Source organism: Hyalella azteca, unplaced genomic scaffold (assembly GCF_000764305.2).
Source record: "Hyalella azteca isolate HAZT.00-mixed unplaced genomic scaffold, Hazt_2.0.2 contig5025, whole genome shotgun sequence".
In the NCBI taxonomy this organism is placed as follows: domain Eukaryota; kingdom Metazoa; phylum Arthropoda; class Malacostraca; order Amphipoda; family Hyalellidae; genus Hyalella; species Hyalella azteca.
The window spans coordinates 193527-265615 of NW_025935231.1; the positions used below are offsets into that span (position 1 = coordinate 193527).

General features: G+C 38.2%; 4 protein-coding genes across 8 annotated transcripts in view; 1 reads left to right on the forward strand and 3 right to left on the reverse strand.

The window, feature by feature from the left end:
- The first annotated feature begins 19411 nt into the window (after positions 1-19411).
- On the forward strand, positions 19412-27017 carry LOC108668397 (delta-1-pyrroline-5-carboxylate synthase). Its single transcript, XM_018155603.2, has 6 exons — positions 19412-19804; positions 22365-22574; positions 23105-23248; positions 23745-25083; positions 25304-25499; positions 25701-27017. The coding sequence occupies exons 1-6, from the start codon at positions 19547-19549 to the stop codon at positions 26131-26133; spliced, it is 2580 nt and encodes an 859-aa protein (XP_018011092.1). The 5' UTR covers positions 19412-19546; the 3' UTR covers positions 26134-27017.
- LOC108668395 (protein 4.1 homolog) lies at positions 27012-52755 on the reverse strand. Of its 4 annotated transcripts, none has more exons than XM_018155600.2 (16): positions 52475-52755; positions 51848-51985; positions 51181-51291; positions 49889-50091; positions 49211-49363; positions 48524-48709; positions 48070-48248; positions 45005-45189; positions 42333-42431; positions 39642-39722; positions 37958-39103; positions 36949-37053; positions 35984-36115; positions 34135-34284; positions 32736-32831; positions 27012-31874 (listed from the first exon to the last, which is right to left on the reverse strand). In XM_018155600.2, the coding sequence occupies exons 1-16, from the start codon at positions 52610-52612 to the stop codon at positions 31692-31694; spliced, it is 3285 nt and encodes a 1094-aa protein (XP_018011089.1). In that variant the 5' UTR covers positions 52613-52755; the 3' UTR covers positions 27012-31691. The 4 variants fall into 4 exon arrangements, with proteins under 4 accessions (XP_018011089.1, XP_018011088.1, XP_018011090.1 ...); XM_018155599.2 differs by having other exon boundaries at positions 42333-42434; XM_018155601.2 differs by lacking the exon at positions 42333-42431.
- Positions 52756-61028: 8273 nt separating this feature from the next.
- On the reverse strand, positions 61029-63126 carry LOC108668402. Its single transcript, XM_018155616.2, has one exon. It carries the CDS (start codon positions 62695-62697, stop codon positions 61633-61635), a length of 1065 nt encoding a protein of 354 aa, XP_018011105.1. The 5' UTR covers positions 62698-63126; the 3' UTR covers positions 61029-61632.
- Positions 63127-63639: 513 nt separating this feature from the next.
- LOC108668403 overlaps positions 63640-72089 on the reverse strand; it is a 10413-nt gene continuing 1963 nt past the window's right edge. The window contains exons 2-9 of one of the 2 annotated variants that reach the window (XM_018155618.2): positions 71942-72055; positions 71251-71370; positions 70021-70224; positions 67282-67705; positions 66614-67239; positions 65623-65766; positions 64688-64870; positions 63640-64319 (exon numbers count right to left, since the gene is read on the reverse strand). In XM_018155618.2, coding sequence (XP_018011107.1) covers positions 64230-64319; positions 64688-64870; positions 65623-65766; positions 66614-67239; positions 67282-67705; positions 70021-70224; positions 71251-71370; positions 71942-72055 — 1905 coding nt within the window. In that variant the 3' untranslated portion in view covers positions 63640-64229. Of the gene's footprint in view, positions 64320-64687; positions 64871-65622; positions 65767-66613; positions 67706-70020; positions 70225-71250; positions 71371-71941; positions 72056-72089 lie in introns of both variants that reach the window. The other variant, XM_018155617.2, reaches the window with a different exon arrangement.

A 72089-nucleotide genomic window follows, 5' to 3' on the forward strand; every position in this document is an offset into this window, starting at 1 on the left:
GCATCTCGGTGCGGTTAGTTCCCGTATCATTTGCTATCCGTTTGTGATTTCGCGGTGTATTAGGGCTAGAACCCCTAGTCTCTGCGGCTGGACGTTGGCATCTCGGTGCGGTTAATTCCCGTACCATTTGCTATCGATTTTGTTATTCTCAGCTGTGTATTAGGGCTCATACTGTATAGTTCTCGGCTGTTTGTACTCCTGGAGTGTCAAGCCTTCTTCCGTGAACTTTTGGTTTAAGAATGATAATAAATTGTGCGCCTCGTATGAAGAAACTTGTAATTTGCCCGAAGATTACCAGCATACTACGGAAAGTTCCTTGTGTTTATTCTTCCTCTCTCCAACGCAAGGGAATTTAGAGCCGGACCAAAGAGCGACTCTTTAGCCCTTGCGTTTAGTTTCAGTATGAGAGTCTACACTAAGTCGGCATGCTACCCGTAAATATTTCAACTTCGCGGCGGTGTTTCCGGTTACATATGGAATTCATATCATGCAAGTCCAAAATAAAATGCCCGAATAGTTAATAATTTCATTTGAGAATAAACTTATGATTCCTAAAATCATTTTCATTACCTGTAGTTCTTCGATCAAGTTAGCCTCGAGAAGAATTTTATCAGCAAAGTCTCTCAGGGGCACAAGCCAAGTGATGAACTGTGATGCAAGTTGATGTTTACCTTTTACCTGCGGAGAAATAAAAAAGATCAACGAGCAATTAACCTCCCAGTTTAAAAAAAATGTTCAACGAGCTATTAGCCTAAAAGTTTCAGAATTAGCCATCTAGTTTCAAAAAAGGTTCAACGAGCTATTAGCCTATATACCAGTTTCAGAATTAGCTTACGAGTTTCAAAAAAAGTTCAACGAGCAATTAGCCTACCAGTTTGATAATTAGAAGTGTCACACTCTGATAGGAAGATTACGTCTAAAACATTTACTGAATAAATCCTTAACAAAAGTTTCGATGCATGACGTACTTGCGTGAAGAAATCCAGCGTATCCGTGAAGTTGCAATAGACCAGCACGAGGAGCTTGGAGTGAGCGAGGACCTGATTCTGCTGCAGCAGAGACCCGCACGTGTCGAGACGAGTGTCAACTGACAACCTCCACAGGGCGGCCAGGGTGGCAGTCAGGTCACGCTCATCCCCTGTAAGTGCATCATGACTGACGGTCAATGTAGGAATTTTCACGTGTTGGGTGTGGGGGGTTTAGTGCCCACACCCATACCGGTACTGCAATGATTGATGTAGATTTATTATAAAATATTATCGTTGAAGAAAGCTAGATAACTGCACTGAAAATTAAATATTGAAGACAGAACCATGCGATAATTGTGAAAAGCTCAGCTGTATACTTGTAATTCGAATCTGTTATCGTGCTATTAGTCGTCCGTAAATTTCTAATCTGACAACCGAGTTTTATTCGATGTGTTCCGTTAGCTAGATTGATTAGGCCATTCTATCATTTTAAAGATAATTTACGTGAATTTTGTAATCCGCTTTTATATTTTTTTCCTGCGGATGCTTTACAACTGCAGCCAATATAGTAGAAATTCGCTATCATGAATTTGCTTGTCATCTTTCCCTTCCATAATTCTCGAGCTTAAATCTGATGGTTCATTTTTCTCATCAGTTCTGTATCGTTTAAATAAACTTAATTGAGTTAATTGGATTAAAATTCTCTTTATAATAGCATTCTCTTGCTTTTTACTGCGCAAGAACGAATGTGTTTTGTGCTCAGCATATAAAACAAGAGAGGGCCCAAAAAAATTAAGTGTCTCGATATCACATCTGAAAACCAATTGATTCAAAAACAATTGCTTAATACCTCGTTGGCATTGCTCCAAATGCCACGATGAATATGCTATTGTCTTTCTCTATTATTCTCCGACAATTCACCCGACCTCAGACTAATTCAGCACAGCAAAGGGTGCATTTGCAGCGTGTTTATGTCTGGGCCTCATTTTTTATGATGCTGATGAAGATTTATCACGTTATCTTCTCTGGCATTATTTCGTTCATTTGTCTCAACTGACTCAAACGATCTTACACATTTCATTCTGCCCAATCAATTCGCAGTTTTCTCTCCGAACTTTGGCTCAGATAATCTAAAAAAAAAATTATATTTGAGAATATTAATCTCTTGCCTGGCTTCTCATTGTTTTCAAGTTACCACAAAACTACATAACATAACATAACATAGTGATGTCGGCTCTGAAGTGTAGGCCTGATGTGGCCTGTCGCCGATTCTTTTCCATTTCGTGCCTTGTTCATAGAATCTAAACTCGTGTCATTTGACCGGATCTTTTCATGACTGGCGATAGTTTGAAGAAGCTACTAGACTTCCACCGGGTTCGATAAGGAGCTAGGCATTTCAAATCTGATACATTATTTACAGGCCTTAATCTACGGACATCATTCCTACTAATTACTTGTCCTCCATCCATCTTGTCCTTGTCCTTAAACTGACATTTAAATTCATGGGATATGCTCCGAGCTAATCGAAAGTCAATTTCGTATTTCTCATTTTGTGACTCCCTTGACTCACTGTTCTGTCTTTAATTCCGACTGACCGTTCTTGTCTTTGTTAGCAATTCATAACGTCTTTCTAGTAGTCAATGTCTTCAACAGTCATATGGGCCTCATCCTCTGGCTGGTGATCTAGTTTCTCAATCCATATGCCTTCTCTATTCTGTCGGAGACTCATCTGTTGACTGAATGCTGCCGCTAATAACATCACTCTCATCACAACTTTCTTGAAACAGATTCAAATTGTCCGGAAGGTAACAAGACTGATGTTTTTCCGTTTGTCCGCCGCAGCTGTAAATCGGAGCGCGCTTAAGCTGATAGGATTCGGTTAAAGGGCTCAAGCTCACGAACGAGAGATTTGTTACTAAACCAAGTTGGGCTCAAACGCACTAAGAAAATAATTTTTTTCTACTTTACAACATAACATAACATAGTGATGTCGGCGCTGAATAGAAGGCCTAATGTGGCCTGTCGCCGATTCTTATACTTTTCGTGACTTGTTCACAGAAGTATCTAAAATCGAGTCATTTGACCGGATCTTTTCAGGACTGACGATGGTTTTCATTCACATAGGAAAATTCATCGTATGGTCGGCCATATCTCTAAAGCTTCGAGTTTACGGCACCTCTGTGGCAGGATTACTACTTCAACGCCCTACGTTGTATCGTGTTGCTAATTGGTCATCAAACAATATATAGGGCATGCAATTTACGTCGTCTCAAATATTAGGGCGATATCTTTATCTTGGAATTTTTTCCAATTTTAATTTCTTCGTCTTGTCTTTTTAGCGCATTTTCTCATTTATGGAAAAAATGCACTATTGTGCTCGACATGTCCGTCAGTCCGTCTTTCCGTCTGACTGCCCGTCTGTCCGTCCGTGACTTCACGTTTTCGTCGACGAGAAAATGCGCTCTCTGCCACTCACTGCAGAGAGTAGAGTACTGAGTTATCATTTTTGTGTTATGAAGTACTTGACACACAAGATTTTAGCAGAATTATTTGAGTTCCCTTTTATGACCGCCAGCTTCTCTTATAGAATTTTATTTCTAATTTCAAGAGCTTTGCATGATGTAAAGCATGCGAATTGAGTCCTCCCCGTCACAGCAAAAGCCCAAAATACCATTGCTGTAATATCGCAATAAATCAATACTTTTTGCAAATCTTCTTAATAAGTCTCCACCCGATGAAACGTGAGGCTGTATCAATTAAAAATTCAATTAAATCTAAAAATGCCAACAATAAACTGCACATACCAGTACGACCTAGAAGTTTTTGAGTGACCCTCAAAAACTTTTCGTAATTTTCGCAAAAAATGCAACCAAAGTGAACAAACGATTTTTCTTCTCCTACGTAAATGTAGAAATGCATTATATTATACAGCATGGTTTTTGAAAGGAGTTGAAAAACACTGCAAATCGAACATTTTATTCTGTTTATTTCCACGACAAAATCGAATATCGTAATTGAGACTCACCTGCCTGCGCTGCACTTTGAAGAAGCAGGACGTGGCTGCCATCGAACTCTCCGACGAGCTTCTCTAAAAGTCCCAAAGGAAATTCGATTGGATCAGTTCCAGACGAAGTCGAAGATTCATCCATCGAATATTTTATGGACTGCATAAGTATTCTTAAAGCAAAATTCTGCTTGCGTTTGAAAATTTTGCCTAAAATCTTTATCAAATCTTTGCAAATTTTCCAATGATTTTTCAACTATAGTTTACTCTGAAAACCCAACACAAATTTTAAGAAAACATATTCATCTTTCTTAAGTTATAAAAATTGGTAAAAAAATTCTACTCGTCACTTTCTAGTGCTGAAATGAAAGACACCATTTTCAGGCACCATTAGAATTATAAAGACACCATTTTCTACGTCACATTCTAGTGAAAAAATGGTGTCTTTATAAATTAGACTGAAAGCTCTTGCAATAGAGATCGTAAAAAAAAGATCTGACAAATTGTTGAAGTAATTTTGTCAGTAATAACGTTTAAGTAAACTGCAGCAGCAGGATTCAACGAGCAGAAATTCACAATCCGCGCAGTTTACTTGGCAGAACTGCACCTACGAATGGATCTTAATACGATCATTTATCACAACCGGGAAGTATCGATCTCTGACTGCAAGTGCGACGTTGATTCGAGCAATATTCACTTGCGTACGATACCAGTGTCAGTGTAGCAATTAACTACTATGGAATAAAACGCTTTTATAAGACAAAACTCCCGTTTCTTATTTATTAGTTTTTGACAATTTATGTCAGTTTTTTAAATGATTGCCATCAAGGATGCGAGATACTTTTTGCTGCCGAATTAAGAAGTGGAGGAGTAGGTATACATGAATCGATTCGAATCATGAAAATAACAGTTATTCATCATAAACAGATATATGACTCGCCTATATAAAGTCTGATTTCTCTGCTGAAATTATATTCTGATAAACTAAAAAATAATTTTCATCAATAATAAATAATAATCATTTTCATTTTTAAGGTGAATGAAATTTTAAATATTTGGGCTGATGAAAATTCAATAATAAAGCTAATTTTAAAAACAGGAATATCCATTTCTCCTTTTAATTTGTTTTCAACTTACCAAAGATAATTTGAAGCACTTTCTAAAGTACTTATGCATGTGTTGATGTATGCATAATCAAAATAAGCGCTGCTTCTACAAATTGGTTGGCAAATTTATTGATATTTTCCATGCACAAAATGTTTTCGGTGCATTATGCTTCTAAAACGACTTTATATCTCATGTGCTGGTAAATTAATAATAATCTGGAGACTTCCCTCACTTTGTACATAAGAAAAATTTTCAACGCTTGCAATGCAGCGAAATCGTCCCATTGTTCACTAAACGTTTTGTAACAAAGCAATGTAATCAACGCGAGTATGTTTGATCACGAGGTTCATGGTCAATCTGAATCGATTTAGTGTTAATTTTACAGTAATCTTTAATAGATTTGTGCGAGTAGACTAAATACAATATGGTTTCATCATTCTAGAAGGGGAATAATATAACTCTTCATCTATTGATTGTAAATATGATAGAAGCGTAAGGTACTTTTAATAGCAATCCTTTTTAAACTAAACCCCCTCATGCAGTTTTTAAGCGGAGAAAAATATTTGCTTGTTACTTCATGTACAAAGTTGTTAAATTCAACTGACACGATACATCCAAAAAAGCTCTTTAATATGTTATTTTGATGTGTTTGAATTGATTTACTCTTAATTACTGAGCCGAAAAACAGTTTAAAAACTAACTAATTGATATTAGTTTCTAATATAATCCTGAGCTTTTTTTTTGCATAAGCGAATTTCAAATGGAAATTGGAACAACGTGTAAATACATGAAGGAACCATGTAAACCCTCTTCCCCAATTGATGAGGGAACAGCTAAACCCTCTTACCCAATTGATGAGGGAACTATCTAAATCCTCTATCTAAAGGTTTTTTCTTTTTATTTCTTGTATTTTCTGAGTATTTTCTCACAGCCTGCAGCGCTCCGAGGTGCCGCCAGCGCTCTGGGCTCTGTGGCACCAGTGACCTGCATTCTTATCACACAAGTGGTCCTGAATTTTGTATTTACTGCTCTTTTGCCATCTCAATAATTTGAAGCTCCTTTGCACCTTGCTTGGTTACTAAATCACAGAAGAAAAAAGAGTGAGTGTGAGTTTGTTCAGTGAAAATTATACTTCAATGAACAAACAAATTAGAGCTCCAGAAAAAAAGCTATAAGCAGACAAAGGCTTCTTCGTGCAATGAAAATACGATAGATAATCAATGAAGGTTCGGTTTTTTTCCATTGATTACCCAAAGTTTATTTATTTCTACGACTATTCCTACGAAGTAGCAATGCATTTTTTTACTGAGCATCGCATTCCACTATTTAAATACGCTTCAAGCAGCTTTTGTTGAAGTAAAATAAACGTCGATGGAAAAAAATGCTTACCACATGAAAGCAATATCAATTTAACATCCTTTTACACGTCTTCAAACAATTTTTTTGTATTTTGGACGCATTTCAATTGTGTCTTTGGTTACTAACAAACTTAAAATTAACAAAAAGTCCGCATTTTGAATTTCCCCTTCTTAATCCGCGGTCCTTGGTTTCGAGCAGAAATTAGGTTTTGAGCTTCACAATTCCACTCTATGGACACAGGAAGGTCGATTATAACATCAAAAAACTGGTCGGAGTAAGTCATGTAATGTAATGCGTAGTAAGTCATGCTTGCTAAATAGTCATGTTTGCTATGCCCTCATGATGAGGGTTTAGCAAGCGGTTAATTTATTGATGATCATCAGCTGGGAGACCAGTCTCCACGTATGAAAATTTGATAAGGTTATACATTATAATCTTAAATGAAATAACAAAATTGTTTTGCAGTTCTCATGAATTACGGATTAATCGGATGCTACCTAGAATATAAACATGAGAGGAGTTCTTACAACAGATGTAAATGGGAGGGCCAGAACCTGACTTGATTGCTGCATCAGGCGCTTTTTTACGGTCGTAGATGACTCACAGTAGTAGACGCTCTTACTACACAGTAGTAAGAGCGAGAAAAGCATGCATATCAGGCGCTTTTGATACGGTCGTAGATGACTCACAGTAGTAAGACGCTCTTACTACACAGTAGTAAGAGCGAGAAAAGCATGCATATCAGGCGCTTTTGATACGGTCGTAGATGACTCACAGTTTTAAGACGCTCTTACTACACAGTAGTAAGAGCGAGAAAAGCATGCATATCAGGCGCTTTTGATATGATCGTAGATGACTCACAGTAGTAAGACGCTCTTACTACACAGTAGTAAGAGCGAGAAAAGCATGCATATCAGGCGCTTTTGATATGATCGTAGATGACTCACAGTTTTAAGACGCTCTTACTACACAGTAGTAAGAGCGAGAAAAGCATGCATATCAGGCGCTTTTGATACGATCGTATAGATGACTCACAGTAGTAAGAGCGAGAAAAGTATTTAGACAACTGCCGCACGCTCACATGGCAAAAATATAGTTTAATTTCTGATTACGGAAGATATTAAATTATGATTTGGAATAACCCATTTATGTCAAACATATTGTTCAACCGTTTTAAAATCGGAATTCTTCTTAGAATGAAAACGGGTGTGAGAAATCACTCAATTAAGCATCCTCACTTTAACAGCTTCTCCTTCTGCCAATTTTAATTACCGGTGATTGTAATCTCGTTGATTGCAAAATGGGTTTCCCGTCTCTTGACCATACCTATCATGCCCATCTAGCTGCCATTCGGCAGATGTTGACCCCATTGACCCTCAACGGGCGTAATTATATAAGGTGCGAATCCCTGACGTTACAGTAATACAAATAAACTTAACATTCAAACCTCTGTAAAATTGGTACCTATTCCGCTAAAACTCGAAAATTTTACTTATTTCGTTGTAAGGTTTTATTTTTTCTCTAGCCAGACAAACTCCGTGATGACATAACTCCATGAATTCTAGAAATATTGTAAGACAATAAAAGGTATAAATTTTTGGAAGCTCCTCCACCTGTTTTATTCATTACAAATCTCATTTTACCTCATTCTTAGCATGACTTATCGAACAAATAAATAAAAAACGAAGTTAAAGAGTGTCAAATCCTCATGCTTCTTGCCATGTATGCAACAAACATGGCAACTTTTACTTATCATTAAAAAATATAATTAAAAAATTAAAATCGAATCATAATTTACCGCTTTTGATCAGAATTCTGAGAGGGAAAAATACATAATTGATTTTGAATAACAAGAGTGTTTGATTTACACTCCCGTTATTTTCATGATTTGATAAATAACTATCATATGGTTTTCAGAAATCAAACATGGAAATTATTCGGCAGCAGATATAGCAAGTATATGTATTTCACAAAAGGTTTACCTGTATCGGGCTGGCTACGAATAATCAGTGCGTGACTTCCGTTGAACTCTTTCGTGTGAGCTTCTTTAAGACTCCTAATGGAATTTGAGTCTGATCAACAGCAAAGGAAATTGAACATTCATGTCATATCTTCAATGTTAAGTTTTACCAAGGAAATGTAAATTTACATATTACTATCGGTTGATTTCTTAACCAGGGCAAAGAGTAACTGTACTTTAAAATCAGAGGATGCAACTCGCTACTTCATTTGTGTACAACAAGAAAGCTGAAACTATCAGTTGCTAGCCAGAAAATTAAGCAATGTTAGCCAGTGTCAGCAGTGTACTGAACGTGTTCCAGCATAGCAAATATTTGCGTCAAGATAAACAATTTTTTATGCCTTTTCTCCAGTTTCTTGTCGGAGTAACTCAAAGCCACCGACGACAAATGCCTGACGGGAGGTGATAACTGTCATGATTGGACGGTCATATTTTAGCCTTGGCGTTTGAAAAGTGCAGTATTAAGTAGAAGTTACAAAAATGCTGCGCGCAAACAGAGTTGTGATTTGCTTACACAATCTCATATGTATTGACTGGAATTAGCATGTTTACGTGATGACCTAATGTCGGACTTTTTGCCAGCTGATTCTAGAGCAGATATTCATATATTCAATAAAATAGAACTTTACTTCTCCTTGAAGTCAAAAGTTTCCTAATATAAAAATAAAGAGATGCAATCTATTATATACTAAGAAACTAACACAATTTCAATCATCATGAAACATCCGACATGACTCAACATGAAAATTGAAATGATAATTAATACGAAAATATGTCAAATGAGAAATCAAAATGCAATTTAAATCAGGGACTGAAATAACGGTTTGTTGCTTGGCTATTGATTATTTATTCTTCATTTTTTTCATTTTTCTTTCATCACCATTCTAAACTCCATTCATTCCAGTCATCCTTGCTCAGAGATCTTAACCCCACGCTTTGACAAGTTCACCTGTTTCCCTCTCAATCACATACGAAGCTGCTCCTTTCAACCAACGAATAATCGTTTTAATCCACTCCTGAACTTTGCTATCATGCATCAACCATTACTCTAACACCCCCTCATTTAGATTCACTTCCATCATAGCTCTTCGTTCTGTTCCACACGAACCTTCTCACCCAAATCGCACATAAAACACTCACCTCTCTCCTCTCACTCCACATGTGTGGACTATCATTTCCTCTTTCTCAAAAAACAATAGGTTAATAACTTCTCCACTCTGCAGTTATTCTCAAAAATTTATTTGTATTGGCAAAATTAAAGTAAATCCTGTCATCACATTCATTGTTTGAATGCCATCAACCCGTAATTCATCACACACTTTTTAAACAAATAACATCCCACTGTCTCAACATACAGCTACACCTTTTTCTTGTAACCAAGGCTTCATTTTTAATTATGACCGATGAGCCATCGCTGTTACCAAGCCACACATTGGTTCCACACAATTAATGCTCAGGACCACACTTGCGTACCAATCAATCACTTCACGACTATTGGCCAGCCCCATCCTGTCGAAAATAACTCAAGTTTTCTTATACCCAAACGCTAGGCACGAATATTCTTCACTTACAATGATGCATGACATGACGGCAAATGAGCGTCAAATATTTTTGTCTTTTGACGTGTAAATAATTTTTTTTTTTCGGACGCTCGGTACTAATTTTTACTTCCATATTTGTAGACCGCTCAGCATTGAGCATTTACCTACAGTATATCTGTAAAAGATTACTATTTTTAAAATGCAGATGTGATATTCGTAGGGATTTGTTTAACATACACAGTGAGTGACATGCATTATATCAGGTGTTCTGGAAGCATGCACTTCAAAGCCCACCTGCAGTGCGGCAGAAATAAAAAATGACAAGCCACTTTCTTGCAGCGAGAGTTTCTGGGATGTGGATAATCTTTATATTCGCCGTTATCATACCGACGACGTCGCGATTTTTGCAAATACGGCTCTTCTAAAAGTCTCGCAATTAGGCGATTTACGAGCCCGTGGTTGTTCAGGAAATCGCTTTATGAACAAGATCTGTTTTTAAAGTTTATTTACGTACACAAATTGCAGTGAGAACCGAGGGCAGTTCTTTCTAAAATATTGCCAACGTAGGAGCAAAACGAAGTTTGTGCTCGGAAGAATATGTGAACTGCAGCGCTATAATTCGCAGTGGGACACCCATAAAGATGAGATACCCTTGACAGAATTACTGAGTGTTTCATTGGAACGTATGAAATGTGCGGGCTTGTCATGTTATTCTGCGAAATTACTGGAAATTATTTGTGTCCTTCATATTCGCTAATCTAATAGCAACACAACGCACGTAATCACATTTCCTTCAAGAAGAATGGAATTCAGCGTTGAAACAATGCGTTACTAGACTGAAGGCACCATTTATTGGGGCCATGAAGATACATCAAGCCAAAGTTGATCGTCTATCTACCATCGGCGACAGTCGATGTCTATCTACCATCTACCCGGTCACCTCGTCATAACCCGGAGCAGTCGGTCGGCTTCCTTACCATATGTTTCGTCGACGCCTATAGACGGAACTATTTCGTAGAGCCTATGAATGAAGTGTTTAGTAATTTATATCCGTTATCATGTGTGTCTATTTATTTATTTTTCGCTTGCTATTAAACTTATGTGCAACGTGCGCTCGAAGTTCGTTTGAACCAGACGCCACGATAAATGTTCCGTAGAATAATATAAATAATAGTAATATTTTTTAGTAAATTAAAACTACTTTTAAGACTCAATTTGATGGTTTGATCCTGAAGTCTAAGTTTTATTTTTGCATGAATTATTTGCAGTATTAATTAATAAATAATAATTTGAGCACAAAAAAGTCGCCTTCTGAATAATTTTGAAATGTGATGTTCGATGTCTTTAGTAGTTTAAGTTGATCTTGTGATACTAGCGTTGTGTTAGGTATATTTTTTGAAGACAAAGCAATGAGGATATGAAAATATCGCTGTAACTTTTTAATCAGACTCTTTCAAGAAGAATACTTGCCATCAATTGCATCAATAGCCATCAATTGCTTTAAGTTCTACAACATAAAGTGTATCGTGTCAATTTCATCAAGGAATAACTTTACCATCATCTCTCTTGCCGTCATTTAGATAGCAAACATTAATATGCCGGAACGAAATGATTCACTTCCCTAAAACAAGTTTTACTCTCAAACGAGTCAAACCACTGGAGGTGGGTTTATGTTGTTTTCAAGTTATCAGAAAAAATCGATCTCTCAATTTCGTGTTGCTAACCAGCGGATTCAACCAGAAGTTTAAATACTTCCCTTTGTTTGAAAAAAATGTGTATTAGTTTCAAGTGAAACATGACGGAACGAATTCGAAAATGATCTGGCAACTTTTAGAGAATTGAATACATGCTGTCTATTAGACGTTCATGTAGGGAAACTGAAAAATACTCAATTTCGCCATGACATCTGCTCCAGAAAAAAAAATCGTTTTTTTTAGTCAAAGAATTTAATTAGTTCAAACTCCCAAGGATTCCCTTTATATTCATTTATGGATTTTGAGGTCTAATGTACATGAGGTCAATCGTACTTGAGGTCAGTCATATTTGAGGTCTATCGTACTTGAGGTTTATCGTAATCCTTTTAATTCGAGTCTTCTGCTGTCAGTGTGAGGAAAATAAACAACCTTAAATTTAACGTGTTTCAGTGAAAAGTTCTCCTCCCAAAAATTTCGAAGTTTTTAACGTTAAATAAACGGCAGTTAATTAGTTAGCATAATCGAGCGCAAAAAAACAGCTTTTGATACTCTAAGTACAACGAAATAATCAACGCAAAGTGAATATAAAATTTATGTGTTTGGCATCATATACAAATTTTATCGTAATATGATACTATTTTAATTATTTCTGAAAAAATCCACTTTGGGAGGAGTTATTACGTTTAATTTAATAAAGCCTTAATAATCAGTAATTAATCAATGCATTATCTCATTCGCAGCTGCAAGAGTTAACAAGCAATTAGCGAACTTTATAAAAGAATGTTTAATCGCAGCTACGTATATTCCCGTCATCGTTTCAGAAACTTCAGCGAAAAAGAAGAGAGAATAAATACTAGAATAGTCTGGCTTCGAGCGCGTGTCATTCAAGCAACGTTCGCACTGTTGCTTCAGTGGACGACATTAGTGATTGTTTGGCAGTCCACAGCTAGAAGATGCCAGAATGTTTAGAAACAACAGTCTCCGTTTATTGATGAAGTTTCAAGGCCTCTACATACCGATCAACGGCTGACGCAATGTGGTAGCTGGCATTGGTGTTTGTTTCTTTTTCAGCAGCTGCATTAATTAGTATGACATTCAACATAATTTTAAGAAATTTAGAAAAGAAGTTGTTGGTGTTCAACAAAGTTGTACACCTGACCAAGGTAGAATGTGTTCAAATAATTACATATAATTTGAAGTTATTCGCTTTCTCACAAGCACAAAGAACGGATACTTCTTCTCGCATTTATAACGCGATCCAGTATTTTTCTGGATTATAATCGGTTGATTAGATTGTATGAATCGTTTTTGTTGCTAGTTTGTACGTATTTGCAATAATTCTACACTTACTCCCGTGGCATCCTTATTCAGCGTGTAGCTTCCATTCACGAGAGTGTATTTAATTTCGGTATTTCAATATTATTTTTCAGGTAAATGCAATTTGAGGCAAATTCTAGAAAGAATTTAATTAAGATTCTGCGTTCTAATTTCCCTGTTGAAACACTTATTTAACTTTCGTTAATAATAATAATTAAAATTCCAAAATAAATAAATTTAGCTACACTCACTCGACTGATTTGCACTTTACCTTATGTTCTTAGGAAGAAATTTTACTACGCAAAATATTAAAATTTTCAAGTAAATATTGAAAGAATTTAAAGTCTCTAACGCTGATTCAAATGTACTTCTCCATGAAATTTAATAATGAATCTCAATGTTTTAATTGTGTATTTGCAAGTTGAATACTCTTTTCATAAACCGAAGAGTATCAGAGTACTTTGTTTTTTGTATCGGTAGATCTAAAAACTTGAAGTTCGGTTTAAAAAAAAAGCTCGGAAAAAGTATAGCTTACTATTGAAGATTTTTGTTTGAGGTACTTTAATTTAATTTAGCTGGAAAAACGGTTGAATTATTATTGGAGATATTACAGTTGTCGTGCAGTGCATGCCTCTTGCACAGGTTCTGGAATTCTTGTGGAGAAAATAAGAAAAACTTTATTAGTTCGAGCACGATGTTGCCAAGCACGCATAGTACTGGCACGTGCCTGCACTTCAACATGTGTGAGCTGCCTGCTTATCTTCATGAATATAAGTCGCAAATTTTGCATATATAGGACATTCTATACGAATATCTTCCCTTTGTCAATTTTTTTAGCTGCTTCTATACAGTATAGAATAAAATTCCCGAAAACTCTATGAAATGTGTTTTTTTTTCAGTGTTACACCTAGCTTGAAGACACTTACGTCAAAAATAGAATTAAATTGGGTGTTTGCTGCTAAAAGAATTGCCGAATGCAAGATTTTTATTCTGATCTTTCATTAAACAAAACACGTTGCTTTGCAAATTTTTTTATCAAGACAATATTGAAAAATATTCTTTTCTCAACATTTCAAATAATCACTCAATTTTCAGATCTGGCTGTCATCTTCCGAAAAAAATTTTACATAAATTTTGAAACGTTTCAAGTTTTTCCTACAGATATGTACACAAGCACGGTATTTTCCAGATAATGCTTCTTACCAACGAAATACACGGCAAAGAGGCTACTCGACATTAATTAGTATTACGTATACTGATAACCAACATCTTCGGTCTCCCTAAATTTTAATACTAAATTTTACTAAATAGTGAAGAATATTTGATCATCAGTAATAGTTGTAGATTAGCTCTAGAGTAGAGTGGAATTTAATGCTAAGTCTGATCATTTCCATGAGTTGGCTGAAATTCGGCGCCAAAATAATAGTGGCCTGATTTTAATAATAATAGTATAGTAGCCCGATTTTTTAATAAATAATAGTGGTCAAGAGAGGCCCGATTTTGAGCAGGTGGCCCAGTAATTACAGTTCAGAGTACCAAGATTGGCGCAGAGAGGCGCGGTTTCGAGCCCAGTTCTGTGCGCCAGTTTCTGGTCAGAATCGGCGAGGAGGTCGGCCAGGCGGTTAAATAAGCAGTGAGTTGCGTGTTTGATACCGCAACAAGCTGTAAATGTTCTGGGATGTTATGAATAGGCGACAGGTCTAACGGTCAATGAACGCTAAACGCTAATATTATGTAGTAAATTTTTGCCTAAACTTCATAAACGTTTTAAAATTATTTCTGACCGAAGACGCTATACACATAATATTCAGAGATTAGTTATTAAATGGACAAAATAAAGATGACGGCCATGTTTACCAATATTTCGGACCACATATATAAAAAATATATATTGTTAAAATTTGAGTAAATTTTTCTATCTCAGTCAATTATTCCAATCAATTAAAAATTGGAAATCATAACCTTCTAAATTTCCTGGAATTAAAATTATATTTCCGTTATCGGCTAATAGAAACTGCATGAATGCATAATTAAAATGAGACGATTGTAGCTTCATGTAAAGTGTTAATGTTGCATCAAACACGAGTCGTTGATGGTCTATATACGCACACGAGGCTATGTGGTGCAATACTATGACCTCGACACAGAGTCTCTGCATGTTTGCGTTTCAACTCAGTCAAAGTGTTGCAAAAATAGTTTCAGTTTGAAAATATATTTATCGTAATGCCTCCACACTAACATTTATAAAGATAACTCCTTTGAGCAGTGACCTATTACTAAATCCTCTGCGGTAATAACTAAGTTTCGATAAAGTGTATATATGTCAATTTTTTGCAATGTACTATTTTAAGTGCACATAGACGCTTCCACTTCTGCATTAATTATTGCAAATCTTTAAGCATAATATTGTTACATTTTTCTTCTGTAGGGCTTCTCTCCAGTATAGTGTCAGAAATATATCAATGAAGCGACGACAAAATGACGCAAAAGCGTTAACCTAAATAATTTTTTCTCCAGCAATTTCCGCTCAGAGTTTACAGTGCTGATAAAGAGACATCACAATCATTCACAATAACCTGCGAAGTATGCACGCAGGCAAAACAGAGATCATAAATGGTAATAAAGAAATATAAACAAGCAACTAAAAACGTTTAGCAATTACGTTTACTTCACAGCTTCAGCCGACGCATAAATTAATAAAAATCTGTACAAATTTTTTGGCAAAATATTCTGTAATTTTTGGAGTTTGATGACATTGTGCGGAGAGACTAGACGGTCTTTTAATCGTGCACACTATTAGTCAGAACCGTCTGTGCCAGGGACGCTTAAGTTCACAAACGAAGTTCACACGATATATCTGCCCCGAGCCGGTATTTTAATCGTTATTAGTCACAACTTTCCGTGCCAGGGACGCTTAAGTTCACAAATTAAGTTCACACGATATATCTGCCCCAAGCCGGTATTCATGAGTTCTAGAGGACAAAAGCGTTCCAGATATCATGAGGAGCAGAGGGTGGATGTGAATAGCACTCACACATGTGAGTACAGATACGTTCAACTCACACAGTTTCTCGTATCCTCAACGTATCTTGACGTGAGCACGCCTCTCCACCTTACCAGTTTGCTCTGGCTTTGCATCCTGTTCTACTGGTTCTACTGGTGGAACATAGAGGGCACGGTAGAGATTGAGACACAGTATTAATTAAAGCGAACAGGAAGTTCACGGGGAGCCTGTAAAGTTAATTGGTATGAGTTATTCCCTGAACAAACATGTGTTCAAGGGAACAGTTGCAGTCTCCGACAAGAAAGTGGGACCCCTTTGCAATTGCGTCTTGAATGGAAAACCTCCCCTTATAGCGTGTCTCGTGATAAATATTCCTAAGCATCTTATACATTTTAAAATTGTTTTGCCGTAAATAAGACTCCCTATTTCAATGCCTGGCAATGTTTGTCGAGAAAAATCGGTCATTGCCAAAAAAATTTATAAACCTACAATAATAATTTATTCAATGTTTTGGCATTCGAAAGACGGAAATTGGGAAAGAAAGCTTTGCTAAATTAATTGTCGTAATTAAATCGAGACAAGTGGCCTACGCAAGATGTGTCAATATTGCCACAATAATAACTATCAATAATGATAACGGAACACACGTTCTTATCATATGATCGTATAGATAAACAAGTGATAATTAGATTGTTCTAAATGGAAAGTTTATTGAAAACTTAAGTTAGCTTAATGTATATATTCATGTTAGGTAAGAAAATAATTTCATTATATGTGTGAGCTGTACAAAACAACAGAATATGTCAAGGTGGGTCAGCAGTATTGCAAATGTCGCTTAATAAATCATACATGAAAGATGGCTCTGACAGAGGGCTCATTCAGCTCTCGGTCAAACGGGGCTGCAACGTCTTCCTTTAATTACATATAAAACAGTGCTCAGCTGCATGCTTACTTGAAAGCTTGCATTCATTTACGTCTGCGTTGCATCCATAAAAGTTAACTCGAAAATTTCTTCACGGGCTGCTGCTTGCATTTAAATTGTATTCATAAATTAATGTTTCTCAAGTCAAATCATAAGTGATCTCTAATAAAGTCAAGTGCCGTGCTTCGCTTGTTCGACTCGAGTGTTGCAACGTTGATATCGTCTTGACCAATCAATTATGATTACCAGACTCGTGTTAGCTTATATGGGCCTTGATTCTTAAAAATTAACATGACCGTGGGTGCAACATTCATTAAGTAACTGTGACATGATCGCTTTTATAATACCAAGCTTCCTTAAAAACCTTGACTTTTTTACATTCGCATTTAGCAAACAAATGTAATTAAACGACCTTTTTAGATCAAACTGTATGAAGATGATAAAAGTTAGAAAAAATAGGCACAATTTTGAAAATCTCTTTACCCCGACTTGAACGATAATTAGATCTTAATCACAAATTCTATTAAATGTTAAACGAACATTCATTAATTCATTAATTATTGTTAAAGTTTTCCAATTTGAAAGTTTTGTATCAGCCATGGAAAGTCATTGCGAAGGACGTCTTCAGCATTCTTCAAATGAAGCAATTTTAGAGTAGTCTACGTGTTCATCAGCCATTTATGGCAAATTTTCCTCAAGTTCACACTAATATTTAAACTCAGTTGTGAGTGTGTCTTGTTTGAGTATGTTGCCTTCAACGAAAACGTTTCAATGATCGAGCCTACCCACTTAGGTTGAATGATGGGTTGGAACAAAATTTCGGAGGATGCCTTAATAAATAAGTATTAATTCACACGCACAAAACTATCAGAAGAGATCCAAATCGAACATAAGAAATAGAAAGAATATATTCTAAATCAAATAAAAATGAATTATAAGAATTAAACTCGTTCGTGTGTTACCTACGTCAATTGTAAACCATAAAAAATATATCTGTGTCATATATACTTGCAACCCGAGATTATAACATAGGACTTGACATACATACCACAAAGGCACAAACTGAGCCAAAGTGTCTTAGTGAAGGGAGTTGCTAGGGAAAATACTCGCTGCTTTATGAATCACTTATAGACTCCGAATAAAATTCGTCCTTCACATTTGATCCTGATTAATAATATCATCTTTCATGTTATTTAACTATTAATTTGCTGTCCTTAAATCAAATTTCAATTTAACATGAATATTGAAAGATAATGTCAGAAATAAATGACTTACTGGGTTTCATGTTATTGACGAGTTTTTAGATGAAGCACGTGGATAAATAAATTCTTTGATGGAAATTAGTGGCTGCCCATCACGTATTATTTCAAAATGAAATCCTACGGTTTTTCTGCCTTGACAAGCTGTAAAAAAACATACATTTTAAATAATTAAATTATTATATGAATGACTTGATTATTTTGTGTTAGGTCGTAAACATTTATCTTAAGTTAAAAATAACTAAGAAATAATCGGTTATTACCCCTTTCCTGTACTATTACGACTTCCACAGTTTGGAAATCCTGACATGAGCCATAGACTCAAGCCGTAAAATTATGCATCTATTCGTACAATAGATTCAAGTTCCCATTTAATGGGAAGTTGAGGTATGTTACAAAAAGTTTCTTTCCACAGTCAGTCTGCTAATGTAACGTAGAAAAGTTTTCATGAAATCCTTCATAAAACGTAATACAAAGTAAGTAAACTTCCGACGAGTAGTACAGAGTTTCTAAGTTGTATCTCCCTCTGGAACGAATTATTGTAGATTGCAGTTTAATGAATCCATTAAATTCGAAAGAATTCCTCCAAGAGATGTTTTAGTCTGAAAATCTGTAGCTTTCTACTTGGGTCAAGTATAATTGGAATTTTCCAGAGAGGACTTGTCACGTGTCTGCTGCGTGGTCTCTCTGCTACCTGATAATGGAAGCTCTGTTGCGTACGCGAGGCATCAACCGGACATGATCTCTGACGCTCAGACCTTCACGACATGCGGTTGTGAGCTGACGTCTCGTCAAGCGTGCTGTTGAGTGAGATCTTCCCACGCGGTCACTCAGTGCAAGATTCAGTTCCTCAGCTCGTATGTTAGTTTTTTCCCATATAGTACTGTCCTGTATAGCAACACAATGACGTAAAATTCAAATTTGTCTTGGATTTACGGGCAATGATATGGTAATGTTCGTTATATTAAATGACATGACGTTCCTGAATTATGTTGGCATTTTGCATTAATTAAAGATTAGTCATATTATAATTAATTAATAAAAATAATCATTCCTCTGTAGCCTCTCACACAGTGCGAAGTCTTCTCATGCTGAATACGAATTTCAATGCGATTAAGTATATTTACCGATTGGTCGATTGGTTCTTTTAGTTGTAAGATAGTTACCCTTTATTTAGGGTGTTCGGATTAAATAACAATATTACTCTGATCTTTTTCACAGGTTTTAATCAGTGACATGCTGAAAATAATCCGCAGTTGCTTAGGACTGATCAAAATTGTACTTGATTGTACGGGGGCAGGAAATAACTTAATAGAGTTCCATAAACCTATCTTTTATCAATCTTAGAATCATGATTAGCAAATTATTTTTAGGCAGCCTGGCCAAGCGGTTGCTCGCAAGGAAGAAAAATTCTATTCTGCCTTTCGTCCCAGTAGAGATTTTGAACGAAAAACCTATAGCAACAGCTCACACTTGGAAGCAATTGTACAAAACTGGCGTGACAGGCCAGGTTGGTCTGCTCAAACATACTCAGTTCACCGGTCACGGGCCTCTTGCTCAGCAAGCATCACTGCATTCTACAAGAAAAGATTTTTCCGGCAAGCACAAGGTCAGTTTACTTGAAAAAAATTCCATTATTAACTTTCAATCCCGAAGAATAATGAGGAAGAAACCGAATCCATGCTGTGAATGTCGTTTTCTAGGGACAACTTAAGTTTCAACACGTGGAGTTTGACTTGTCGGTAAATCTTCGCGCGAGTCTAAAATCATTAAGTCAATGCATATTTTTCATCAGCCTATTATTCGACGTCAAGTTTTCGTTGTGATTAACATTCAGCTAAGACGGGCTTGATGGACGTAAAACTTTTAGAACTATCGGAATGTATAGACGCTTACGGATGCTTAATTCTGATATTTGAACTTTATCGAAATGAACTTGAGATGAACTTTATTCCGGAAAATAAATTTTTCAGAACTTCGCGAAAACATTCTTGCGTCTAGGTAGTATTAACTGATCACTGTTCTAAACTGTCTTGCAATAATACCTATATTTTCCTTTATCCCTTTTATCATGCACTTGAGAAATGAGCCATATCATGTAGTAATTGTAGTATGCGGACGAAGAACAGGCGCGCAACTTGCACAACAGCGCCCGTGGCATTTTTTCACGCCCAAACGAATGAATTTGAATTTTTTTAATTTAATTTTTTTAATAATATGAAATTTTTTGCCTCGTTTCGCTGTGCAGAGCCGTACACAGCCTTCTTCAATATATTTGTATTTCAGACAAGCTGTACAAGGCTACCACTTCAATGAGATATTTGTTACAAATGTTACCGTAAGTTAGAGAATTAACAAGCTTGTTCATCTACATGGAATTAATTCCTGTTTTAAATTAAAGCCAAACGGCAATTAATTTTCATATATCGAGCAAAACTCGATTAGTTTCTGTCTATAGAAGTTATTTCAAATGCTCCAATATTTTTAGAAAATTGAGAGTTACGAACTGAACGTTCGTTAATTCTATCGAATTTTAGGGTTTGACTTTTATGTCAGTAGAGTTAACTGATCCAATTTTTTCTCAGTAATATATTCTATATCTATCCCCTGAGCGGCCGTGGTCTCTCGAGGCATGTTCTCAGCCATGCCATGTTGCTCTGCCCTACTTGCTAGGTGTTAAGGGGGCTACAGCTCTGCGCAATCAGCACTCTCAAGTGGTGCGCTGTAACACTTGCTAGGACGACTAGGGTATTGCGTGTTAAAAATGATCGTGATTGCTGCAAAGATGCAATCTAACTCATGCACAACCGTCCATGTTTATAATTTGCACATCCCTTCTTTCCAGGTTTTGTACGGGATTTTTTATTAACTTTAGACATGGGTCAATCATATTATCGTCTAACTTGAGTTCACTTTTTAAATCCCGGTAAAGCCCTGTGGTCCAACTTGAATGGGGATTTATACAGGATTACCTCAAATGTGTATTACAGAAAAAAAAAATTTATAAAATCATTGTTTAAATAAAAAAATTTTTGCGCTGCAATAAAAATATTTTAATTAAATGCAGCAGCGGTTTTTTTACTATAAATAAATTTGATTCAAAGTAATTAAGGATGGGGAATTTATAAACTATCGATGAGATTGATGTCGTAATTAGATTCATATATTCTTATAGAATTGGCATTCGGTTTGCAATTTCATCTTCATAGTTAGAAAGCCAAGACCCAAATATAAACGGACCGCTTTTACAGCCCGTTATTTCCATTTATTGGTGAAAAACAATTGAGATTCACTCATATAGAATTAATCGGCGAATAATTGTCATCAGAAGTAGCATCCAAGATGATAATCGTCCAAGTGAACATGAGTTTTGCCAATATATTAATTATAATCATTTATGAACTCAAACGGCACACTAGAGATAGTGTTTATTCAAGTAATAGTAATGAAATTAGTGTAATAACTAATAACATATATCTTATTGCTGTTTGATGCAAACTACGCAGCTCCACTCGTGCGCATCTCGCGTCCTGAATGTAATCAATGAAAGTTCAAAGTCGAGGTTGATGACACGAGCTTGTTTTTACTACTATTTTATCGCTACATTGCAAGGCTAAACTTGTGTACAGAAGAGGAATGATGTCGCTTGTCATAGCAGCACCATGAATTGAGACATACATGAATCGGCTCTCATGAATGAATGCCTGGCGATTACTCTGAAGGTCTTGTGTTGAGGCTGAATTATTACAAGGCTATTTCTACGCACATAAACTTCATAGTCTGACGATTGCATTGAGATTTTAATCTGTTGGCTATTTTTTGCACAAAATGTCGCGTGTTTGTTGTGTCTGCTTGTATTTAATAGTAGGATTTAGTCTCTTTCATTGGTCATGTTTAATTTACTAGGGCAATCGCGGCCGTCTTTATGCTGTTTCAGCTAATTTTATTTCACGGTATACACATTTAGTGAACGAAAACTGGAAAATCAAACCATGGAGATCCTATGAAAAGAGTCATACGTGTCATTTGACCAAAGCCAATAAATAACTTTTTGTTTTTAATTCCAAAACACATGGTTTTTTAGGCAGAACTTGAACTCTTAATTTTGTGAATGCCGGACGAATAAGACCCACGATGCTTCCACTAATTTCGTTCTTGATCCCCAACAGAATTTAGGTGCCTTCGCTGTGGCCCCGCTGCACGTCGCCTCATTCCCCTACCAGACGGACAACTCGTCCGGTCGCTGGCGCGCGCCCTTCAGACACAGAGATCAACTCAAGCACACGCGACGGATCGTCGTGAAGCTCGGGTCAGCCGTCATAACCCGAGCTGATGGCTGCGGCCTTGCCCTCGGCAGGCTTGCCTCGATTGTAGAACAAGTAAGGCTTGCTGCAGCTGATATTTTTTGTACATTTTTCAGGCCAAGCAACGTGTGACTGTATTCAGGCTAAGCACCGTGTTTGTTCTTGCTTTCGCTTATTCAAATGCCACATTTAACTGGAAGTGTCTTTTCTCGCAATAAAGGTTAAGCACTTCATTGCACAGGCTTTGTTTTAGTTCTTTCACCTGAAAAGACGAATATTCGAATCTTACTTTAAATTCAAGAATTTTGCTTTCTCGGAATTCTCAGGTAATTGCAGCACCTTTCCGATTGAATAGATTAGCCGTTAATTGGCTACCTTCTGCACTTATGATTATATCAACTAGTAGGTCATGGCTGCAATAACCTGCTGGTGACTGGTGATCATCATGGCAGTTGCTTTTACTAGCAAGCGTGTCGCAAAGTTTGTTTCCATCATGCAATTGACATAGCACGGAATTTGTGTGCCTAACTCCAAGTACATGAGACATGTCAGGCGTATTAATACAATGAAATGTGGCGCATCAATCGCGATCACTATTGCCTCAGGTGGCGGAGCTGCAGACGGAGGGACGCGAGATGATGATCGTGACGAGCGGTGCGGTGGCATTCGGCAAGCAGAAGATGCAGCACGAACTGCTTATGTCTCTGAGCATGCGAGAGACGCTCTCCCACAAAGACCCTCTCAAAGAGGTGCGTATTTCTTGAACAGGGATTTTGTGAGGGATAGAAATTAATAGTATTGAAGGCAGAAAAATTATTTTTGTTGTGTTAGACCATCACGCAGTGGAGAAGTTGAACTCGTTTGTTTTTCGCGAAGAATACGACTCGAAAGATCTTACAGTTAAAGCTTGTGACCAAATAGACGTGTTTTATAATTATAAGCTCAATGAATAGCTGCAACGCTCGCAAGTCAGTGATAAAGTTTATTTCTAGATAGTCCTGAGGAAAAAAGATGATTGACCCAAGTTAATGCACAGTAGGCAAAATATTCATCTGAAATATAGTCAACTTCGTTTTAAGTATCTTAAATGACACACTTGAGTCTTGACACTTGTACTTCGGTGAATTGTCTTGAAATACGAGTTGGTACATCCAAAAGCCAACTCATACGAAGTGTTAACACGTATCAGAATGGATTATCATCGTAATCCACATGTAAAGATTTCTCAACACCTCTGCTCTGCAGGAAGGCATGAAGAACTTGTTGGCACCTCGGGCGTCTGCCGCAGTGGGACAGTCGGGATTAATGTCACTTTACGAAGCAATGTTCGCCCAATACGGTGTAAGAGTTGCACAAATTCTCATCACCAAACCTGATTTCTACAGCGATGAAACTCGGATGAACTTGATTGCAACTATAAACGAACTTTTGACTCTAAACATCCTGCCAATTATCAACACCAATGATGCAGTTTCACCGCCCCCAGATCTCGAGTTAGAAGCTAGCAAAAGTTTGGATATCAAAGACAATGACTCTTTGGCTAGCCGCTTGGCCACGGAAATTGAATCTGATCTCATTATTCTAATGACCAATGTTGACGGCATCTTCAACAAGCCACCAGGTGCTTACGGTTCGAAGTTAATTGACACTTTCAATCCGGCGATGATTGGTCAGTTGGAGTTCGGGGAGAAGTCTGCAGAAGGCACAGGAGGGATGGATTCAAAGGTAAAAGCTGCTAATTATGCCTTAGCTCGAGGAACAAATGTTGTCATTTGTAATGGCTTGACGCCTGGTGCAATCAAAGGAATCGTGGGCGGTCGGAAAATTGGCACTTTTTTCACTTCTGAAAGCGATAATCATGTCGAGGTTGAGGCGTTGGCAAGAAATGCCAAGAAAGGGAGTCGCATCCTTCAATCTTTGAGCCCGCCAGAAAGATCTTCAGCCATAAATAAACTCGCCGATCTGCTTGTTTCTCGTCAGGAATATCTCATGGAGGCCAATGAAAAGGATCTGGCTGAAGCGCGAGCTTCGAAGCTGTCAAGTGCGATGATTTCCCGACTCGCTCTTTCACCCACAAAAATAAAGTATCTCTCGGATGGCCTGAAACAAATTGCCCAAGATTCGAAAAACACTTTAAATCGAGTGATGCAACGAACAAAAATAGCGGAGAACGTTTTTCTTAAGAAGATTACGGTACCAATTGGAGTGTTACTTGTCATTTTTGAATCCCGACCAGATTGCTTGCCCCAAGTAGCCGCATTAGCGATCGCCACTGGTAACGGTTTGCTACTTAAAGGCGGCAAAGAAGCATCACACTCGAACAAAGCTTTGATGAATCTCGTAAGTGAAGCTCTTTCGATGGTGGGAGCAGCTGGCGCAATCTCACTCATCACAACGAGAGATCAAATCTCCGACCTTCTTCAGCTGGATCAAGAGATAGATTTGGTGATTCCTCGAGGATCTTCTGAATTGGTGAAATCTATCAAAGAACAATCGCATAACATCCCAGTCCTCGGCCATGCAGAAGGCATTTGTCACGTTTACGTTGATAAAGCTGCGGATATCGTGAAAGCTGTCAAAATAGGTGAGGAATAACAGATCGAATATAATGTGCAGTAGATGTAGTTCGCAGCTTTGCAAGTTGTTTTGTAAATTAAGACTTTCTGAATGTTAGGTTTAGTTGACATTGTTATTTTTGCTTAAGCTATTAACATTAATTTCGGCTTGAACACTTACTTATTTGTAATACATAAATAATTTGTCATCGCCTGTGAAAACTAATCTCGACTTGTCTCTCAATTCAGTAAGGGACGCAAAATGCGATTACCCAGCGGCGTGCAATGCCATGGAGACGCTTCTGCTGCATCGTGATGTGTACATGAAGGACCAACACTTCGACAACATTTGCCAGGAGCTCAAGAAAGAAGGAGTTCAGATTTACTCTGGACCCAAGCTCGCCAAAAACCTAACCTTCGGACCACCGCCCGCAAAAACCTTCAAGTAAGATTATGGGAATGGAGACATTTAACGTCTGCCAGACTATTTTACATTCAAGACCGTAATTCAAGATTGAATCGCGTTTTCTCTGTCATAGACAATGTTTGCTTCTGATACTGAATTAAAATATTACATGGTAGATATATAATAAATTGTTTTATGTTAAAAGAATACCTGGAATACAATTTTTTTCATTTTCCACAGAATGGAATACGGCGAACTAAAATGCACCATAGAAATCGTTGATAATATCGACGAAGCCATTGATCACATCCACACATACGGCTCGTCACACACCGACGTGATCGTGACTGAGGACAAGGAGGCGGCAAAATACTTCCTAAACTCCGTTGACTCCGCCTGTGTCTTCCACAACGCCTCATCTCGCTTCGCAGACGGGTACCGCTTCGGACTGGGAGCCGAGGTCGGCATCAGCACCTCCCGCATCCATGCTCGAGGTCCTGTAGGAATGGAAGGACTCCTCACATCCAAGTGGATTATTGAAGCTGACGCCGCGGTTGCTTCGGAGTTTTCATCTGGCATAAAACAGTACCTTCATCAGAATTTTCCGGTGGACGAAGAACAAGATCAGGCTGAGCGGAACTTGGAACTTGAAGACGAAATTTCTGCGAACTGATGATACAGGAAGCGCCTTCAGTCGTTAAAAAAACATTTGCTTGTCCAATATTTATTGAAGCGCCTCATTTTTGCGAAGGTTTCATTGCTTTGCCATTTCAGCTGATGCCAACGTTAATCGCTCCGCATGTACTCTTGCTTCCGTTTTGTCTCGCTCTCCAGTATTATATTTGGAGTGTTTTAATGAATGTCTATACCAGATGTTTCCTTCAGTTTTGCTCGCAGTTTTCATTACTCTTAAAATGATTTAATTTTCCATTAAAGTTGATGCATACTAGATCAAAGTAATCTCTTAACATTTCTCACAGAGAAAGTGCTCATTTCGAATGACTTCAAGATGTTCCCGTTGTCATTTGTAACATGTTGTCATTTGTTCTGCGTTGTCATGGCAGAAATTCCTATTTATCAGATTAACATTAGTGCCGTTCTTACCGCCAGCAAGTGCGTACATCAGCATCGAAGCTGCATATAATTAAGTGGACATGTGAGTAATTTGGAGTACGAAATCTAATTGAATGCACTCAAATTCAAGCATTTAATCGAAGGTATCGCGTGTTTGATCAATTATTAAAACTTTATAATTGGTTTTGCGTTAAAAAAAGACAATTTCGGTTCAGTAATACTAATGAATTAGGGTATTAATGTACATCTGCTCGTTAAATAAACCAGATACAAGATCCTTTATTCGTGAAGAAACAGTAGGCGGGTCGGTACAAATAATTTTGCTAGAAAAAATACCCTGTGAATGGACAATATTCTTTTAATTCTTATTACGAATAGACAAGGCGTCGTCCTGTAGAACATTGCCGTATGCCTTGAACTTATGAGATGTAACAAAGTATGATATTTATAATTTACAGTTAGGAAAATAAAATATTGTTCCAGTACAGTGCTTTATTATTTCTGATTATCAGTGAATGGACAATCTATAGAATTGCTTAGAAATAAAACTTCGATAATATGTAAAAAAGCTATACATTAGGATTCATCATCATAACTGAAATCTCGGTTCCACTACTTCTATGCGCAACTACTCGGATTTAAAGTGACCAAGATAACATTCTAGCATTTAACATCAAAGGCAGTACACTAGCGTTCATCTATCTCACGCTGGGGCTCGCTACGATCTATTCACAAGCTTCTATCGACGAGAAGAGTCAGCAGAATTGAACGGCATTCCGCAGCGCTACATCAGCGAGGCCTTACAACTGCAACAATACCAGTACAGCTGCACCGATAGTGACAATAATTCCAGCACATCTGCACCGATAGTGACAATAATACCTGTACAGCTGCACCGATAGTGACAATAATACCAGTATAGCTGCACCGATGGTGACAATAATGCCTGTACAGCTGCACCGATGGTGACAATAATTCCAGCACATCTGCACCGATAGTGACAACAATACCTGTACAGCTGCACCGATAGTGACAATAATTCCAGTATAGCTGCACCGATGGTGACAATAATTCCAGTATAGCTGCACCATGGTGACAATAATTCCAGTATAGCTGCACCATGGTGACAATAATTCCAGTATAGCTGCACCATGGTGACAATAATTCCAGTATAGCTGCACCGATAGTGACAATAATACCAGCACAGCTGTACCGATAGTGACAATAATTCCAGCACAGCTGTACCGATGGTGACAATAATACCAGCACAGCTGTACCGATAGTGACAATAATACCAGCACAGCTGTACCGATGGTGACAATAATACCAGCACAGCTGTACCGATAGTGACAATAATACCTGTACAGCTGCACAGATGGTGACAATAATTCCAGTACAGCTGCACCAATACACGACTGCTTCACTCAGCTATAGCTGCTCTGAAAACATGTTTTGATCCAACGCCAATCGTTAGGTCGGATTTATGTTCACAAACACGATAATTTATATGATGAAACTTGGATAAATTTTGGGTAATAAGTTTGAGAACTGAAATATAGTTCTGATCTAAAATTCAATCTTCCGTAATAGAGTTCATGCATACGAAACGTCGTTGGTCGACGATAAACCCGATTATAATTGAAATAACATGATTCGACATCAAAGCTGCCTCGATAACACCTAAGCTAAAGCTGCTGTGATAGATGCACGTCAACTAAATTCTTCGTCTGTTCTTATTATAACCTAAATTACCTGGTGTTACTTCTATGTGAAAACTCGTTCCTTGACACCATTTTAAAACATAAGTGGAAACCATCCAATGTTAAAGCTATAACAAAAGCTCTGAACCTCTATGGAGCATTGCGTAATAAAGGGAAATGTGAAGCATAAGTCGGGAAAATGCATTGCACTTGGGATAAACACCAAGAAGGTTCATTACCGTGAACTGACCGAGATAAAAATTACGAGGACCATAAGTAGGGAAGAACATCGGAGCACTTAACCTGAGCTTAACACTAGCCAAGACCTATCTCGAGGAAACGCAAAAATATGTAAATGGAAATATTAAACGAAATTAAAACATACGCGTCACAGGGTAACTGTAAGCGACAAATTTATTTCTTCATGTTAAATTTCGCAGCAGGTCAATCGATAAAAGCTGCCCATGTTCCTTTAAAACAAACATAATGTGCATAGTGAAAGACATAATCGAAATATGATATAAGCACTATTTATGATACGTTCGAGAAGCATTAAATCTACCAAGAAAAATTAGTGTTGAGACATAATTGTTGAAGACATGAGAAAAAAGCTCAGTAACGCAACTTCGATATTCAGACTTAAAAGAGTTATCAATTTGATAATTTATGGGTTTAATCAACTAGTGCAATAATAAGACGGCGAGTGGAAGCTCTCCAGGAAAGTGAATCATTGTTAAAAAATCATAGACCATGCATCGAAAGGAAGATTCAGACAAAAATAAAGTATTTTACCGGTCAGTTAGAAACCGTAACTAGCTGGATGCTATTCCGCTCTTTGTTAAAAAACTGGAATTCCGGCGGAAGGCAACATTTCGTTTCCACAACAGCAATATAGTAATTTAGAATTTTTCGTGACTTCTTATTAGCTGTAGATAAAAATTCACCGTCAATATGAGCTGTAGGAAGAAGAGAGATACGTGATATTCAGATTAACTTACGCTGTATCTAGTGAGGCACTTAACTCTAGCCTACGTGAAGTAAAAATTCTATATGATATAATAGCGCTGCAAAATTTAGCACTGCCAACAGTGTTTCTCAAGCGCTCTCGTTCAAGACAAAACATCCGAGTAAGCCAAGCTGCACGACACAATACATTCCAGCGTCAGTAATATACATATCATTAACCATAAATCCACTCCGCATAACCGTTTTTATCAATTCAAAGGATGCGTACAAGTCAACCTTGTCAAGGCACCAAGATAGCAGTCACGGCTCAGCGCTCGTCCAGAATATTAAGTCAATGCTATAGCAGAGTGTAAAATACAGCGTATATATCGGAAATTTCATTAAGCTAAATAGAAGCCCATGAAAAGTGCTAGCACGTGAACGGAAAAAAATCCATTTACTTGTTTTAAATTTGTAAGATTAAAATTGACATTCATATATTTGTCAAAACACTACTGTCCCTCACTGCAGAAGATTTGAACAGCAAAGCAGGTGAATTCCACGATTAATACTTGCTCATTGGCACGTCCTGCCTTACATTTCAACGAGAAGTAATGTGACCAAACGGAGTTTTAATCACATTTCGTTACGCTACCACATAACAAAACCACAGCAGCAATCGACATGAATGGCAATCTAACTATTATATAGCAGAAGTATATACCACATAAGATACTTAGGAATTTCCTTCGAACGAGAACACGATTGATTAAAATGCGCGTGATGCATTGAAAATGTAGGCAGGGAACTTTCCAATACACAAATGCTGGTTCATGATAAACGCCTTTTGTGATGAACGCCTGAAGCCCAGGAATATTTTTGAATTAAATATTTTTATTTAGGCCAATATTGATTGTATACAGGTTGAAAATCTCATTCCCATTGCAAGAAAGGTTGATATGACATAGGCCACAGAAACAATTAGACTCGAAGACAGATATCCACAAAAATGAGATTCGATCAAAAATATAAAGAGAAGCGATACAAGACGATACAAAAAAATAGATACGCGGATCTAAAAAGCCACTCGCACAAGACGCTGGCCCTGACAATACGCAAAGCACTGTAACAATGAATAAATTAACTCAAATAATAACAGTACAAGTCTAGCACCAGCAGCACTGCAAAATATGCACACAATTAACTAATAGACTCAGCGAGAAATGCATAGAATAATTATTGGGTGAACTGAGCAGTCGAGTAAGCATTCACAATAAGAGCGATGAAATAAATGCACAGGGAATGTAAATATTAGCTAGTCGGAAAACAACGTAAAATTACGAAATCTATTCATTGCACTTAGCTAATTAGAACAAAGTTCGCACTTAAAAAATAAATCTGACGCCATAGTGGACATCGCACTCTCCCAGTGCCAGTACCTGCACGTCGCATGACAATTCCTGCACTCGTCTGTTTCGGAAACGAAGAGAATAGAAAGTTCGTAAGAACACCGGGACTTAGGGATTAAATTTTGCCAAAATAGTTGACCGAATAATTAGACAATATATAATGATTTATCTTTTCAAACCTGGAGGTGACACTTTTGCCTAGTTACCGGTACATGGCTTCTGCCTAAGAAATGAAGTAGCCGCTCCCACACCTCCAAGCAAGTACCATTTTTAGGTCAACCCTCATTCCCATATTTTTTCACTTCTTTTAAAGAAAGAATTAAAAATGAAAATAAATTATGCAACGATTTTTTTCAACATGAAATTTTTTGACGACGATAATGACGACCAGTTTGCTAGTTAAACACTTTCATTCCTACATTTCAGTGAGTGGACACTAAATGTAGTCATCACAAGTCAATTATGAGCATTGTACAGACTTTATGCCTCCTATTAGCGAGATTTTTCAACAATCAATTATTGTGTACGCAATGAATTTGTTAAGACTTAAGATTCTCTATAAAACTAAATTCAATCATAATAAAATCTCGAATAGCGGATCCCGCACTTTATTTTTTGCCCATTATAAGACGAATAAAATGTGATATACGCTCGTAGAAAAGGAAATTCGACTAATAGAGTCTCAACTAGGAAATCAATAAAAATGACGTATAGCTATATTTTGAGACACGCAGTTCATTCAGCCTTAATCAAAATACGTAATAAAGCAATCAGAATTACAATTTGTTCAGTCTCCGTACACTACCGGGTCATAAAAAGCACACATCCGTCATGCAACTCCCTCTAAGAGGTCACCGAGTCCGTGGTAATTTTAGGTACAATAATTTATCACGAACTGTGATCGTATTTTGATTGATGCGAAAATGGATTGAGAGTAACAGGATCCAAGTAAATGAAGAGATCTGACGAAGAGCTGAAAGCTACGAGAGACCCAACAATCTGATTGTTAAGGAATCATTTGAAGGAATAGGAAGTATGGTAACCTGTACTTAAAAACACACGAAGGGGAATAACAAAAGCGAAGTCTCCTCATAACAGCGCCTTTAGTCGGTTGTCTGTTGTCGAATTTCGATTTTCTCGACGGTCATGTCAGGATTCATGGCGGTGGCCTCCTGAATAGCGTCGGCGAGTGCCTGGTCGTGGTCGATGGGGTCGTTGCCGTCGCTCTGGATCGTGATTTTCTTCTCAACGCGCGTCTCAACAACACCGTCGCGCTCGGTCTTGTACTGCACGAATCAGTGCCAACGTTAACGTTCAATTTAATGATGTTGCAAACTAGATTGCGAGTTTATTGACAAATTATCAATCATTCTTCACATCATATCAGAGATGATATAGGTATTCAAATTAAAGTTCATTCTATAAGGGGAGAGAGGTTTGGGTTAATTTTCCTCGAGATCTTCTAAAATTTAATCCATGAAAATAGGAAAAAATGCAGCCAATAACAAGATATCATGAAATAACAGCAAAATAATAAGAGTCGAAATTTCATGAAAGACTATAAGCGTGGGAGCTAGTTTTAGTAAATGCAATATCGTGTCAAGAAGACTCCCAACTAAAACCTAGTAACGCTACTCACCTTAACTACATAAAAACGTTAAGAGACAAAATCAATTCTCTTTTCACAATCACTAGAATCGGGAACCATAGCGGATTCATCCGACATCCTTCATTCACAGATCATTTTAGCTTTAATTCCAGGATAGCTTCCAACTGACGCATTACAAAATGTTAGTGCATGCAATGCAGTATGTGACCATTTCTCATCCCATTTTCCTTGTAATTTATCAAAAAGGTTTTTTTTTTCAATTATCGAAAATTTTATTTCAACAGTAATTACCTAAAATGTCATTTACAAGGAATTTAAGCTTTTACTAACACTTTTCGCCAACTACGTTTTTTTTTCTCTCAATATTTGTATCGAAATTTTGTCATTTAATTTTAATTTAATGTCATTAGAATTATTGAAAATCTCATTTCATTTATCGAATGTCTCATTGCAATTATCTAGAATGTCATTCCAATTATTACAAAGTTCATTCATGGTCTCAGATCTCAAATGACAAGTTAAAGGACAAGAAACTTACGGTAATGGTCTCAACGGTGCGGGTTTTGCTGGAGATCGACTGGCTGCTTAATATCTCCGTCTCGCCATGAACGTCGTCAGGATTGATCACCCCAACCTGTAGAGCAAGATTACTCTAGTCTCCTAGTGCACAATTAAACCTATTGTTTCATTTCTTTAAACCACAATTAAACCTAGTGATCACCCCAACCTGTAGAACAAGATTACTCTAGTCTCCTCGAGAACAATTAAACCTATTGTTCAATTTGTTTAAAGCATAATTATTGTTTAAACTACAATTAGACCTACTACTGATCACCGCAACCTGTAGAGCAAGATTACTCTAGTCTCCTCGAGCACAATTAAACCTACTGTGATATTCGCGCATTTTTTGGAATAAATAAAAAAATTAATTTGTACAGTCAAACATGAGGTTTGTATGGTTCTAAGTTCTAACTTAGGTAGAATTCGTATCATGCAGTCGCTCATTCATCAGTTTACTGTGCACTATTAAAAAAAATACACAAAATAGAGATCACATTAAGCAATTAATGTAAAACTCGGCCCCTATTAGCTGATTTGTGAGATTTTGCTAATTAAAAATTATTCGTGGCATTAACATGTACCTAAATAATAATAAAACAATACAGGGAAGTTATGTAGAGAAATTGCTTTCAGAACAAATAATGGCATTTCAGCAGACGTTCATCAACATCCGAAAAAATGCATCAAGAAATTGGGGATATTTGATGTAGGGAGATTACATAGGTTTTGATTGTGTAGTAAAATCGTGCATCAAGACAGGAAAGAGACAATATCAGGCCAGCACAAATATCAGGAAATGAGACGCACATCTAGTTGTCCATGCAAGGCTGGATAATAAATACAAGGCTCTCGAAATTCAGCTGCAACACATGCGGTGTGATAAAATAATTTTTTCCCAGATGCAATGGTGACATTAATTAAAAAATGAGACAGAGAGAGTCGTTAAACAAATTCTTATCAAAATAATTGCAAACTTGAAGAAACCGACACAACGTGACGCTGGCGACGTGAATATGGTCGTCAGCCAACATAGTATCCGAATGTCATTTTAATGCTCATAACATTTTAACCAAATACTGATTTTTTCTCCCAAATTTTAATTAAATTTTTTCAGAAACTAAGTAATAGGGATCGCTTCCCCCAGCCGAATTTGTACAAAAATTTTTTAACAGATCGAGTTGAAGTGCCAAAGAACCGTTTGTTAACCATCACATCAGCTCATCAGTTACTACCGCTTCGAAAAACTTTAATAAGCAAGTAGTTAAATTTGCGTTTGTAAGTTGCTAAATGAGAAATTTTGAACTACCATGTCATACGATATGGTACAACAGAGAAATCGTGTATAAAACCAAACACCGGTATCGTGAACTACCGACCTTGATAAGCTCCCGGTCCTCGACCGGAGGAGCATCGTCGAGGGGGTCCACTGACGTGCCAGAGTCGTCGCTGCCGCTGGAAACTGTGCGCGAGCGTCCGGGACTCACGGACGCGCGCACGTCCGAGTACGGGATGCGCGTCACGTGCGCCTACTCGTGCAATTGCAGCACGTGCGCATACGTATTCATACAACGTTTTATGCACGCATACAACATTCAACTCATGGACGCAACATTTAAGGCAAGCACACGACGTTCAATTCACGTAAACAAAATTGTACATAAACACGCAACGTTCAACTCATGGACGCAACATTTAATGCAGGCACACAACGTTCAATTCACGCACACAACATTCAACTCATGGTCGCAACATTTAATGCGAGCACACAACGTTCAACTCACGCAGAGCACATGCAACGCAAGCACGCAGCAATGTGCCAATAACAAACAAGAATTCATGTGCTAGTAACACACATGCGGTGATGTGCCGGTAACATGGCAGCAGAAGTGTTCAATGTAACCCCATAAACCACGGATGGAGCGTACATTCAAACATTCCCATTAAGCGGTGACATTGGCATCGGTAACATTCAGTGTTCATCGCAGCAGTGCTTTCATGACGAGCAGAAATTTAATTATTGTCGAGCAAGAGTTGTCGAGATTATACGATGCAACGAGCGGCAACAGAAGCAGGTTGTGTTCGAAGGGCGGCGATGCAGGAGGTGAAGGATGAGGTAAGGAGTCACACCACCGAACAAAACAGGAGAAAATGAAAAAAATTAGGTTCGGTAATTTGACAAGTAATACGGTAATATTAATAAATTGACAAATAATAATCTTAATAAAAATTCAATGTGTTTCTGGGATTCGTTAGACAAATTCTTGTCTTTTTGCAAACCCTGCTTCAATGTAATTCTGTTTTTGGGACAGAGCAGATAAACTTTTCTGCTTGTAAAATAATTATTATTCTTTCCGTTAAACTAAAAACAGATAATGGGGGTCACGAGACTGGAGATTCTGTGGTGTTTAGAGACAACCGCAATTAAATCATGCATAAGTATCAAGATTAAAAGAAAAGTATATATAGACTTAAAGATATGAGAATAAGGGAAAACTAATCCGAATACTTAAATTCCGTGGGCTTAAAAGGTAAAAAAAAAATTCCAAAACTCACACGGAACATTGTAAACATCTCATACGACAATGACACTTGAGTCGCCACTGTACTTTTAATGCCGTCCTCAATTAGAAACGATCTATTTGTAGTAACGATTGAACGTGAACTATTTGATTTGTAGTTGGTGGTAATTTAGCTATACTAAACGTATTTCTGGCCATTAATACAGACATTATTGACGAATAGCTGAGTGGCGACTCGTGCTTCATTGTCGGTAAATGACACAAGGAACAGTGGGTACAAAATCTAAGAATTTATTGGTGATATGAAGGAACACAGTTTTGGTAAACTTTTAAATCCATTCCTTGCACAAACAAATTTACATGCAGGGATCATGACTAGGTATTGCCAAAAACACTTATTCTTGAATAGTCTAGTTTCTAATAAATAGAAAAGTCTTCAGAAATTTTTAATTATTCAATAGCACAATGTTCGTGCAGTGAGCAACAGCGCTCTTAGGACATAAGTTTCATTTCGAAAAATTTATATTTGAGTAACGAGGTATCAAACTTTGACAACCACAAAGAACCTTGAAAAGGCTGATCAATATTATTTCATTCCTTAATTCAATCCTACATCACACGCACGGTTACTGAAAGGTTTTAATAACTTCTGAAGACATTTCCTGATCTGAAACAAATTGCGTATTAGCGAGCAAGCTCGACGGACCTTGCCAAGGCCTTCAGGAGCGGCGGCTTGCATGAGGCGGCTCTGCTTCTTGGTCTCCTGAGTGACGATGGTCTCCTCCTGCTGACCTTCCTGCGTAGTCGTCGTGGTCGCTTTGAACGTCTTCTCTTGCACCTGCAACACCAAGCACGCTTCAGCCTCAAGCACCACGTAATATACAATGATCCAACAAAACGGGTCTTATCGGTAATTCTCTACACATTAATCTTGGAGATAATCAAACATTTGTTCCCAAACAAAATTTAGATGAGGGCCCGACTATGCAATAGGAGAGCACGTAAATTACGCACTAGCATTATGCCTAGGACTCGGAAAGCACGTGAATTAGCCGCTCTAGATCCGCTTCGGCATAAGGTTTGAGGGGCAGCTTCTAGGCAGCTTGCACACGTGCTATAACTCGGCTCGGCCATCTCTCCCCATACTCTTAGGCGGCAATAAAGTTGGAAAGAAGATTCTGACCATAAGCTAATTTCGATTGGTGAGGCCAAGGAGACCCAAAAATAATCATAGGCCGTGTGAAGCGGTTCTTGAGCAGAACCCTAGGCGTTACCCAAATTTTGTTAGTTATAATCTAATTCAATGTGCAGTATATACGAATTTCAGACATCCTCTGTGCTGTTCAGTCTGGCAATAAATCCCTGTATGAGAAAATTTCAAGGAAAAATCTTTGAAAAGCTTTATTTGGTAATTGAGTTTATCGTTCAATGTATAACATGAAAATCTAGTGTAAATCTAAAATCCTAACATGATATTGAAATCAATAACAACGAGCTTTCTCTGTCAATTATTTTAAATAGACTCCTTTTAGTTTACCAAGTCACAGTAAAGAAGGGCTGACCTGCTGAATTTTCTGTTGATTACCTAACGTCTAAAATCAATAAGGATGAAATAAAGTATAAACGTTCATCGTAAAAATAATAAAATTAGTCCTAGCAAAGGAAGCTGACCTGCTGAGTTTTTTGTTGAGCTTTGGTGTCCTCGTGGTGCTGCTCGCTGATGGTGGTCACTGTCGTGGCTGTGATGTGAGCCGCACGTTCAACTGACTCGGCAACCTGTACATGTAATACCATGTGAATAAACGCATAATTAACTTCACTCCGATTGACTACTCAAATCTACATTGGTTACGTGCAAAAACTGACCTGATTGGTGGCCTTTTCGGTCGGTTTCGTTACGGTCGAATTTCGTATTCGTGATTACAAATATAATCCGCGTCACCAATGCCGGTTTCAATTTACAAACTTCAAGTTCATATTACTATCCAACATATATAATAAGCGGTTTATATGAACTATGTCGTTTTTCGGCATTTATGCCGAATTATAAATGTTTATTTATTCTAATCATTTCAGTATAGCTGGAATAACATGACGCAGCGTCAACCCTTGATGATATTTTTGTTCCTTATGTAGATATGTGACAGAAAAGCCGTAACGCAACTGCAAATAACATCTAGTCACTTCACTTCAAGGTACGCTATTGAATACAAACTACAAGCATGGGAATCAATTGATATAAATAAAAGGGCAAAATAATTACAGGCTTCAAGTTATTTGTCAAGGACACACATAAGTGCATTAAAAATTGTAAACAAAATAATACGACAAAAAAACGTGCAATTCTCATGACAAAGCAGGTATTGATTGGAAAATAAATGACAGAAATACGTCGCTAAACAAAATCAGAATCTAATAAAACACAGAAACTGACAACAATTCCATAATAAATAGTTGGTACCTCACCTCAGCGCGTGGTGTGGTCCGTGTTGACGGTACCTCACCTCAGCGCGTGGTGTGGTCCGTGTTGACGGTACCTCACCTCAGCGCCTGTCTCTTATACACATCTAGATGTGTATAAGAGACAGGTGTTGACGGTACCTCACCTCAGCGCGTGGTGTGGTCCGTGTTGACGGTACCTCACCTTGGTCTGCTGTGGTCCGTGTTGACGGTACCTCACCTTCGTCTGCCGTGTGGTGCTGATATTCACATCTCCCGAATTGAAGTCTTCAGTTTTCTGTATCATGGACTCGGTGACCTCTCCTCCGCTGGCCACCATGGTTTTCTTAGTGGTAGTGCGGACAACTTTAGGTCCGGACGACGCAGGGCTCGAGTCTCCCGATGAAGTTCGGTCAAGATTTGCCCCGGCGTTGCGAGCGGCCAAAACAGACCCTGGGACGGCGTGGTCACCAACAGTGTAGCTGCGGTTAGACACATCAGCTTGACTCAGTATACCAGACTCGTGCATGAGTCGCTCAGAGGCAGCAAGTGAAGAATCCAAGTCCCCGGGCTGTGCTTCTTCACGCGCCTCCTTGATCACCGACTCGTCAGAGTCTGAATCACTTGAAGAATCCGCTGAAGATGCACTGCTGCTGCTGCTGCTTGAGCTGGACACTTCTTTCTTGGATTTGCGACCACCAAAAATACCAAATCTGCTCTTTTTCTTCTTCTTATCTTTTTCTTTCTTAGCTTTCTTCTCGGATTCTTTTTGAGCTTTAAGCTTAGCCTTCTCTTCTTTTGTGAGCTTCTTGCCATCCTTCGTTCGATATTTGTTTTTATCAGACTTCTCATCTTTTTGTTTCTTATTCTTTAATTTTCCATCCTTGCTTTGAGCGAGTAGACCGTCAGCCGCGGCTCCCTCTGAGATCACCGCGTCAGCAGAGGAGCCTTGAGGGCGTTCTGCGTCAGCAGACTCCACCATGACATCATCAACTGAAGTTTCAGGTCCACCACTGGGTGCTCCTTCCCCAAGATTTTGTTTGTTCTCCTTACGAGCCATTACGGCAGCATTGACCTCCCCGGGGGAGTAATTGAAAGCCTGAGCTTTGCCGCGCTTGATAGCTGCGTTGCCCGGACCCGCGTCTCCCGGAGATTTCTTGCCCTGTCCGTCGTAGCGGAAACCGTGGTCGGTGGGCGAATAGGCCCGGCGTGGCTCGTGCTCCAGCTCCTCGTATGAATATTGCCTGGTGAAGGGAGGAGAGTCCGGAGGGCCGCCTGGCAAGCCCAGTACTTCACGGGGAGCTCCATCGCTTTGCTGGGAAGAAGTTCGTCCAACGAGAGGTCTATGTAGACCCCCTGCAGGGGATGCTTCCGTACCGACTCCGTTCTGAAGACAGTCGGGTCATGGCATCGGAAAAAAATATAGCAATCCAAAAATGACACGTTGCAAAGGACGAAAACATCTTAAACGGTAAAACAGAACTCAAAACATGACAAGCAATATCAAGTGCTGAGCAATCAATCAACCACATTAGAAAAATTATAAACAAATGGTGATGTAGCATGCACTAGGTAAAACAGGGAGGCAACAAACCAAATATTTCAACAGGTTGTGGGACTTAATACAGTGACAAATAAGATCTCTTACCTGTACTGAAGACAGTTTAATTAACCTTAAATACCAATAATTGCAAATAGATGTAGTTCCTAAGGATATCATCGTATTTGACTGAGATAAATACGGTAACCTACCATACTCGTTCATACAATTAGTTCATCAACTTAGTATGAAGTAGGAAAAATTTAGGACGATAATTCTAGGGGCCGAGAATGCATGTCAAAAGACACTCGAATAGAGTACGAGTTCATTAAATTTAAAAAGAAATTGTTCTATTCGTAGTGAAGTTGAAGAGATAAAATAATACCTTTTGAGGAGGACTAGAGGCCTGAGGGCTCTTGAGACGCGGCTCGCCCATGGGCAGCACGGCTACGCCTCCGACAGGACGCTGGATCAAACAAGCAAGTAAGTCAGACAGAAAAAATTACAAGTAGCCAAAAAGAAAACGCTACGAGTTTCTCGTTCAATGTGGAGAAAAAATAAAAGCTAAACGACAGATGCATTTTTTGTATAGTGAATATCAATTAGGGGAATGTTTATAAAATAATGAGCTATTGAAGTTTTAAAAAATATGTGTATCTACGGCAACGCTGAACTTCTCGAGAGTGAAAGAGCGCGTTCTATATTTTTCGCGCGTTTAGATCAGACTGGCTCCTTTCAATCTAAGGGTACGCACACGGTGAAAGCAGGTTTGCCCGCGCGGGCAACCTGCTCCAACCTGCCACAAGAATGAACATAGGATAATAATGTAAGTGTTCACAGTGAAAACCTGTACGAATAGGCTTCTGTATGCTATGGTTTCAACCTGCCACAAGAATGAACATAGGATAATAATGTAAGTGTTCACAGTGAAAACTTGAACGAATAGGCTTCTGTATTCTATGGTTACCTGCCTGAGCAGGTAACCATAGGTTACCATTCCGGCTGGGTAACCATTCCGGCTGGTTACCTGCCTGAGCAGGTAACCAGCACGCTGGCAACCTGCTTTCACTGTGTGCGTACCCTAACGTCTGAGGTCAGGATTCTCTTGTTATAAGCTCAGGAATCAAAATGAAAAAGTGACTTGCGTCGATTAAGCGGTATAAACTTACTGACCAAAATACACATCAAATACTCGATCAAAAGAGAACGCAGACATACGACAATGGTGAGCTGGATTGAATAATGATAAATAAAAAACCTTACAAATTCTTCAGCACACTCACCTCCACTCACACGACTTCATCATGTCTACAGAAACTAGCTATGAGGTATGCAAACCATCTGACCTAAACCAGTGTTTTCTTCAACTTTTCCTTCTCAAGAACAAGTTGCATTTTGATGCGTATCACCAGGTACAATCACGTAGTACTAATAATATAAATTAGCCACTTATAGCGGCAATTATTCAATTTGATGTTGTAAAAGTTAGCACATTAAGTGAGCGAAATGTTTAAAATTAGACAGGAGCCACAGGGAGCAGGGGGATTTGAAGCGTAGGCAACAGTTGCGCATCGTAGCCAGCTTGTGCTAAGCAGTAAACATTGTTGTGACGTAAACCAATATCAAACTTAAAACTGTTCTTATCTAGAAACCAAAAGTGTTCGCGTACAACTGTTCAAGAATCGAAGCCCTAAAATAAATAAAGCAGTCGTAATCTCAGAACAATCATCAACTCGCAGCAAAGTTCTGTAAATGGGATATAGACAGGCAATCAAAATTAAACCTACGTTAATTTTGATACGAGTGTTTGAGAGAATTGTAATGAATTGATATTGGCAGAACTCCGTCAGCATCAATTTATTGCACAACTTTTAGCTTGGAAGTATGTGAGTGACTAGGCGTCAAATGTAACATTGAACAGCAGCCTCTTACCTACTGTGTACAGTGTCAAAGAGTGAAAATGTAATTGTTTAATCCACAAGATATAAAAAAGAAACTCATGAAAAATTACATGCACCCTCTTCTTGACTGAATTTGATTGCAAATATCTTGAAGAAAATCACTCTAGAAGTAAGAACAAAACACCAAGCGAGATGCGGGAAATAACGGTGGGAAAAAAGAACATGTATACGACGTGCAAGCTAATCAAGAAATTGGTAAGGTAATTAATTGATAGTATAAACAAATGAAAATATGCGCATCCAGGAATAGTCACTGTACAATTTTACATAAAGAAGAAATATTATAAAGACTACACTAGCAGAAATGCGGTAGATAAAGCAAAAAAAAGCAGTTGTAAATTTTAAAGAAAATACATGGACAGTTTCGCACGAATATATTCATTGAAAGCAGTTTCATAGCACGACAGCTGTTATTACAAATTATCTGTTGCCACTTGTGTATTCTTTTGTTACGGAGAAAACTTGAGTAGCTCGTGAACTTGAACGCTTCTCGAGATTTAACTCAGTACATTCCGATGTCGAATGGGCAAAATTCAGTTAGAAAGGAAGACTAAATAAATTAATAAATTTTCAAGTGCAAGCGCTCAATGTAAACTTCAAAAATCTACCTTAACATAACAGAACGAGCCCCAAATTTTTCAAACACTCTCATGAAGTCGTCTGCAAGGACTGATATCGACCACTTGAAACGGACTAACTGAATTGAATTTCCATTTGAAAGAGATTATGAGAAGAAAAACAATTACGGAAAAAAACAGTGGAAAGAAATGAAAGAGACCTCAATCTTCAGTGGCAAAAGCTTAGGTATATAAAAAAAACATTTAAACGATGCAAGGAAGAAAATTTCAGAAGAAACAAATCAATAAGATTTAATCAATTATAGGAAAACTCCGCGAGTATTTGACATTGACATTCCGAAGAGGGTTTTTAGCCACAGAATCATCAAAGCATAAGCCATTTAAACAACCTCGTGACATGCTTGTGCAGCAGCAGATATTCCAAATGAAATCTCGAGTTAACAATCATAAGTGATAAGGGTGCCACATACATAAGTACTATGGGTGCCACAATAAGTACTATGGGTGCCACATAAGTGCTATTGGTGCCACAGTTACCTTGTTAGTAGGCAATTTAGGGGCATCAAAAGATCCTTCCTGAGAGCTGGCGGAGCTGGCGCTAGAGGCGCCGCTGTCGCGCCGCTTACTGCCGCTGCGCTGCTGCACAACACGTGTTAGTCACCCAAGCCCGGACTCGTGCAACGCGCACTTACATAAGTGCATGGGTCGTATTGTCCAAGTAGTGACACACTTTCTCCCATGCCATTTTGACGGGCCAAAATAAGCTAGGATTACCCAAGCAAGGGCAGAAAATGCATCGCTATTTGGACAAAATCTCTCTCATTTTTTCTGAATGCGATGCCTCAGTAACACACCGACGCACGTCTATACACGCACCCCTCAAAACAGATCTCATCGATATACATAGAAAAATTAAAAGAACGCCATTTAGATTATGAAGAACGCTCAATATACTTAAAAATCCCTTACTTGAATCTGAGTGGATACTCAACAACCTGATATCAGTTATTATGAACGTAAACAATTCATACTCGGCGCTTGTAGCGCTTCCTTTCTGAATCTATATTGTTCGTGACTAGATTGTAGAAGGATTCTCTTTACGTACTTAAAGCAAAACTGTGCCTACTATTAGAAGTATCTTCTTGCGGACATTTTTCACATAAAACGTGGAAGCACGTAACTCTTTTCTATTATTTTTTTTCGGGCACATCGATTCAGTTCTAAATCATCTTGGTCACATCGGCGAGGTTACTAAGGCATCAAATGATGTTAGTATACAAGAAAGAAATCCCCCATTGTTCATGCAGACATGTACTTTCCAGTGAATGTTTCAACAATTAGAAGAAGATACTGTAAGTTGACACCGCAACTCGAGAGCTGATACTCAGAAGAAAGTTTTCCCTGTTATTGTACTGTTATCAAGAAGTGTCGAGGAAAGTCACTCACCAATTTCATGCCATGCGGGGCCTCCAAGTTAGTAAGCCAATATACAAGCTTCTAGTCACCATCGAGACACTGGCAACCTTGTCAGTTTAACTGTTTTTTTAACATAATCCTTATAACATAACAGCCTTATATTTTCAATCTCAACGTCATACAAATCAGATGAATCTCATGTATAAACTTAGCATGATGAAAGTTCACGCCATTTTCTAGATCACGTATATACATTCTTGAGATTCAAAAGAATCTCCCAGCACGTTTCATTTGTAGTTTTTGGTAGTTATTCACATCAACGGATCCGATGCAGTTGCTGTTAGTACGTTAAGTTGAGACGACTTTTTTATGACAATCAAATCGACACATTCAATACATAAAGTCAAACTTACGATTCTTCTTAAGAAATAACAACCTTCAAACTTACGTAGGTAATCAATAATCAAGAATATCATCTAATTATAATTTGGTTTTCCAAATAATAAAAAGAATGTCAGAGACTGTGAATAAAAATTGCGCAAACTAACGTTTCATATTTCTTTCTAGTAAATTTTTCCGACCGAGCTCGGCTGGAATACCAAACTCGACCTAAGCTCTCATGTTAGGTTACCATTCAACAGGCTATCTTTACAGCCTAGAAACACATGAACATCAAGAATATTATGCTCGAGGCAATGAGAACTGAGAACCACGATTATTCTGTACGAGACACCAAGAACTCCACCACCGAGCTCCAAATAGAAGTAGAAATGAATTCATTGCGATGAACTGTTTCAACCCGCTGGACGAAAGTCGCTACGAGGATAATTTGTAAAGTAATATACAGTGAACTAACTAAGTTAGCGAGGAAGCCGCTACTAACTATGGCTAATATCACACTAACTATGGCAGTTAAAACCACTCAACAGCTACACGCGCAATTTTGCAAGTACAGGTAAGCGCACATAAACACACCACTCTCACTGCTGGCCATGCTAAATTGCTAACTTGGAAACAATGCATGCGAAAATCCTGAAAAAATATCTCTAACATAAAAACCCATCTAATCTAAAAACCTATTCTATCGAAAACCCCAAAAAGAAAGACGAACTTATGAACAAAATGAGGGCTGTCTTGTGAGTTTCAATGAAACAATTTGACTGAGTTTCAATGAAACAATTTTTGAACTTTCTCGTACGTAGTCAGTTCTTGGATTTCATGTATCAATATAAAAAACGACGCCTCACAATTTATAAAGACTCGAGAAAACCGCAATGAATTACAAGCTGATCAGCGTGTGCAATTCCACCGTCGTGAGCTGAGATGAGAGGGAGCTTGTCGCACGGGACCTGCCTATCATCTGGGATGTTGCGTGCATGTTTGACGCAGCAATGCGTCTCTGAATAATAGTCTCTCGGTAATATTAATACTCTCGGTACTAATATAATAACTATGTCATATGTCATTAGCCGTATAATAATTATGTCATATGCTATGTCGGTATGCATTAGCCGTACCGAGAATAATATAATATTCTCGGTACAAAATTTTTTAAAATTCACGTCAAAGAATGACAATCTTCAGTATTGATCTTATATGCAGACATATTCCTCTCACAATCAATAAATACATCACACACATAATTGTTTACGATTGTACCACACCTAACCCACACTAGTCTACCACACCTCACCCACAGTCGGTTACCACACCTCAAACACACAACCGACCACCGAAACACACAACCGACCACCACATTCAACCTACAATGGTCTACCACAAGCGCCACAGACCTTGTCCTTCTTGAGAGGAGACGTGGTGGTGGGGGCCGCGCTGAGGTCCGCGGGCTCGTCAGGCACAGTATCGTAGGGGTGTGTGGGGCTGCGGCCGTTGCCCTCCAGCCCCGGGATGTGCTCGGGAGGGTGGCTCATCGTGTGACGCTTCGATACCTCAGGGCTCTCACCCGCCTCACCGAGCGCTGAGTGTTCAATATTAATTATTATTCAATATTATTTTTTATTATATTAATTCATAAATATACTAATAATGTTATGGATTATTAATAATTACATTAATTTATATTAATTTATATTAATATCACTGCACAGTGATATTATTTTTCAATGTGGTCACTAGGTAGTGCAAAAATGGGCACTAAATATAAATCAATCTACGTGACGGTTACTGATAATTGAGATACATGGAAATTTCCTCTAACTGGTGAGAAAATGCCCTATTATTTTATAGATGTCGTTTACACCCTGAATATCTATAAAATTTATAACGACATCGTTTACACCAAATTGTAAAAGACATCCTTTACACTAACGATGTCGTTTACACCCTGAAAGAAACTATGAAACTTGAACGGTGGTAACAAGTGTGTTCACTAATTCCATTCTAGACATCAATGACATAAATGAAAACTCGTTATGTTTGATCCAATCATGGAATAACCATGAATAGTAGATGCTGACATTATTTGCATTAAATCAAAGGTGAATAATGTATTTTAAAAAAAATATTCTAGAGTTGTAAACAACTTCAAAGTTAGTCTAATCAATAACGCTGTAATGAACAGAAGTTGTTCAGTCGACAATCAATGAAAACTAAACGAATAAATTAATACATAAAAAGAGCAACCAAACGTATTCAACCCTGACGCTCACAATTGTTGCTGGAGCATCAACAAGCTCAGTGTCTGAGGCCAAGATAAGGAAGTAAGGACAATATTCAACCTAATGAACGCAAATCAATTTAGTTGAATATGAATATGACATCAAAAATGGCCCAAAATGAGGAATTTGAGGAATCAAGCTCAAGTAATTACACGAAATTACAAACAAACAAAAAACTGGTATCCTCAAGCGTGTCGTGACAGGTTGGGACGGTTGGTTACTGTTCCGGTATTTTATAAACGTCACATTAGCATTCACGTCTTAACCTGTTCTATGATTACCCCAACTGCTACATTCTTGATAGAGGTGACCACACTGAGCTGAATGTATAAACAGTATTTTTAGAGTGTAAAGTATGTAACAAACACAAGAATTTCACAAGTGAATCAAAACGTTAGGAGCTCGAAAGTTAGACACCATATGAGAAGCAATAAGACCGAAGATTTACAAACTGATTTCCAAACGATAAAATACCATCTAAACAGTAAGAAAGTTGAAATATTAGCTTCAAGCCAACTTTTAATAATTATAATACAAAAGTATCTGAAGAAACGGTAATAATTTCAAAAATTAAGATCTTCAATGTAGCAGGCTTTTCAGTTTTCGACAGGTGAATAAAAACAAGATTATTTTACGCACAAAGTAGAGCTCAACTCCAATACAAAGACGATGAATAGCACGCTCTGCAAAGGCAAAACTACCAGCAGAAGGCAATTTGTCGGCGATAATTGTTACTTAAAAATTATTAAATCAAACGAGTATGCCGAGCTTAAATTGTTGATAGGATACGCCACATTCAAGTGCTTCATGTTGTGAGCATAATATGCAAGGTGATTTACAATGCTTCAATAAATATAATAGGAAATAAACAAAAAATAATAAGGTTTTATAAAAGCAATGAGCTTGCTGCAGCTCATCTTAGAGTTACCACTGAAAGAGAGAAGAAGTACAAGCAAAAATGACAACAAAAATATGATCAGCTGACGTGACGCAACAACTCCACACTTGATAAGAAATCACTTGTTAACACATCCCTGATCAATCAACTAGTATCATAGGTGCCAACATCAATATTATTACTGACAATAAAAACATTTAAAAGAAGTAGGTAAGAGCGAGTATCTGCCCAGCACAGGATAATATATTTATACGAGCACGCCAGGCGAGTTCTGCAGAGCATAAGAAAAAAAACTAATATTTTTTCTTATTTACAAGCTCTGCCAACTGAGATTTGCAGTCCATGAAATTTTAAAGAGTTTCCCGAAACTCCATATTTTACCAAATCAAAATTAGAATTTCCAAGCAATTGAACAAACCGCAATGAATTACCTATCAGCGGAGCCAATGAGTTACTTAGTAGATTGTCACGAAGGAAAAAAGTTTAATAGAGGGACATCACAATCACTGGCAGCAATTATCTCCGCTACATAAAAATCACTCAAATAATCAGTAGCAGAAAGAGAGTTAAAAGCACGACATTGACGATAATCACGAGAGTGTCAGCACTCAGCGCTGTCTATGGTCCCATTGATGTCAGCAGACGAATAATCAGCAGGATAATCAGTAGCAGACAGAGGTTAAAAACACGACAATAACAATAACGGCTTGAGTGTCAGCACCGTCTATTATCTCATCGATGTCAGCAACGTCAGCAGCCCTCACAGGTCCCTCCCATTCGAGGTCCCTCAGAGGTGCTCCCCACACAGAATCCTTTACAGGTGCCCCCCATACAGGGTCCCTCGCAGGCGCCCCCCATACAGGGTCCCTCCACACAAGGCCCATGGAAGGAGATTCCTTCACGGAGCTGAAGCTCGGGAAGTCGTCTATGTACGCTATCGCTGTACATGTTTTGTTGTGAGTTATGAAGCAATCCAGCAATACCAAACCTGTTATCTATGGCTCACAGTTGATAATTCAATAGTTCATTCTCTTCAATACCTAAGGGAATACTTGCAGTGGTCAATTTAGTATTTATTATATGGGAACCTATTACAGTAGGGACTATTTACAGTACTAGCACAATTCAAGGGATTATTTACAGTACTAGTAAAATTTAAGAGACTATTTACAGTACCAGTACAATTCAAGGAATTATTTACAGTACCAGTACAATTTAGGGACTATTTACAGTAGTAGTACTATTCACGGGACTATGTACAGTGCTAACAAAAATAACGCACCATCCATGCTGCGAGAGGACAGCTTCCTGCCGCTGAGGGTGCGGGTGAAGGCAGGGTTGTGGCGCGTGGCGAGGCTCGCTGCCATGCGGCTCTGGTACTGAGTGCGGCCGCTGTAGCGGAACTTGCTGCCCAGACGTGGCAGTAGGCCTGTCTTGGCCGGCACCTCAGGAGTCATCAGTCTGCGCAGGATACGGGGATATGAGATAATAGGCAAGATAATATTATTTATATTATGCCTGCAACGCAAAAAGGGACGTGTCATTCTGAGCAGGATAACAAGATTATATTATGTGATTATAATAAAAGCAAAGCCGGCAAAGCCGGCAATACCGGAGTAATCCGTCAGCAGACATCTCAATTAGCGCATTATTCACAGTACCTATTAATATTATGTCAATCAAGCGTGCCGAGTCACAAAAAAGCTAGCCAACTCAAGAGGAAGAACTCTGCATACCTGAAGAATGTGTGATGTTCCACACAAGTTTTCCACAGCCTTTTAGCAGCCTTGTGGTTGGCGAGCTTGAAGCCAATGGTAGACTCGTATCTCTCGAATTCCCCTGGCCTGATCTTGATATAGAAGTTGTTCCTCTTGTACGACAGCTTCAGAATTTTTGGCCATGCAAATCTGTTGATTCGTAATCTGAAGGAACAAAAATGATATGAGAAAAGTAATCAGATCATAAATACTGATCAGTCAGTTATTGGTCCAGCATACCGTACAGTTGGCTCACATGTGCCAAACTTCAGCTCTTTGAAGAGAAGGAAAAGTACTTTTTGCATCACCACTACAAATTTCATCCATAGCGACTGGCAAGCAGCACTAGAATGCTATGGCAGAGCATGACTAGAAGGTCCATGGATTTAATCCATAAATGCATTGCCTAAATGAACTATGTATGCAATGCATCAATAATGCATACACAAAATCGTGAAACGCCACAAGCCCCTGGGAAATGTTGTTGACACAAAAAAAAAAACGTTTTAATAGTTGACACAAAAGAAACGTGTACCGAACCCTGAGGCACTGTCCTACAACAAAGAGAGACTCGCAACTGACAAAACCATCGGTGTCAGTGACGATTAGCTTCTATTAAAAGGAAAGAAATAAGTAAGTTTCACTCTACTTTATTGGAAGGCATACCTGTCCCTGTAAACGAGCAGCCCTGAGGCGCACACGCCCAGCATGATGTCGACACCCTCGTTGTCCTGCGCAGGGTGGAGAGACACGCCGTACATCGCCAGCTTCTTGGCGTTCTCGAGGTACAGGAGCTCAGCCTCTGCAGGGGTTTGTCCTCTGCACGGCCGTATAAGACGATAGACAAAGATACGTTAATTCTGTATAACTACGCAATGTTTTGCAAAGGAACTTAGCTGGTTATGCTATACTGAAGATAACGATATTAACCTTGATTATGAAAGAAGTAAAAGCAAAATCAAGTGATCAAAAGGGATTACCTGTATTCTGCAAATGATCCTTGCTCTCCAGTCAAAGACAATCATGAAGTTTAAAGTTACAAAATTGCCTTATTGGTTAGTACTTTTGAAATTAACTGCACAAACTACAAGACAGTATGACAGCAAAGTAAGAGCTAATCTTCTTCATACAAGTCTCATAAGTTGTATTGGAATCCATTGTTGCGTAAACTAAAATGCAAGAAGAGAAGCTTGAATTGCAATGCCAGCATTAATTATCCACTAATGGGAACTAAGTTTATACGATATTGGAAAGATACTAATCCAAATAATATCAGAAAGAGAAATCATTCTTTGATGAATCTCTCTATGATTCTCTGTACAAATAAGAGGTGCAGGCTCCCACCTGTGAGTCTTGTGAAGCTCCATGACTTTCTCAGGCAGCTCAGGGCTCTGGTCAGGAGCGAAGACGAAGCTGTCCAGGTAATGAGGGCTCGTGTGCTCACGGGAGTCAAAGTCTCCCACCTCAGACTGGACGAGGTAGGAGCCCAGCAGAGCATGGGTCACAAAAGAGCAGGGCAGCTTACCTGACAGTATGTCTTGACGCACCTGAAATAATTCAAGTTCATTAATGTGGTTCAGTGAAACTTAACAAATGGCTAGAATTACCTTTTTTGCACAAAGTAGGTATGAATTAGGTACATAATAGTTTAAAAATAAATTCAATTTGGAGGCTTTGTTCACCATACATTTAGCCCAATAATAAAAAAAAAATTTCAAACTACAACACTTTCAGCATTAATAAAGATATAATGAACACTTGTATGTAAATGTAGCGAAAAAAACATCTATATGTTTTTCTGTCTGTTCCAAGCTTAAACAAAGCAAGCATGAACAGTAAAAGCTGAAGACTTATTCAGAGAAGAGAAGGATTTTAGCAATTCATCATCAATGAAAAGTACGAGAAAAAAGTTATATACGGTACCTATCCAACAGGAATATTAAACATACATGTAATAATATGCGTTAAAAAATTACTTTTTAAAGACAACACTTCCAAAGAATCCAGTGTCTCCAATCTTACAGATGTACAATGAATTTTTCATTTAATTTTCGAATTAAAAAAATTTGTTTTTCAATTTTTTTAATATATAAATTTTATATATATATAATTTTTCTCAAAATTAATTATTCTATTAATTGATTCATGCATTGCCTCTGACTTCACACAAGTGTGCAAAATTTCAGATCAATTAGACAGGTAAAAGTGTGTCAAAAATCAGTTATAAGATTTGTAGCTGACAAAACTATTTCTTCAATTTTTTTAATATTGAAAAAAAAATTTTTTCAATTTTTAAAATCATTTATTTTGACATTTGATTCATGCATTGTCTCCAACTTTACACAAGTGTGCAAAATTTCAGATCGATAGGATAAGTAGAAGTGTATTAAATTTTGATTACAAGATTTGTAGCAGACAGACAAACAAACAGACAAGAAGTGAAGTTAAAGAGAAGTGTTGTAAAAAAATTAGGAGGACTCTAGCTGGAAAAAAAATTTAGCACGGAATCAAAATCCAAATGGAAAGTTTAGTGACATATTCACTGTGAGCTAATATAACTAAAGACTGCAGTTTTACAAAAGACCAGCTTAGTAATACGTTCATTGTGAGCTAATTCACCAGAAGACTCTGCTTACCTGCAGGCAGAGCTGATAGCGAGTGATGTCCTCAGCCAACTGAGATGGATCAGGCGGGTAAAACTTGACGTGGAAACTCAACTTCCAAGGACCTTTCAATTGGCTCGACACCTGCAAGAAGTGAGAAAATTAAGACTTCTGCATATTTGCATGACTGACATTTCAGTTCCTTGACCAAAAATTGGACGTGGGTTCTTTTCACCTGGAGCTTACCACAGACTACAGTGAATGGCTAGTCTATTGCTTCAAATATTCCAATTATGCCATCAACTGGGGCTCCTAAGGAGCCACCACTCTAGATAACACAAAACAAGTGGCACTAAATTCATCCAATATTAGGACTTTGTGTGAGGATTGGTGTAGGTGAGTAAAGAGGAAAATCATGGGGTGGTCTTGGTCAAGTTACTGTTGATATTTAATTTTAACAATTCAATGAGACAGAAAATTTACACAGAACAATGACACATGAATATTCTCACTATGCTTACACTAACCATTGCAACTTTTCTAGTATTTAAATATGCTTTTAAAGACCATTTCCTCACTTTCAACAATTCTAGAACAGATCATTTATTATTTTCTTTCAAAGCTTTCTTAAACAATTCGATTTCATATGAAATACAAAACAAATTATTTTAGCCAAGCACAATTTGCAGTGGATCCTTGCCTTCTTGTCAAGGTTGAGCCAATTAACAGGGCTTTCAGGATCTCTGTGGTCCCTGTAGGTGAGGCCAAAATAGTCTTTCTCCAGCAGGTTGACATGGTCAGCCACCTTCTGGAGGATGTCCATCCCCTTTGCCTTTTTCTGTTGACAATAAACATTTGTTGTAAACAAGTTTGTGAAAAATCAATTTTATTAAATGAGAGGTAAATTAACAGCCCCGAATATATGCATCACTATGAAAGCAAAGCCTAGCAAATAATAACTTAAAGTTTTCAATTATGTTATTTCAAACAAAAAAAATCAAGAACCAATAGTTCGATTACTAAAAATAAAAATCTATCAGATGTTTATAAATAAATAAGGCAACTCATTTTGCATATTGAAAAACTCAAATAATACAAATTAATTATTATTACCAGTAGTTGTTGAGACTAATTACTGAGAATAAAAACATATCAATATCAGAGATATGTCAGAATAGAAAATGTGTGGTGCTTCAAATAGCAAATTTAACAAAACCAATTTTAAACCGGCCATAGAATATGGAAATTAGCAAATTTTAGTCCCTCTTCTTCAATCTATTTAAATTCTTTCATAGCACATATTAACATACCAAACCGTAAAACTCACATCAATAACAAGCTCCAGTAGAGAGCTGTCAAGGAGAAGCACTTGGCATGCAATCATCTTGCCAGGTTTCTTCTTGCTGGGACTGCTGCCTCCTCTGGCAGCTTCTCCATTAGCATCTGTGACTATTGCCTCAGGCATGATGCATCAAGCAAGTAGGCTGCTATAATGGCAAGGCCTTTTTGATCACTTTTAAGCAGAATCCAATGACACCCACCAATATAACTCAGGAGTCACTGATAAAAAGCATTGTCACACTACTAAAAAAGAAAATACAAAATTAAATTATATTATCTGAGAAATCATGTTTGAAAATAATTTATGTAGGCAGGAAAAAAACACTTAAAATCTGTTCTAGATTCAATCAAGTTTAATTCATAATAAGCCTGGCTAGGAATTTTCCGCCTTAGGAATGAAATCTTACCCATCCAAAGTAACCAATTTTTCATTCATTTGGAATATTGCAGCCTGACTGTACAGTTTTATTAACAAATAGATAAGAGATACCGGTAGGTAACATGTCTTGAAGCCATTTTGCAACACCAAAAAAAGGCAGGAAAGAGGTGGTATAAAAAGGAAAAAGAGGCAGCGGTCCATCATGGGCAGGGACTGCTACGTCCAAAACAAATACTTAGGATACTAAGGAAAGCTGTAGTCATGGCTGGAATGGTAGATACCGTAAAATGGGGTTACTTTGACCGGCGGGGTAACTTTGACCACTTTTCGTTTTTTTAACAAAACCCCCCAAAACTCAAAAACGATTTGACATAGAAAAATTTTGTCAATGGCCATCAAAGGCCTAATACTAAGGCTACGTAACACAATAAAAAGATTTAAAAAGTTTGCATATCTAATAGGTTAAAAAATTAATAATGTGACCCACTAAAAAGAGCTATTATTTAAAGCCTGTCAGAGTACCCCCTCCAATTTTTTTATTTTTTGGTAAAATAACTCCAGGTTTTGATGCATTGTAGTAGAACTCTTCTAGTTACATATGCAAAAGACAAATTTTAGGAAAGTGTCATAGTTTGCAAATGAGGGGCGCCGCCCTCCAATGGGGGAACTTTGACCACCTAATGGCAGCTGTGATGGGGTAACATTGACCAGCTTGGAAATTAAGTTAAAATTACCATAGGTACCTATATAACATTTTTTATGTCTGATACACCTATTAATGTTTTTTTCTTTATGTTTCAGACTCTACAGAGTCTTATATATGGTAATTTCAACTTAATTTACAAACCGGTCAATGTTACCCTGTCACGGCTGCCATTAGGTGGTCACATTTCGCCCATTGGGGGGCAGCGCCCCCCATTTGCAAACTATGACACTTTCCTAAAATTTGTCTTTTGCATATGTAACTAGAAGAGTTCTACTACAATGCACCACAACCTGGAGTTATTTGGAGTTATTTTACCAAAAAATAAAATTGATTTTACCACCCAGTCAAAGAAACCCCAAGAGCTGGGGTAACAAAGACCATCACTTTTTTTGAAATTACATCAAAACTATGAGAGGCAGGAGCCAACAATTTATGGTGAGTAAAGCTAGAGTATAGACCTGTATTTTGCATGTTTCAATTTAAGTTTAACTTATCTAGTAAAATAATTGCATCATTTTGAAAAAAAAAGTGGTCAATGTTACCCCATTTTACGGTATATTCCATGTCCATTGTAAAATTCTTAATCTTGCCCCCACCATGAAACACTCAGTTTTATCTATGATTTTAAGAAACTTCTGCTTGATATTCCAAATGGCAGTGTCAAAGCATAAACTCTATAGACTCTTCTAGTCATCTTGAAGTTCATTTTTGAGTCTTATAAGTAGACCACTAAGACCAGTAAAGTATCATGGATCCCAGTATTATCATGCATACCAGGGTGCAGCATTTGGTGAATGAATCACTAATTTTTGCATTTGTAGACCAAAAACATTGCCAACAAGCCTGACATAATTAAGGGTGACATTACCCTAGAAGCATTGCCAGCAGTCTTCAAGATGCGTTGCCAGCAGTCTTCATGATGCGTAACATGCATTGCAAACAATTTTCTTCAAATTTCTTACAAACCAACTTTCATGAGTGTATCTTATAATCTTCAACACCCTATGAATGAAGTAGACAATTACATTGCAACTGAAATTACCAAATTGTGGATTGTGCTCTGCAGCCTCTTCCAGCCAACTGGAAACCAGAAATTTCAAAAACAATGGAGCCACAGGTGTACTCACTGTACTTCCTTTATAGCATCTAAGCAGAGACTGTCAGACTCTTCCTCAAGTTCAATTTCAAGTCCTAAAAGTTGACCAACAAAGTAACATGGATACCACATACCAGCATTATCATTCATAAGATATTGGTTCAAATCTTGAGTAAATGAGGAAATTAGAAATGGAATGATTCTAAAAAATGATGCGCCTCATTTTTTTGCAGCTAGCAATAGCATCGACAAAGAGTTACGAATATCTAAAATGCAATAATTACAATTCATTTGTTGATAAGATCTTCTAAAGGCATAAATTTTGCCGTTGATGCATCAGCAAAGATCTTCAGATATTCACCCACACCCACTTTCTGCACCATGGCATGATACACAAGAAATTTTTTTACATCTTGAGAGTTGAGACTTGTCACTTGAGTAGATGAGAAAATTAAAAATGAACTGATTCTAATAAATCTGTGGTTTTTCACTTTGCTAAATAAATAAACTAGTTATGTCATAGCAAGAACTTATTTTATTACAGTCATAAATATTTTTTACTCAATACAATTTTTGCCCCATCTATGGAATTGCTTAGGTATTTAGTTATTGCTACCGTAAAATGGGGTAACTTTGACCACTTTTTTATTTCAAAACAATGCCATTTTTTTACTAGATAAGTTAAACTTAAATTGAAACATGCAAAATACAGGTCTATACTCTAGCTTTACTCACCATAAATTGCTGGCTCCTGCCTCTCATAGTTTTGATGTAATTCAAAAAAAAAGTGATGGTCTTTGTTACCCCAGCTCTTGGGGTTTCTTTAACCGGGTGTTAAAATCAATTTTATTTTTTGGTAAAATAACTCCAGGTTGTGGTGCATTGTAGTAGAACTCTTCTAGTTACATATGCAAACAAAAAAGATTTTAGGAAAGTGTCATAGTTTGCAAATGGGGGGCGCCACCCCCCAATGGGCAAAATGTGACCACCTAATGGCAGCCATGGCGGGGTAACATTGACCGGTTTGGAAATTAAAGTAAAATTACCATATATAAGACTCTGTAGAGTCTGAAACATAAAGAAAAAAACATTAATAGGTCTATCAAACATAAAATATGTAATATAAGTACCTATGGTAATTTAAACTTAATTTCCAAGCCGGTCAATGTTACCCCGTCACGGCTGCCATCACGTGGTCAAAGTTCCCCCATTGGGGGGTGGCGCCCCCCATTTGCAAACTATGACACTTTCCTAAAATTTGTCTTTTGCATATGTAACTAGAAGAGTTCTACTACAATGCATCAAAACCTGGAGTTATTTTACCAAAAAAATAAAAAAATTGGAGGGGTTACTCCAACAGGCTTTAAATAATAGCTCTTTTTCATGGGTTACATTATTAATTTTTTAACCTATTAGATATGCAAACTTTTTAAATCTTTCTATTGTGTTACATAGCCTCAGTATTAGGCCTTTGGCCATTGACAAAATTTTTCTATGTCAAATCATTTTTGAGTTTTGGGGGGTTTTGTTAAAAAAACGAAAAGTGGTCAAAGTTACCCCGCCGGTCAAAGTAACCCCATTTTATGGTACCTACATCAACTCAACATACCTAACAACATTGATGTTGAAGCCAAATATCAATTAACCAACAAGCCTCTCTTTAATTGTCTTGATTGTAAAAAATCTTGTTTAAAATAGCAGAGAAACTGTCAAAATAGTGCGAGAAAAAGTGTTTCTACTACTAGTCCATGGTCAGGAAGATGTGCCAGGTGCGCGGGAATTTATTTTGTCATTTTAACGACCTGCGCGGTGCGCCATACTATGCTGGTAAAAAATGTGCCGTGCGCCGTACTTTAGAAAGCTAAAATAGTTCTACTATTTTAGTCGACAATATAAATCTTTCTATTGTGTTATGTAGCCTCAGTATTAGGCCTTTAATGCCCATTGACAAAATTTTTCTATGTCAAATAGTTTTTGAGTTGTGGGGGTTTTTGTTAAAAAAACGAAAAGTGGTCTAAGTTACCCCGCCGGTCTAAGTTACCCCATTTTACGGTATTACGTCTGTTCCTCCACAAACTGCTCGTGCCTGGCAGCGCAATGTAGAATTGATGGCCGGGATTGCGCGAACACGTGCGCAAAGAGAATCAATTTTCATTACATTGCGCCAACTGTGTACAGCAATAGCTTAAAAAAAGTGAAAATGCGCGGGAAAATTCACCTAAAACATACATCATCCTGAGCGTGGCCGTGGCTACTAGTACATTTAATTTTAAATATGCTTTCAAGATTTCAAAGACCATTTCCTCTCTTTCAATAATTCTAGAACAGATCATTAACATAATAATAAGTGCCATCACTAATGTCGCACTGTAAGTGTATATAGGACCATGGCCTAATTTTTCTTAAAAAATTTGACCAACCCAAAAACAGGGAGTGTCAAGACAGTCCAGTCAAGCTGTTGGCTCTGTAGAGTGTAGTTGCATGATCTCCTTCACTTCTTGACACGATAAAAAATGACATTGAATTTACACAGTAAAAAAATACACACAGCAGTTATTTATGCGTTTCGATCCAAAGCAATTTTAACATATCATTAGAAATTTGTCATTACCAAAATTTTATTGGCAAAGCAGAGAGTTTTTTAGACTCTTCCTCAAGTTCATTTTTGAGTCCTATAAGTAGACCAGTAAAGTATCTTGGATACCAGAATTTTCATACATAAGAAATCTGTTAAAATCTGGAGTAAATTAGGAAATTAAAAATGAGCTGATTCTAAAAAATCACTGGTTTGCCACTATGCCATCCATAGCTGAAGATTTGATTTTGATTGCAATAGGCTCCTATTTGACAGATGTACATTCGGTTTAGTATTACACTGTCACAACATATTACGATTCGATATCACATCGTCGTATTTGCACAGTGATATTGAATTATGATGAATGGAAAATTTGTTTAACATGAATCAAAAATTTATATAGCATACCACAGGTACAGATAAACTACAGTTTCATTTCAAAGTACACCAGCCCCGCAATAGGGATGATTTCACTAATACGACGACACAACCCTCCGCCCCACACGAGCAACAACAAACATATCAGCGAATGTATTCTTCCGCGGTCTTGACGAGTTAATGAATAACGTGATCAAAATTATTCGATGTTAGAAACAGCATAAAACTTGAAAATTGTCGATTAACGTATTATCATAATGAAATGAATATGATAGTTTATTTATTCAGAACCTACCGGGTGGCATCGCTATTTTCATCGACCTATATTGGATTTTGTTTGAAAAGTCATCAATTATATTTTAAATATTTTTAACAACGAAATTCCCCCCTCTAAATGATAATTAAATGAATTTCGTGAAAATCTCATGCGACGGGCGTTTTATTCTTTTGCGTAGGAGTTTGGAATGTAGGCATTCTACGGCAGGGAGGGGCAAGACGGTTTGAATTATTCTGAATGGTGAGGCTACGAAAGAATGAGTGAATCATATGAGTCTACCATGAGCTTTCGCCCTCTTCAAAAAAAAAACATCGAAAAGTCCTGAATTCAACTACGTTTGAACTAGTGTTTGCCATCATATGAGAAAACGGATATTTTAGTTCGCTGTTGATATTTTCACCACTTTATCTCATTTGAGTACCACAATATAAATGTACGAACGAAAAATACTTTAAAGCTCATGTATGAGCACAGTAAAGCTCTACAGTTTACAATAGAAAATGCTTAAATAACTCTTTCATGGACAGGTGCTCGTGAAAACAAATTCCCTGAAATTTGGTATATATTAGTCAACAGATATTTCTGTATAGGAATAAATCAAAATTTAATTAAAGTGGGAAAAATTCGCTCCAAACAGTTTATATGCTCAATAAAATAATATTTGTGCAAAACGCTCGTCGATTTTTCCTGCACTGTTAAAAAAAACTGTGATGAGCCGAATGGACTCAATTCTGATTGAGGCCGTAATATAATAATAACAATATAGTGGTTACAGCGTTTATTAGGCCATAGGCCTGTCGCCGATTCTTAAACATTGCAGAACATCCACAGCATGTTGCGGGTTTGAACTCGCAATTAACTGCTCCAATTATTTTATTTTATTTTATTTTTTTGCTTTCAACCGCCCGGCCTCCTTGCCGATTCTGACCAGAAACTGACTCACAGAGCCTGAGATCGAACCGGCACCTCTTTCCTCTAATCTCGGTACTCTGAACTTCGCTCAACACTCCTGCCCTGGCAAAAAAATGTGTATACTAACCTACGTATAAATTAAATGTTTAGTAAGTGTCTAATTTGTACGATATGACTACCAATTATTGTTAGGTCTGCTTAAGTGAACCATAATCACAACTGAAAAAAATGCACAACCTGTCGCCAACTGCTCACTGCGAGGAATTTTTACAGCTAGCTGGGTGCGGCGCCCGCAACTCAATGCTTCAATTTAACTATTCTTGTCTGTTTTTCTTGAGCACCACGCCTCCCAAGCGATGTAGAACAGAATTATTCACAGCTATCTGAAGTTCGAAATCGCAATGAACAACTCCATTCTAAGTAATCTTAACTTTTTTATGATACTCCGCCAAGCTTGAATTTTTTTTAATTGGTCTTGGAAACCGACAGCGAAGCGTCACGTCTTTATTTGCTGAAACGATTGTTCGTCCCTGCGAAGCATGTGGTACAAGTTTACAGATTTTAGTGTCAATGGACACGGATGCCTGGATAAAGCGTAGGTAATTCTGACTTTAGCTTATATTTTAATATTAAACATAGCTAGAAAATGTCGCGGCGTCACTTGGTAGGCTTATGTGTGCGCGACGTCTGCCTTTATAAGGACTCTTAGTTTGTGCCAAAAGATTGTTCTACTGTGGTGACCGTCACACCAGTACGGTCTGTCTGCAGCCATCTCCGTACACGTAGGTGACGGAACATACCGGCGGCCGGCGGGGTCAGAAATAACGGCCGTCAGTCATATCACTACGTACGACTCCGTATAACAAAATCATAAATCTACGAGTAACAGCCATAACTTCGCCATAATTGTTCTGTCAAAATTCATTGCCACGATTGTGACTCAGTCTTGAGACAACGTGACAGACAACAAGACGTTCACTGATATTTAGGCTGAGCGAGAATTATATCATTGGTACGGTCATCAGCACAGTGCGGTCACCGTCAGCGTCAGTAGCGGTACGGCACGATCACCAACAGCAAAAGTATGGCAATGAGCTTTGAAAACATCATTGACGATGAAACTACGCCACTATTCAGAAGTACGGTCGCGTTAAATTCTTCTGTCAGACCGGCCGTAAGACATAGAATAGAAGTGTCGGCACTGAAGAAATTGACCCATGGCCTGTTGCCGATTCTTGAATTTTTCGTGACTTGATTCACAAGGGATCCGGCCTTTGGAACCCGATCTTTCCGTAACTAGCTGCTGGACTTATTGTCTGGGGTCCGTAATTTGCTAGGCATCTTAAGACTGAGCATATGCTTCTGCATAGCTTCGTCAAGTCTGTTCTTGAAGGCGTACATCGATCTAAGCGCATGGATTACGACTATGAAGACAAAGCGACTAAAAGAAGACATCGGGGACGCGCGGCTACGGCTGCGGTAAGGCCGCATTCGTGTGCGTGACGTACGATCGTTTCCGACAGGCTTACGACTCAACGGAACTGCAATGGCTCAACGTTTCTGATAACTTGGAAATTTGTGTGATGTTGATAGCTTTTAAACTTCGATTGTGTTCGGATTTTCTTATTCCTGTACTAGAGACTTTTGTTAAGGTAAGATGTGAACTGGAAATTTTGCAATTTAATATGATATGTACCAGTGTTTCATTGCAACCCTCTCTCTCTCTCTCTCTCTGTACGACTCTCAAACTATTCATAGGATGACTTATAAACGCGAATACACAGAGTAAAGCCTAAGACGCTACGGACGCCACCTGACTAAATTAAAGCAATTGACGATCAATAATAAAATTATAACAATGAAACCAAATCTTCAAATCGTTTAAATTTTCAATACCTAATCATGCCGCCACTTAGAAGGCACTATGTTGAATTTGCTCTTAGAAAAAATATCTATAGAGTGCTTAAAACTGTCCAAAAATACATATTTGTACGTGTTGGTAATGAATAATAATAGTAGATCTGTTTATATGTTACAAAAAATCTCCTGTCCTTTTTTTGTAAAAACAAAGTTTTGCCAAAGGCCAAATTTTTACGCATCACTGTAGCGATTTATCATAGAAAATAATTCAAGTTAAAATGACCTTTGCATCAGGGAATAATGAAATTAAATTTCTAGAATATCATTTTTTATTTCTTTTACAGAAAAGCCTGACTCTTCAATAAGGAGGATAATGATTCCAAAAAATTGAAAGAAAAAATTATAACTTAGAACTAACGTTACTCTAATTGTATTAGCTTTTTTACATAATGTCACCTGAGCTATTTAGAAATTAAATACGATTTATTTAACAAAAATTATAAAGAATTGTTCTCGACCACAAAATGACAGATTAAGGTATAAATTTCAACAAAGCACATTGCAGCACCTGAGGTTAACGCTGCAATGCTGATCACATCGATAATAAAATTAAAAACCACACCACTTTGGCAATGAAATGATTATCTCATCAAGGGACTGTGTTTAAAACAGAACTTCCTTAGTTTGTATGAAACCTAATACACAGCCAATCCTAAAACGCCAATCTTGCTAGTCTTGGTCACCCGGCCGCTTTGCAGATTCAACGAGATTTTTACAGTTAGCTGCGAATACAGTACCCACAACTTACTCTTCCAAACGGTGGGCATCCCTCAACTCAACCCTCTCGGCTACCTTGCCTTGTACAGAGTGCTAAAATATTAATGCTCACTAAATACTAAATAAATATTGCTATAATTTTATTCTATACAAGTATTGAATTTTCTGTTTTGATGAAATTTCACCCAGCGACACGAATGAAGTGTAGTTCTTGGAAGAGAGACATTGTCAAGTTACTGTATTTGAAAGCTGATCCAGTTTGTTTGTTTGGCATCCAGTTGACCATTCGAAATCCCTCAAGTGACAAGTTCTGCAACACCTCAAAAACATCGTACACCTTATCAACGACTGCGTCACGATCTTCGTACATATTCAGTAGAAATTCTAAATGAATTTCAATGACGATTTGATTGATTTTGCGTAGTATCGATGACCTCTTTGAACTTGAAAATATTTGTAGGAACACTTCCCACTCGTCTTCTTCGATGTCTAATTTTAGGTAATCAATTTGGGTTTCTGCCAAATCCAAGATGTTCAAAATACCTTCCAGTGTTCGCTGTGAGATGTTTAAAAGAAATTTCTTATCACGGGTTTCACCTTTTCCTATAGTGTACGTAATCTTGTCGGTCGTCTTATTGCTGAGCATCAAAGTTAAGAAATGCTTACCTTCTCCATACCAGAAGTTTGTGTAATTTCTCATACTAAAATCGAAAGAAAATACTTTACATCCGTATTGAGCAATCATGTTATCGAATGACCATTCGTAGCCCACCCCGAAGCTCAGAACTATGCACGACTTGGGTTTTGGCTTCACAGCTTCATCGAGGCACACAGGCTTGAAACCATCATAGATCGAGGCTTGGTTGTGGGGACAGTATCGTTTTCCACCCACGTTCACGGTCTTCAGGCATTTCCAAGTGGCTTCGTGAGTAATTTGAATCAGAGATCGTATGGCTTCATCGAAATCAATATTACTCGCATTTAATGCCATAAACCGGCTTAGGTTGAAATTATGATTTTCAGTCAAGCCCATTTCTTTGCGAGACGCACTCATGTTTGCCCTGACGATTTCATACCTGAAGGTTGCATTCGAGTTGATGTTTGTCAACCTCATTTTCAATGGAGTCGTTTGCAGAGTTGGTGGCAAAGATAACTGCTTTTTGACGTAACTCAAGCAGTACAAACATATGATTAAAATGAATAATTTTGTCCTACCAAGAGTTTTACACCTGCGCACTCGTAACATCGCTGATGCCGTTGAACAGCTGCGGTTTTCTCACGACGAGAGCACGAGCAACGCAATGTGAGATCATGTGAATTACACTAGCGGCTTCTTCATTGTTTGTGTTGCTTCTATGTCCGCAAAAATTTAATGCGAAAGATATCGCCGCGTCAGTTCAACACACAATCAAAGTTCGATGGCTTTTTTCCGTGGTACTTCTGAGTCCGTCAGGTTATTCCAAGAAATAAAGCATGAGAATCAAACAAGTCGTTCCCGCACACTGCCTGACCTTTTCCTGACATTGAATCACTTGCATTCTTTCGTTCCATACGCCGTATGCACCAATTGCGATTATACTTCCAAAGTTCCAGTCTAACTTGCGCCACTCCACCCGGATTTGCGGTGAACTTTTCAAATTCGTTTTAATTCGCCATTTTGCGGACAAATCAGCAATGAACACGACAGCGCGCGTGTTTATAAACCGTTCTGCGCCACGATGTACATTTTATCCTCATATCCTTCGACCAAAAACATTACATCGCTTGGCGCAGAGAGGAAAGTTTTCCAATAATTGTATTAGGGCTACCAAAAAAGCTACACCTTAGATCGGGCAAAAACGTGCGCGTCAAGACCGTGGAGTCAACCCGCTTTGGCAGTGATTTCGGATCAGTATTGGCCAAACGCAATATTTTTGTCACTTTCACACGACATTCATCGAGAACGGGACCACGGTTGAGTGATAAACCGTGGCCTCGTTCATCACTTAATACTGACATTCCACTCACCGCTTACCGACACTGCGTACAACCTAAATCGTTCATAACCTGAAATTGTTCGCCTACTGCAGAGAGGAAAGTCCAGCATCAAAGAAACCGACACTTTGTATATGCTACCTAATTACAGTCTAAACTTTCCAGTCTATGTGACCTCACTTTGTCGAATAAAGCGGGTAAATTGAAAATCCAGTGAAGAAAATTAAATTCCTTTTCACAAATAAACGCTTTACATCATTAATTCTCCTTTGGAAAAAATTCACTAGAAAAATAACACATAACTAGGTTATAATGACGCATTTAGAGGCAAATGTAATCTCCATCCGACTTAGGTTATTTGAAGCTGAGCTGCTAGCTAAACAATTGTAACTATCCGGTAACTATATTACCTCAAGGCGGAAAAATTGCTTGCTAGAGGCTTGAAAACAAATGGATGAATTGTCGCAATTCAAATACAAATTCAGCTCAAACTATAAACCTTCTCGTAATAACGTAAATGAATAAAAAAATTTGGTAACTTAATAACATAACATACGCAAATATCCTCAGCAAAGAATACAAAAGAAATAGTCAAAACAATTCAAATTCCGACGTCGCCAGTACTAGCAGCTAAAGTACCACATAATCGTTCAGGCAGCAGCTACGCTCCACGGTATAGGCATCTTCACCATGGTTTTCTTTAAGTAATAGTAATGACTCGTCACAACCACGACCCAAAGCCGGCTACTATGACCAACTTGGATGTCACAGCACCCTCGCTCCTACAGCATGGAATGAACGGGACTAAAGGCGAGTTTTGGCACAGCCTGTGTAATTAAGGACGGTTACTCTGCCGAGACGTTGGACGGACTCCGGCACCACGTGCTCCTCCACCTGCACGTAAGTGACATTACGTGAGCCGTCTCAACAATTAAGATAAAAATTAACCCTACAATTTTTGTTAGTCGTAAGATATACATTAACACCACAGTTGCAGCGCGAATATCATGTTATATTATTCGTGGGTTGTTGCATGTTTAGGACATCGATGACGGATATTGGCGACAGGATAAGGATAAATTTCGAGTGAAAATGTCATTTACAGCTTTTTTCAGGGCTGTGAATTTCTCAATATTTCAAGTTTCGAAACATCATGACAAGCCTGACAATTTTGGGTTGGCATTTGGAAAAATAATTAGCCGGAATAAATAATATTACAAAACAATTGCAGAAATCCTTCACAGATGAGTGCAACGACTTACTCTGACGCGCATTACGTCGTCCTTCTCAGCGTGCGCGAACATGTGCACGGTGGTGAGCTGCGCGAGGTCGACGAGAACATCGCGCATCTGCAGCGCGCGTAACTCGCACAGAAACATGGCGGACGACGCCAGGCTTTCAAGCGTCTCCTCGCTCATCGGCCGCTCGAAAAACACGCTCGAGTCCTGGACACAACCATGCACATTAGTAAACCATGTAAATAATCTCGCATTGGAAACAAGGCGTATATGGCATTAAAGGAAGCTAATCACTGATTACTTCTACTTCAGACCACAGCGTGGAATAATCAAAATAATTAATGCGTCTGCTATATTGTTCAGCATTACCACAGATGAAAGATTAATAAGTAAACAAAAAATATACGGTATATTTCTTGTTTACTTATTTCTTCTTGTTGGTATAATATCATATAATGAAATAAAATAATGATTATGGAAGCAAAATAGGTTAAAAACACGGATGAATAGACACAACGCCATTTTTAAATAAAATGATGGTAAACTTAAATGGCATCTCGTTTTATTTAGAGAGGAAAACAAACTGCGATCGTCATGATACAGATAAGAGATAACTAAACTAATAACTGATTTGTCAACGTTATTCATAAACAATAGACCAATTGGTCTATTCTAAGTAGTCAATCTAGAACCAAGACCAAGTTCCGTAAATGGAATCATGATCTGACTCGGACATGGCAACGCAGGACAAGTTTGCAGACCAGGTTTCGAGGGCACGAACATTAGACAAGTAGTCTATATAAAAGTAAGACTAATTTTCATAATTGACAGCATGATCAGACTCCAGCATTGCGGCGCAAGACACGTTCTTAGACCAGGTGTCGAGAGCATAAACATTATAACAAGAAGTCTATATAAAAGTAAGCCCGATTTCTACAATTGCAAGATCATGATCTGACTCCGGCATTGCGGCGCAGGATGCGATCGTAGAGTAGATGTCGAGGGCTGAGCCGCAGACGTCGCAGCAGCAGCGTACTCAGCAACGGTACGAACGCCGGACACTTGCCCTTCTCCTGTATCACGTGTAGGTAGATCTCAGCGGCCTGCGTGGCAGGAATCATGGGTGGCAGTTAGTAAGGCACTAGAAGGAAATATGAAGAGAATATATATAGCTCATTTGAATCAGAATACATAATAAATAAGACTGACTGTGGGCAGCAATTTGGGATGACAGTAAATCACTAGAAGAAAATATGATGAGCATAAATAAGGCTCATTTGAATCAGAATACATAATAAGTAAGACTGACTGTGGGCAGCAATTTGGGATGACAGTAAATCACTAGAAGAAAATATGATGAGAATAAATAAGGCTCATTTGAATCAGACTATAAATAAATACGGCTGACAGTGGGCAGCGATTTGGGATGACAATAAATCACTAGAAGAAAATATGATGAGAATAAATGAAGATTATTGAGAGTGTTTCACGACAGCGGAGTAATTATCTCATTAGCCGCGACCCATGCTCAATCAGGCCAAACCACACTGGCCGTGAAATGGAAAAATTTGTAGCTCCATTTTACTCATTTTTACCAAGAGAATTGATACAGGATGTAAGCTGTTTGTCCATCTGCAATTAGTGTAATTGCATCTGTAAATTCCGGAATTAACAGTCCGTCTTGCTAATGATCAGTAGTTTTACTGGAGTAAATCCAGTAAGTAACTTACTAATGAAGTAATATACGGAGTAATACTAGCTACTTATAGGGGAATTGAAAACTTATGATCGAGGCTATCCTATCTAGAATGCCTTCTGGGCTCACGCATATAAGTTTTGGAACTACATCGACCAGCTCGATGAGGAACAAATAAGAAATATCAAAGACGATGAATTTGGAATACCAATTTCGTAAAAGAGCTACTATTTGAAGGCACGTGTTGTTCTCACCTGAGTGTCGAAGACATTCTTGAGGACGAGGTGTGCCTGGTGCAGCAGCAGGTCCTGTAGATTACGTGCATCGTGCACCACGATCTCTACGCCAGGGTCCTCTAGCACGTGTCCTAAATATCTGATGCCTGCCCCTGAGACACGTGGCAGCTGAGGCTCGTCTTTTGTATAATCTTGGCTGGCTACGAAAATGTCGCTTACATTCGAAGAACAATCGCTCCTTTCGTTTTTTATTTCAATGTGACGGCCTGGCTCTTCACTTGTTACTTCAGCTCTAGATCCACGAACATCGCCAGCAGCATCCCGTACCCCATTGACAGGCCCAGTTACATTTCCAGCAGCATTAAGTCCTCCATTGACAGGCCTATTTATATTTCCAGCAGCATCAAGTACTCCATTGACAGGCCTATTTACATTTCCAGCAGCATCAAGTACTCCATTGACAGGCCCATTTACGTTTCCAGCAGCATCACGTACTCCATTGACAGGCCCATTTACATTTCCAGCAGCATCAAGTACTCCATTGACAGGACCATTTACATTTCCAGCAGCATCACATACTCCATTGACAGGCCCATTTACATTTCCAGCAGCATCACATACTCCATTGACAGGCCCATTTACATTTCCAGCAGCATTAAGTCCTCCATTGACAGGCCCATTTACATTTCCAGCAGCATCACATACTCCATTGACAGGCCCATTTACATTTCTAGCAGCATCAAGCACTCCATTGACAGGTCCATTTACAGTTCCAGCAGCATCAAGTACTCCATTGACTGGCCCATTTACATTTCCAGCAGCATCATGTACTTCGTTCACAGGTCCCCGGGGAGCGTAAGCAGAGTCAGACGCAACATCTTCTGCCACATTATGGGCAGCTGCACCTACACCAGCAGCACGTGGTTCGTCTCGTTTGCCACGCTTCTTGTCCGTCCCGAACAACAGCGCTTGCAGCCCGATGGTGGCGACGTCGAAGAGGTAGACGGTGTGGGTCGTGGCAACCACGAGCCAGGCAAGCGCGCCCCACCTGCCCAGGCGCTCGCCCACCGGCGCTACACCAACGCGCTCCTCGCTCATAATTGCCACCACCTGCACACATGGCAAATGCACGATCAAGAATTTCATGTTGATTTGACGTGCTTTCAAAACTAACTACGGTACACGTAGAGTCCTCAATAAACGTGATGAGCACGGTCAAGAATTTCATGTTAATTTGGCATGCTTTCAAAACTAACTACGGTACACGTAGAATACTCAACGAAGGTGATGTGCACGGTCAAGAATTTAAAGTTAATTTGGCGTGCTTTCAAAACTAACTAAGGTACTCGTAGAGTTCTCAATAAACGTAATGTGCACGGTCAAGAATTTCATGCTAATTTGGCGTGCTTTCAAAACTAACTACGGTAGACGTAGAGTACTCAATAAAAGTGATGTGCACGGTCAAGAATTTCATGTTAATTTGCTGTGCTTTCAAAACTAACCACGGTACACGTTGAGTCCTCAATAAACGTAATGTGCACGGTCAAGAATTTCAAGTTAATTTGCCGTGTTTTCAAAACTAACTAAGGTACTACAGGTAGTGTTCTCAACGAACGTGATAGTCAATTTGCGGTCTGTAATTAATGGGTTTAGCTTGAAACACATCAGTGATCAACTGACGGACTTACTAACTCGTAATTATTTTCTATAGTACGACCCCCATGAATGTAATCATGTCCAATTAAATGTTGAAAAGACGGCAGGCTTTGAAATAAAAAAGTGATCTTTTGATTAGAGCGTCAGTCATTTGACTCCATTTATATTATACTGTACAGAACGTAGTTTGAGGGTGAATTGGTTAATAACTGAGTTATGAAAGTTATTGGAAGTTAGAGTGAAGGTGTTGAGAAGGCTATAGTAATTTGGGGTGAAAGTGCGTAAAGCTTGTATGGGACGCGAGACCGTGAAACCAAGGGTTGTTCTCGAGACCAAGGGTTTGTTTATAGCTTGGAATGCTCCTAGGTATTGAAAGGATGACTCTGGCACAATTTGAAACCGTTGCGGCGTCACTTCGAAGGGTATAGGCTTACTGTGGACGACACCAGCGTATATAAGCGCCCTAAAATTCGCGCCAAAAGTTGTTCTACTGTGGTAACCGTCACACCAATAGGTTTGCAGTTATCTCTGCAACCGCTTCGACCGTTGGGCGGAAGATCGCGAAATAACGGCCGCGCGAAACATCGAGTCATTCATACCACCACGACTCCGATATAACAACGTCAAAAATCTACAAGGAACGACTACGATATATTTATGTACGGTCACCATCAACACTCAGGCTGCGACTCAGCCGTGAGACAACGCGAGAGGCCACGAGACGTCCAACGACTATAGTGCCGGCAATCGTGAAGATTCAAGTTTTAAGCACCGCGCAAGAATTATGTTTTCGGTACGGCCATAAGCACGGCATGGTCACAGTCATCGTCAGTAGCGGTACGGCCACGACCACCAGCAGCAGAAGCACGGAAATGAGTTTGGAATAAAATTATCGACGAGGAAGACTTCACCACTCACTATTCACCGCGGTCGTTATAAAAGAACCTACGTCCAGACTGTCCGTGAGACCATTTATAACAGCGAGACACGAAGACGATGGAGAAAAACGACCGCGGGCATATGGGATGCGCGGCTACGGCAGCCGCTGGAAATACGGTCGCAACGTGTGCATGGGTTACGGTCGTTTATAAGTTTACAACAGCCGTACGACTCAACAGAACTGCAACGGATCAACGTTTCTGGTAAATAGAGAAATTTTGAATGAAGTTAACTGATAAATTCTCAATTTTAATTGTGTTCGGACTTCATTTTTCGTGTACTAGAAATTTTATTCAACGTAGGTTGTAAGCTTGAATTTTTCAATTTAGTATGAAATGTACCAGTGTCTCATTGCAACCCTCTCTCTACGATTTTTGCCGAAACTTGTTCATACGAAAACTTACAAACGTGCCTTAAGTAAGCCACTACGGAAACCAACCTGAAAGAATTAAAGCAATTGGCAATCAAACAATTAAACCCAAAGTCTTCAATATTGTTGTAAATTTACATACCAACGACCAAAAAATACTCTTTCATAAATTTTATGAGATGACACGTGGTGAATAGATATTTGAAAATCAATATCGCGTCGTTCATAACTCTAACTCAACTGAGCCTTAGAAAAGCGAACTGATATTAATATTTTTGATGACATGTAGTCCAACGTTTAGCGAGCGGCATCGAGACATCTATGTTGCACAGGCCTGGATAGTAATCAAGGTTTGACCAACAAAATAAACCCATTCCAAAAGGCCAAAAGTCAACAGTCTTATATCACATCAAGTTTATTATGCAATGGAATAACGATCACGTAAAAGTTTGTCACTCACGGCGTCGAAATACGAAGCGTCCATCGCGTCGATGATCGTCCACGAGTGTGGACGACGCACACGGAGGACGGGGGGCGGCAGAGGAGGGCGTGGTTCATCGTCGTCCGTGTCGTCGTTATCATCGCTCGTGTCCATAAGATGAGGTCGAACCAACTTCTTCATGAGCAGCGAGCGGCCGCGCTTCTCCTCGATCACGTTCGATTTCTGCCACAAGAAATGCATTAAGTTTATTTAATGAATAATTTTTGTTGATATGGTCAATAAGACTACATGATGAGTAAAGTTTATTTAATGAATAATTTTTGTTAATATGGTCAATCAGATGACAGGATAAAATGAATTTAAATTTAAATTTAAGAAGGAATGCATTAAGTTTATTTAATGAATAATATTTGTTAATATGGCCAATAAGATGACATGATAAAATACATTTAAATTAAAATTTAAAACGCCAAGTGAGCCTGCTTTTTGGATCAATTGGTTTAGACGATATTCAAAGCATATGATATATTAAAAATGAACTTTGAGGATAGACATATTAAAACATCAATATTAATCACAAAACAAATTTTCCCTTCTGGTATGTGCGAAGACAGACACATCATATTGAACTATAATTATCACAAATTCTATATAACAGAGAAAAAACACCATGGGTGCATTAACATTTCAATTTTTACTGTGAATTCATTACAGACAAAAAAACTTTCTAGGTTTAATCATGAGCAGATAATTTTTTTTACCACATTCATGCAGGTAATGTCTTCAAGTTACAATTTACATGAAAAATCTAGTTTTGTCAAGGAAATATGAAAGCATTGATGGATATGGTACTAAAACAATTAATTGAGAACTATAAAATCAGAGCTCTTAGGCTGCACTAGTAAATGAAGATTTGAGTTATACCTTGCATAGAATATAGCAAAAAATAAACATTGGTAAATCAAACAAGATAAAAAGGTTTGGAAAGGCACTATTTCTAGTTTTAAAGCTTGTTACAATAGAATATGAAGTGATTAGAGTTTATGATTTGGCTCATGATTCTGGCTAAAGGCTCTATAACCAAAAATCATACATTAGCATAATCAAGGATTGGGTACGGTAATCAATGGCAGGATTTAAAATAAAACATTTCTCACATATTTGAGTGGGTCATTTGCACGTCCGGCAATGAGAGTGTTAAAAGGATAGGGTAATCAATGGTTGGGTTTAAGACAAAACACTTCTCACATTAGGCATATATTTGCGGGGGTCATTGGCACGCCTGGCGAGGAGTGTGACGCTGTCGATGTGTCGGTAATGGAGCAGCAACAAACCAACTCTCTTGATACCAGTTGCTGGGTTGCTGGCCTGTCACAAAAAACATTACATGACCGTTTTCTTTTTACTACATATTAAGCCTGACTTAACATAGTAAAAAGCCAGCACTATGTTTTTCTGTGCAAAAACACAAATACATAAGAATTTTATTGCAACCAATATGATTTCTTTGAAACATGTCAGTTGATTCTAATAGACATTAATATTAATTTCAAAATTTGTTTTAAATCTACAAAAATCAACTTATGGGATATTCTCAAGCTTCAAGCACAGTTCTAAATCACTAATGGTACTGACGTCAATGAAGAAGTTCAAAGATTCTAGATTATAATGATACCTCCTCTAGACCAAGGCAGCCGCAATGATGCAACATCCAGCAGGCAGATGTACGTAACCAATGTAGGAGCCTTCTTTTATATAACATTTTATATAATATATATGCATATATATGTATATCTATATGCATACCGGTATATATGTATATCTATATATGTATATGTAAGATCTTCCTCTGCTTTTATATAATACATCATGCATCCGACCTTCTTTTATATAATATGATAAAAAAGAAGGTATAATAATACCTTCTTTTATATAATACCTCCTCTAGACCAAGGCGGCCACAATGATGTAGCATCCAGCAGATGTAGCCAATGTAGGAGCCTTCTTTTCCCTGCACCAACACCTGCCATCCCAGAACGCACGACCCCAGTGACTGCAAGTTGCAATAATTCAATAATATAATTAAT

Excerpts from the sequence above, each read along its gene's own strand:
- LOC108668397 (XM_018155603.2), top strand. The coding sequence starts at position 19,547 with ATGATTAGCAAATTATTTTTAGGCAGCCTGGCCAAGCGGTTGCTCGCA. Across the intron at positions 25,084-25,303 it reads CGTGAAAGCTGTCAAAATAG|TAAGGGACGCAAAATGCGAT; the intron begins GTGAGGAATAAC and ends CTCTCAATTCAG. Across the intron at positions 25,500-25,700 it reads CCGCCCGCAAAAACCTTCAA|AATGGAATACGGCGAACTAA; the intron begins GTAAGATTATGG and ends CATTTTCCACAG.
- LOC108668395 (XM_018155599.2), bottom strand. The coding sequence starts at position 52,612 with ATGCCTGAGGCAATAGTCACAGATGCTAATGGAGAAGCTGCCAGAGGA. Across the intron at positions 51,292-51,847 it reads GGCTCAACCTTGACAAGAAG|GTGTCGAGCCAATTGAAAGG; the intron begins GCAAGGATCCAC and ends CACTTCTTGCAG. Across the intron at positions 50,092-51,180 it reads GCTATCAGCTCTGCCTGCAG|GTGCGTCAAGACATACTGTC; the intron begins GTAAGCAGAGTC and ends GAATTATTTCAG.
- LOC108668402 (XM_018155616.2), bottom strand. The coding sequence starts at position 62,697 with ATGTTACGAGTGCGCAGGTGTAAAACTCTTGGTAGGACAAAATTATTC.